The 71,818-nt window shown below is 41.4% G+C and overlaps 2 protein-coding genes and 1 long non-coding RNA gene across 5 annotated transcripts; 2 read left to right on the forward strand and 1 right to left on the reverse strand.

Annotated features, from left to right (window-relative positions):
* Positions 1-353: 353 nt before the first annotated feature.
* LOC100759682 (guanylate-binding protein 1) lies at positions 354-14,646 on the forward strand. 2 transcript variants are annotated; one of them, XM_027395876.2, is made up of 10 exons: positions 354-553; positions 2,814-2,941; positions 4,138-4,247; positions 4,533-4,729; positions 5,430-5,678; positions 6,442-6,722; positions 7,328-7,540; positions 11,103-11,205; positions 11,425-11,915; positions 13,845-14,646. In XM_027395876.2, exons 1-10 carry the CDS (start codon positions 364-366, stop codon positions 13,926-13,928), a joined length of 2,046 nt encoding a protein of 681 aa, XP_027251677.1. In that variant the 5' UTR covers positions 354-363; the 3' UTR covers positions 13,929-14,646. The 2 variants fall into 2 exon arrangements, with proteins under 2 accessions (XP_027251677.1, XP_035307809.1); XM_035451918.1 differs by having other exon boundaries at positions 11,428-11,915.
* A 9,359-nt stretch (positions 14,647-24,005) lies between these two features.
* Positions 24,006-36,127, reverse strand: LOC103158624. The gene is made up of 3 exons (XR_003481302.2): positions 35,979-36,127; positions 35,508-35,662; positions 24,006-26,041 (listed from the first exon to the last, which is right to left on the reverse strand). It is a non-coding gene; the product is annotated as an uncharacterized LOC103158624 (long non-coding RNA).
* Positions 36,128-55,762: 19,635 nt separating this feature from the next.
* LOC100762860 (guanylate-binding protein 1) lies at positions 55,763-71,762 on the forward strand. Of its 2 annotated transcripts, none has more exons than XM_027395875.2 (10): positions 55,763-55,933; positions 58,100-58,305; positions 59,893-60,020; positions 61,730-61,839; positions 62,123-62,319; positions 63,423-63,671; positions 64,432-64,712; positions 65,322-65,534; positions 70,453-70,555; positions 70,782-71,762. In XM_027395875.2, the coding sequence occupies exons 2-10, from the start codon at positions 58,116-58,118 to the stop codon at positions 71,369-71,371; spliced, it is 2,061 nt and encodes a 686-aa protein (XP_027251676.1). In that variant the 5' UTR covers positions 55,763-55,933; positions 58,100-58,115; the 3' UTR covers positions 71,372-71,762. The 2 variants fall into 2 exon arrangements, with proteins under 2 accessions (XP_027251676.1, XP_035307538.1); XM_035451647.1 differs by having other exon boundaries at positions 70,453-70,566; positions 70,782-70,961.
* The last annotated feature ends 56 nt before the right edge of the window (positions 71,763-71,818 follow it).

A 71,818-nucleotide genomic window follows, 5' to 3' on the forward strand; every position in this document is an offset into this window, starting at 1 on the left:
TGAATATTTGATTAATTATGTGAGTGGCAATACAAGATAATTTTTCTAAATCTGATTTTATTTTCCATTTGATGTCTAGTACAAAACAGTTAATATGGAAAATTTTCAGTGCAAAAGTAAACAGAATATTTATGTTGTGAGCAGGGAATGCTGTCACTGTCACATTACACATGAAATTCTTCAATACTATGTTATAGGACTCTAAAATTATACTGGCTTCTTTCAACTATGTCTCTGATTCACAACAGTGCTGTGTTTCTTACTCTTTTTTTTGCAAGTTTCATAACTCTACCTTCTGAGAGAAAGAATAAAAATCTAACTAATCACATCTGTCCCTCTAAACACAGGGGACAAGGCTGCACAATGGCCACAGAGGTCCACATGCCAGGCCCCATGTGCCTCATTGAGAATGTGAAAGGTCAACTGAGAGCCAACCAGGAGGCTCTGGGGATCCTGGAGGACATCACACAGCCTGTGGTAGTGGTGGCCATCGTGGGTCTCTACCGCACAGGCAAATCCTACCTGATGAACAAGCTGGCTGGGAAGCAAACAGGTGAGTGCCCCCAATACAGCTGTGCTGGCTCCCAAGAGTGCACTACTTCCTGCATGAGAGTGTGTAGAATTTAATCTTCTTGTTACAGTTGCATGTTGGGATCCTTTTTGTTGTTGTTACTTTGTCTGTTTCCTTTTATTTTTGAGACAAGGCCATGCTGTGTAGCACAAGTAGGTCTTAAGCTCAGCATGTAGTTCAGGCTGACCCTGAACTCATAATCTTGCCTTGGCCTCCTGAGTGCTGATGACAGGACTGCACTGTCACATCCAACTCCCAGTTTCCCTTCCAAAAGCACAGCTGGTTCCTTCTCTAGATGGAGAAAGGCAGTAATAAAGAGAATTTAATTAATATGTTAATAAACTTTAGAGTATTCTTAAAACTGTCATGTAACAACAGCAAGTTTCTACTAATCTGTATGGTTAAAAAAGGCTATCTATAGCCGGGTGTTGGTGGCTCACGCCTTTAATCCCAACACTCAGGAGGCAGAGCCAGGCAGATCTCTGTGAGTTCGAGACCAGTCTGGTCTACAAGAGCTAGTTCCAGGACAGCCTCCAAAGCCACAGAGAAACTTTGTCTCGAAAAACTAAAAAAAGGCTATCTATGTAATACATATTGACTTTTTTATTATTTCAAGTTATATAACATTTATCTTTATAATTGTTTAAGGATCCAGTTCTGTGGCATTAAAACAAAGTTGTGTATGTATGTATTTCCACCATTGATCTTTAGAACTAGCTCATTGTCACCTGTCCCACTATTCCACATGCTATATCTATGAATTTGGCTGTCCTAGTGATGTCATGTAAGTAGACTCATAAAAATATGGGTCTTTTGTGAATGGTTCTTCCATTAACCATGACACCTTCCAGGTTTGTCTCTGTGAGAAAATTGTTTCAAAAATCGCCCTATCCACTCACCTGCAGACAGACAGCTGAGTACTCTGAATTATGTTGACATGAAGATAGTCACAGAGACTCCCTTCTGAGTCCAGGCTTTCAGGTTCTCTAGGTTGTATGAGTCTCATCACTGATCCACTGACTGACAGCAGCAATGTAAGGAAGAAGGATTTTCTTTGCTCGCAGTTCAGGGGATCTCAGCTCACTATGATGTGGAGATAGGACTTTGTGACTGACTATATGCGTAGTGGAAGGAGCTTGTAGCTTATTCATGATGACTAGGAAGCAGAGAGCAGATGGCCACAAGAAAGGCCAGCAATAACCTTCAAATATTTGCCTTCTGCCAGTAAGGTCCTACCTCCTAATGCTTCCACATCTCCCAACACAGAGCCACTAACGGGACCAAGTGTCCAAATCCATGGACCTGTGATGAACATTTACCTTCAAACCATAGCATTCTACTCCTGGCCCCAAAATGCTGTGCCTGCATCTTCAAAAGTCACCATAGTCTTAGAGTTCTCACATTGTATAAAAGTCCACCATCTTATCGGCAACTTAAGGCAACCTGTAACATACAATAGCAGTGAATAAATATTCCCATTTACAATGTTCAGGGGATAGGAAGGAGAGAAGACACCATAGCAAGACTCAACCCAGAAGGGTAGAATCAAACCCTGTAGCTCCATGTGCAGCATATAGTTTATATGGAGGTCTTTTCTAGACAACATCAGCCTGCAGGCCCTGACTCTTTACAGGATACAACAAGCTCTTTCTGTAGGGCCAGGTCCTCTCTCTGACTCTGACTTCCCTCAGTGGACTTCCCACAGTCTTGGCATTTCTAACTTCCTGGGTCTCCCTTTTAACTTCAGCTGTACACTTACAGCCTCAACATAGCAAGCTCAGGAGCTGCACATGAGAGAGTGACCTTGCTATGGAACCCTGGGGCAAGTTTGGAGGCCTTTTCACTTGCATTCTGCATACATGAAAACAGAATTTCTGTTATGTCTCTCATTGTGTGATCAGTACTGGCTTTTGTTTTAGTTAATTCTCCTGACTTAACTGTGCTGATTTTTCAATAGAGATTTATTTTAATTTTACATGCATGAATATTTTGCCTTTGTACCAATACATGCCTGGAATTCACAGATGCTAGAAAGGGGCATAAGGTTTCCTGAAACTAGAGTCATAGGCAGGTGTGAACTGCTATGTAGGTTCTGAGAACTGAACTCTGGTCCTCTGCAAGAGCACCAGGCACACTTAACCTCTGAGCCATATTTCTAGTTGGATTGTACTAATTCTATGATTACTTTCAGGAAGCCCTTGTTCCTATACATCTAATCCCTTCTTTCCTCTCTGCTTTTCAGGCTTCTCTCTGGGTTCCACAGTGCAGTCTCACACCAAAGGGATCTGGATGTGGTGTGTCCCTCATCCCCAGAAGCCAGGCCACACCCTAGTTCTGCTTGACACTGAGGGCCTGGGAGATGTAGAAAAAGTAAGGACTGGGGGCACAGTTTGCAATTCATCCCCTCATGTTTGAGTATTCTACCCTGTTCTCTATGCTGCATTAAACCTTATTATGTATTTATTTATTTAGTGTGTGTGAGTGTGTGCCTGTGTGTGCATTTCATGTGCCCTGATGCGTGTCCCACAATGCAGATGTGGAGGTTAGAGGAAAACCAGTGGGGTCAGTTCTCTTTCCAGCATGTGCCTCTGGGATTGAACTCAGTCTCCAAGGCAGGGAAGCAATAAAGTTTTAACTTATCATAGCATCATTTTCATATTTATTATATAGTATGTGCCATATTTTGATGAGGGATGTCCTTCTGTATATATGTTTTTCTTATTGGTTGATGAACAAAACACTGATTGGCCAGGCAGGATGATCTGTAGGACTAGGAGGATTCTGGGAAGTATAGCCAGTGAGGAGTTGTCATGTGATTCCAGGAAGTGACAAAGCTGGGTAGAAACTGCCACTAGCTAACCATTGAGGTCTTGAGGTCTGTACAGATAGGCAGAAAGTGACATACATGGGCAGAATCAGAATATAAACAGGGACAAACAGGAAATTGCTCTCTTCTCTGTGGAGATGCTGAGCAGTTAACATATAGGACAACAGAGGAGTAGAGGTCCCTGGACCTTTTTCCATTAAGAGAAGACCACATGGGAATACTTAGATTATCAGAAAGGGGTTAGTAATTAAGACAGGGTCAACAATAAGACACATTAGCAAACAGCCAACAGTTTCATAAGTAATATAGTGTTTTGTGTGTTATTTGCCAGTTTGAGTCATGGTGGGACCCAGGTTGCTGTCGGGAAAGAGTAGAAATAACAATGTTTAGCCTACAGTAATGAGGGAACTTATCACAGGACTGGATTGATGAATAGCAGGGTAGCGGCCTGCAACACTGAATCACTAACAACAGACTAAGCTGCACCAGTGAGAATCATCACAAATAAAACCACAAATCACAAGAATGTTCACCCAGCAAGAATTGTCAATGGCATCCTTAGGTTTATTGGTGTTCCTTTTCTTTTGTTTTGTACCTTACATAGGCCACACAGGTTTTTTTTATTTTGTTTTATTTTTAGGCTAAAATCTCTTCTAAGTGAGTGTATTTTTACCACTGTTGGTCTCAAAGTGACAGGGAACAAGACAAACTTCTGATCCATGTGTGTTTTGACTTACAGGGTGACAATCAGAATGACTGCTGGATCTTTGCCCTGGCTATACTTCTAAGCAGCACCTTTGTGTACAACAGCATGGGACCCATCAACCAACCGGCCATTGACCAGCTCCAGTATCCCTTCTGAGGGTCAGAACAGCACCAGAGCAAGTTGGGTGACCTACCCTCATGAATCAGGTCCATCACTCTGGTTGTTGGTTAATGAAATAACAAACAAAGAAAGAAACAAAAAACCCCTCACATATATGTACCTGTAGCGTTCACACTTATGTTAGGAACAAGACAAATGAAGGTTAGCAGCTAGGTTCCAGCAAGATGTGGAATTACGTGGAATGGGTACATTAAATCTTTGGTTGGTGCTATGGTTGTTTCTGGATCTTTCCTTAATTAGCTGTGCAGCTATGTGACAGAACTGACAGACAGAATCAGATCAAGATCTTCACGTGACCAGGATGAGGTGGAGGACTCAGATGAGTTTGTGAGATTCTTCCCAGACTTTGTGTGGGCTCTGAGGGACTTCTCTCTAGAGCTGAAATTAAATGGGGAACCCATATCTGCAGATGAATACCTAGAGAATTCCCTGAAGCTTAAACAGGGTAAGAGTCACACAACATCTAAATGAGAATATAAATTAAACCCACGAGAATTCAGATTTTTCTATGTATAGTTTTCATGTATCTGCAGTTTCTATTTCTTCTAGCTTGTTACTCCTGGGAATCAGTGCTTAAATATGATTTAATAGATTCACTTAAACATTTTCTCTTTTGTACTGAGAACAAATTTGTCTTTCACCTTTCCCTTTATAGTGATTTATTTGATCTCTCTTCTTAAGACTTGTTTTTGTATTGAAACAGGGAATACAGTACTTATGAAGGTGTATTTGAAAGTGGTAAATTGTTACCAGTATTGTAGCCCAAATGTTGGAACAATGTGACCCCCAACTTCCAGTTGTTATTGGAAATCAAATGGTGCTGTACTCTTGAATTTACATGTCTACACAGCAAGTCCAGTTACACTAAGTGGGTTTAATACTTAGAATGAAATATTCTTTCTTGTCCTAAGAAGCCTAACAAAGCAGTCAGTCTTTTGTTAGACTGAAAATCCTTAAACCCCACTTTTCTGTTCTTTTGCTTTGTGTTTTCAGGGTCTCACTGTCTGACCCAGGCTGGCCTCAATTTATAATCCTCCTGTCTCAGCTTCTAGTATGCTAGGATTACAAAAGATATGTGATTAAATTTAAAAATATATACTCACCTTCCATGTCTTGGCTGAAAGTCCTCCTTTTGCTCTTTTTAGGTATTGGTCAAAGAGATAAAGTAAAAGAACTAAATCTGCCTCAGCTCTGTATCCATAAGTTCTTCCCAAAGAAGAAATGTTTTGTCTTTGAGCGGCCAGTGCATGGGAAAAAGGTTGCTCAGATAGAATCATTGCAGGATCAAGACCTGGATTCTGACTTCGTGGAACAAGTGGCAGAGTTCTGTTCCTATGTGTTCAGCTGCTCCAAGGTTAAAACACTTTCAGGAGGCATCAAGGTCAACGGAGCACGTGAGTCCTTTCCAAGTCCTTTTGCTCACTTTTTAGGCCACACTACCGTGAGATAGCCATGGCCAATTTCTGCTTTGAACAAACATAACCCTATCACCACTGCAGTGCTAAGATGTAGATGGTACCATCATTTACAATAGATTTTGTCTATCAGATTTCCTTCTTGGGAGGAAGTAAAAGGGGGTAAAAGAAAAAAAAAAAACTTTTAAATTACTCTAGAAAAATGAATTCACCAGACATCGACTAAATAATTATGGCTTTGAAAATTTAGGCATCAGTACAATAAAATTCACATAGAGCTAGTCATTGTCACATCAGTACATACTTAAAGTTCTATTGGGTAAGGCAATTTATTCTAATCAACCTGATGGAGAATTTCTGATTGGGAGTGCATGTTTTATTACTAAATTAAAATGAAATGCTTACTATGGACATGTCTGGTGACACAGACAAATATGACAGAGGTATGGAGCCTGTTCTCGTGGTGCTTGCACCAAAATGGACACAAACTGTCCATAGACACAAGCCCATGTACTCTCCATCCAGCATTCTTAGCCTTTGGGGTCTCACACCTCATGAGAGGATCTTTACACAGAAGAAGGTCTAATCCCATCAATGTGAGTTGGAGGCTAAGATGCTTCTGTCATTTCTCCAAATGATGCTAAGGGCACTGACGCTTTAAATCATCAGTGTTAAACATATCTAGAATTAAACAGAATATTGTCATCATCCATCAGTAGCAAACATTGTCATCTGTTTGTAGGACTAAAGAGTTTGGTGGTAACCCATGTGAACACCATCTGCAGTGGGAGCCTGCCCTGCATAGAGAATGCCGTCCTGGCTTTGTCCCAGACAGAGAATGCAGCTGCAGTGCAAAAGGCCATTGCCCACTATGACCAACAGATGAGCCAGAAGTTGCAGCTGCCCACAGAGACCCTCCAGGAGCTGATGAATCTGCACAGGGCCAGTGAGAAAGAAGCCATCAAGATCTTCATGGATAATTCCTTCAAAGACGTTAATCAAGTGTTCATGACACAATTAGTGGTAATTTGTCTCTCAAATTTACCTAGATGTAGATTTTGATAGGCAATGTGCTGTGACAAAATGAAACCAGTGTTTGAGGAAGGCATGTGTTACTAGATTTTAAAGTAGCAATAACTACTTCTTAATAATCATACTAAATGGGACAAAAATCGATCAACAGAGACTCACAGCTTTAAAATATTTTTTTCTTTCAAAATAAGTCAGTAACATTGCCCCTTCATTGACTTAAGTATAGAGAAGTAATTTGTGTGTCTGGTCAAGTTGCATGCCCAGTGTCAGTAGACCGATTCAAAGTTCAATACAATAGCAAAGCTATTTATGCTTTGAACTATTAGAGGCAAATTGACATTGAGCCATGTTTATTTCATGTGACATCTCTAATCCAGCCTGAAATCAGTTTACTTCTAAAGCTATAAATCTCTGCTCTGAACTCCACTGCCAAGGAGCAAGGATGACGTCAGTAAAAGGAAAGATGCAGTCAATGCTTATAAGTTTTCCTTTGTTTGTTGTTTTGTGTTTGTGTTTGTTTTGAGAAATGCATCGTAAATTCCAAACTCAGGCTTCATTCCATTCTTAATTATTTTCTTTTCATTTCTACATCAAAGACAGAGTTAGAAACAAAGCAAGAGGAATTCCTTAAGAAGAATGAGCAGGCATCCTCGGATCGCTGTTTAGCTCTGCTTCAGGATATTTTCAGTCCACTAGAAGACGATGTGAAGCAGGGGATTTATCACAAACCAGGGGGATACCATCTTTTTATCCAGAAGACACAGGAGCTGAAGAAAAAATACTATGAAGAACCCAGGAAGGGGGTTCAGGTAACAATGGTTACATGTATGATCTAGAAAGCCACTGACTTTCCTTCAGACTGCAGCGTGGACTCCAAGCATCATTATGAGAGTGTCTTAATGTTTGCATTCAAGGCATATGTTCCTTTAACATCACATAGGTGAAGGTTGTCACACTACATATGTCTTGCATATTCAGAGACAGTGCACTCCCTTAACAATCAAATTCATGGTTAACAATCATATTAACCACCAGTATGACTGCCACCCTGAGTTTCAGCTAGATTCTTTGTGTTGCAAAGGGCCCTTAACAAACTTAAAATTCATCAGTTTGGCTCAGAATTAGCTTTAAAAGACAACTTGGTGTGGTAATATCATCCCCTGCCTCTTTGTCTGTTACTCTTACCCAGCCTTATACTGTGAGGGTCTAAGAATCTGAGAATATTCTGTGACAAACACAGGGTTTGAGAAGGCCAAAATTTATTTTAAAAGCTGCGAATTCAGGGAGGTGTCCAGTTTCTGATGTGATATTTCTCTCCCTTTTTTTGCTTTTTGCTTTTTTTGGAGACAGGGTTTCTCTGTGGCTTTTGAGGCTGTCCCAGAACTATCTCTTGTAGACCAGGCTGGTCTCGAACTCCCAGAGATCTGCCTGGCTCTGCCTCCCTAGTGCTGGGATTAAAGGCATGAGCCACAGCTGCCCAGCTTGATATGATATTTCTTGACACCCATTTCTGCTGTGCAGCCTATCCCCATATAATTGGGGGGTCTGGGGTCAAGAAACAACCAATAGATTCTATGTGAGATCTGGAGAGGAGGAGTTTAAAAGGTTGAATACATACTATTCTGAGAGAAGGGCTGCAGAGCTCTCTTTGTTGGGCTGGGTAGGGATTAGAGTTCAGGTTACTTTCCTTTCTCCTTGTTGAATCTGAGTAGGTATGGTGGTAGGGCCTAAAACCTCTATCCCATTTTCAACAGGGTTCAGTATTCAGTTAGCGGCAATAGGTTCTGGGATCCATTCCTCCTATGGGGGAAACTTCTGAATCTGAAAGTATTCCAGGATCTGGGAGGGCCTGGTTGCACATCCTGAGTCCCCAAGGCTTTCTCAAAGCCCACGCAGTGGACAAACCAACAAAAATAGTTATTAGGACCAGGCTTATCTTTTCCACCTGCTGGCCAGATTGGTGTCCCTCTCTTCTCATAAGGTCTTTGTCCATCCATACTTCTTCACCCATGGCCCATGTGTCTAACATCTCAAGAGGAGCAGTAATAATCCTCTAGAACCCCATAATTTAGTTTTCCCACTGGGCAAGCATAGAATGAATTTGTTGCCTAGTCAGTCTACAGAACAGGATGCCCATAGCCAAAGTCTTGATACCCCTAAATACATCTGTGGGACCCCTGATCCTGGGGCAGGGCCTTCAATCCCAGCAGTCTGCAGAGATCCACATGGAACATGGGGGACCCATATGTGGTAACATTTGCAATCATTGTCTATTTCCTAGTGTGGGATAGGGAACCATGACATCAGGACTGACATATATGGGTTTTTGGCTTTTATCAGTCCCATTAGGGAGAATAGGAAAGTCAGGTAGAAATGAATCTTAGCTCTAGTGGGTCCTGTGGGTGGCATCACAAAGTCCATGTTTGTTTTTGTCCTTGTTGGATCACTGTCTGGAACTGACTTTAAGTGGCAGTGATGTACACAGGATTTAATTTCATCTAGTTTCACTGCTGAGGGTGTGTTCAATATAACGGTATGGAGTCCCTTTCACAGGGGCTGCAAACACTCCTTCTGTTTTTTTTTTTTTTTCTGACCCAGTCAAGGTCTCCTGGCTTGTAGCTATGAGGTTTTGTGTGGGGAGTGGCAGCTCATATACCTGCCATAGCAGAGTCAACAATCTATGTTGGGTGCGGTTTTCTGGCTTCAGTTGCACTATGATTGGCTCTAGGTGCTGTCCTAATACAGGTGGGTTAGTTTCTGACCACATTAGTGGGAACTTTAATTGGAGCTCCTTCAATGGGGGGTGAGGGGTTCACTTGGCATTCCAAGGCTCCCTTTCCCTGGGTATTAAAGATGTATTCTTCCCCCAGGCAAAGAGCAATGAAATTCCAGAATTTGGAGCCTTCTTTTGAGGAATTTTTATGCTTATAGCATCATCTTTGAAGATCGTATTGTGCAGCAAATCTTACCACAGGAAGCAGTAAGAGCATTTGGGGTCACCGTGAAGGGATGAGTCACTGTGCCTCTCCCTAGATTGACCTTTCTTACAGTGGCTCATGGGATGTTGGTACCCATGACCTAAGATGAAAGTCTCTTGGGTGGCGTTAGTGATTCCCCTAATAGACCTAATGTCTATTAGGATGTCTACAACCTTTCCCTCTACTTTGGGAGTTACCCTGGCCTCTGGAAGGGAGAAAAAGCCCTGACCTCCTCAGTTTTCAAGGTTGAGGGCTATATTGGAGATATTTTTCCCGGACCAATTGGAGTACTCTCTGTGCTGATGTCCAAATTTCTTACAAATAGCACACTGATTTCTTTGTAGCATGGTCTATCCTCAGCGGGTCTCTAATCATGTGGAGGCCTGATTCCTTATTCCCCTCCCAATTATTCCCCATTACATGAGGACACCAGGCTTGCCAGGTCTTTCGCCTTGTGTCCTCATGTAATGCAGCTGACATTACTTTACAGTCTTCCTAGCCTTCCTCTCCTCCTTTTCCCGGGATTGTTGTAAACTCTGGTCACTATTTCTACCAACTTTGAGAGATTTTTCTCCCTCAAATCCCTCCAACTTCTGAAGCTTTTTTCTTATGTCAGATGCAGATTCAGTCACAAAAGCTATGTAGATAGCTCTCCTATTCTCTTCTGCTTCTGGATCCATAGGGGAAAGGGTGAGATACACTTTTATCAATGGTTTCCAAAAAGTAGTTGTGGACTCCTTGGTTTCCTGGGCCACTTAATGATTTTAGACAAATTTATTGGTTGCTTTGCAGCCACCCAAAGATCATCCAATAAATTCTGGAGAAAGACCCTCAGGGACTTTTACCCATGAATTGGGGCCCTAGTTGGTCCAAAGGTAATCTTGTGGTTTGTTGTTGTGGCCAGTGCTGGGGCTAACCAATCAGAAGAGGGTGGAATGTTTGTGGAGTATCCTTATTCTAGACACCTGTCAAGGGGGTTTGGGGTTTCAGGTCAGCCTCAGGAAATTGTTGGAAACAGCTTAGGGAAGAATGGTCTGGGACCAAATGCAGTTTCTGCAGCTAATTAAGATTTAACAATACTATCCTCTTTTAATCATTCCCTCAGATCTTTTTGGTAGATATGAAAGCTACACCACACTCACCCCACTTATCCTCACAGCACCATTAATTCCAAAGTTAGAGCCCATAATCTAGAAGGGCCATATATTTTGTTCAAAACAGGCCTCCAATAAAATAATTCCTTAGTGGTACAAGGAACCTGTACCATGTACCTCTTTCTGTGTCTGGAAATCTCAGCACCAAGCAGCATCACTTGAGGAGAGGATGGTACAGAGACAGGCACAAAAGTTTGTACTCATTTCTGCTATTAAATTCATGTTCTTTTTATTTGAAGGCTGAAGAAGTTCTTCAGAGATTTTTGCAGTCCAAGGATGATGTGACTGATGCAATTCTACAGACAGACCAGGAGCTGACAGAAAAGCAAAAGGAGATTGAAGGTGAGGCACAAGTTAAGTAACTACATGCCTTTGAAAGCTGTGGAATGTTTATTACTTGTAAACCTGTGACCCTAAAGCAGATCTAAAAGAGCAAAGCTGTTTCCTATTGGTTAGTATCAGTCATGGTTAGGACCATGATGTCAGTAGTAACAATGAAGCAGGTGAGGAAGAGAGCATCACATGGTGTCCTTACACATACCTTCTTGATCACCTTCCCAGTAGAGCATATGAAAGCTGAAGCTGAGGAGGCTACAGCAAAAATACGGGAAGAAATGCAACAGAAGATTGAAAAGTTGCTGAAACAGAAAGAGAAGAGCCACAAGAAGCACATGAAACAGTTGACTGAGATGATGGAGAAAGGACAGGGCCGGATGAGAGAAATGCAACAGAGGAATGAACAGTTGCTGCAAGAGAAAGAGAAGTGTCACGAGGAGCACATGAAACAGTTGACTGAGAAGATGGAGAAGGCACAGTACAGGATGAGTAAAATGGAAGAGAAGATTGAGCAGTTACTGCAACAGACAAAGAGTTATGAGGAACTCAGGAAACAGTTGACTGAGAAGACGGAGGAAGCACGGGTCCAGATGAGAGAAATGCAGGAGAAGTTCGAAAAGTTGCTGCAACAGAAAGATAACAATCATGCGAAGCTCATGAAAGAGTTAACTGAGAATCTGCTGAATGCACAGAAAGTCTATAAGAAAGTTTGTCAGGTACTTAAATTACTGAAGTTGTTCTCTTCATTTAAAAATATTTTAAAATGAGTGTGTATGTGTTTGCACGTGTTCATGTAGTGTCTTGAAAGGCCCAAAGAGGTAGTGAGATTCCCTGGACCTGGAGGTATAGGTGCTTGTGAGCCCCCTGGCTTGGAAGCTTGGAACTGAATTCCAGTCTGTTACACACTCTTTATTGCCGAGTCATCTATCCAGCCTCTGTTCTCTCCATTTCTCTTCATCTTGAAATGTAGTGAAGCCTAAAGACTGACCAGGCCTGCTCCCTAGTGTTGTTTATTCTTTAATACCTGTTTGATACCCTGATGCCCGTGTCTGGTGATTAAGTTAGTAGTGTGTAATGGTGTCATGCTAAGTCTTTAGTAATATACATGATATTCTTATGGCAGCTATGCTCTTTGTGTGATATCTTTACTCATTTCTTTTTTTTCTAGACTGGGTTTCTCTGTGTTGTTTTGGAGGTTGTCCTGAAACTCGCTCTGTAGACCAGGCTGGCCTTGAACTCACAGAAATCCGCCTGCCTCTGCCTACTGAGTCCTGGAATTAAAGGTGTGCATCACCAACACCCACTCTCTTTACTTGTTTCTTAAGACTCTATGAACCAAGAACTCTATTCCTATTACATAGAAGAAAGAAGCTCAGGTTCACTTAAGAGTAAAAGAATATACAACCTTAGTATTTTGGGAAATGGAGTCAGGATGATCAAAAGGTCAAAGTCATCCTCAGCTATATAGGGATGTGAAATTCCACCAGAGCAATAGCTCCTGTCTCAAATAAAAATCACTAGTTATAAGACACATACACTAGATTAAGCTGTTTTTCCCATAGTGGAATCTACAAAGGTAGTTTTTGTATCTCACACAGTGAGAGTTTATTCCTAAGAGTGTTTGTGAGGAAAGGAACTATTTAACCCTCACAAGTATGTGTCAGTCTGTCTATCCCTTCTTTTTCCTGTACTCTGCTCTCAATTTGTGTTCAGTCAGGATTGAGATGAGGTGATTCATTATCTCCAGTCTGGGACTCTCATATTCTTACCTTCATCTGTCACCCTGCTACCAAGTCATGGATGCCTACACTGAATTTTTCCTTCCCACCTCTCATCTCTTCTCTCTCACTACCTCTCTCTCTGAGTGCACACATGCGTGTGCATGTTAGTGCATACCCATCTCTGCACATGGATGTGAAGGCCTGAGATCTACTTCCAATTTCCTCTCTCACCCCCACTTTAGTTTTTGAGACAGGTTCTTTTACTGAATTTCCAGCTCCCAGATGCGGCTACTCTTGCTGGCCACTGAGTGCTAAGTTTCAAGGATCTGCCTGTATCTGCCTTGCAGGTCTGGCATTACAGAACAGTGCTGTATCTGGCTCTTACATGGACACCTGGTACTCTATCAGAAATGTTCTTGACTCAACCATGCCCCCACCTCCACCCCAACTAAATTTCTTAGACTAAGATTCAGAGCCTTAGTGAGATACTCAGAATTCATTCCCGTGCTGCATGTAAACATAAGGGGTGAGTAGGAGGATGAATTAAAGTCTATAGTGATAACATTTGAAGTGCATGATTTCCTATGGAGGTTATAGACAAGTGATGAAAAAAAATCAACACGGGTAACTTAGGTTCATCAATGGAACTGTTCCTTAGCTAAAACAACCCCAAAGTAAAATGACCACAGCTGCCAAGTAAAGGCATAATTTGGGGAGGAGGCTTAAAAATTCCCAAAAAGGAAAAGCAAAAACAACCCTATGTACATTAAAATTTCCTCACAAATAAAAATAAGTTAAAATTATAATAAAAGTTAAGTTTTGAGTAAATTTTAAGAAATTAATAATAAAAATAATGGAAACTGCATAGAACATGAGGATCAACTCAGAGTAATGATTCATTGTCTCTAATTGCCACCTTTTTAGATACGTGAACAACTACAGCAGGAGAAAATAAAACTTCAAGAACAAGTAAGACATTTGGAGAAAAGTCAATGTGTCATAAGCTGAAGGCCTGAAGAGCAGTGCCATCCCGCCATTTGGAGCAGAGCTGAATAGGGTATAGAATTTGGAATCAGGGACTCTAGTTGAAAAAAAATGCAAAGATATTCAGTGTGATCTTTGAAATCATATTTGTCTTCATATAAGATATCAAGAGCACTACTCAGAAGGAAATCCCTTTTCCAGATGATCTCAAGGATACAAATGGACATTTGTCACATTCAAAAATGTTGGTGCAAAACTAGGAACCAAGTTGTTCATGACTGTGATGGGTCAGAAATAGCAAACCTCATTTCCTGAAATGTAAAGTTATCCATTACATCAAAAGTGCTCAACCTTTCAGCAGTGGCAACTTACTCTATTATAAATCAAGAAACCTGCATTAAGATCTAGATACCCATATACAATAGCTACAGAAAAATAGAAGAAGCCATTAGCACAACAAGAAGCTGAATCACAGGTCTATGGACCAAAGAAGGGAATGTTTTACGTCATGTAGATTGACATTATAATGGGACATTTCTAAGTTTTAACTGTTGACACTGATGACATACTAAAACGTTGTACTAAGCATAATGTAGAAAAGTAATTTTAAAGATGGACTTGAAATGATGGTGGGTAATCTACAGCTATCAAAGGTATTTTAATGATTCATCTGCAACCATAAACTTAAACACTCTTTTTCTGTTGATTTTTACCCAAGAAGAATAAAGATTATTTTGCCATATTTGTGACCAGCTTTAGTACTAACGAGTATATCTAAAATATATCACAACTGCCAGAAGTGCAGGGTAAGTGGTTATAGATTTTAAAGGCTGAGAACTTTTGGGGAGTGTGCCAAATGCTTCAGTGGGTAAAATGCTTGCTGTGCAAACATGAGGACACAAATTCAGATCTCATCAACCACATAGCAAAACAGACATGGTGGTACACAAATGTAAGCCTAGCACTGAAGTTGGGCTAAGGGTAGACAGGGTCACTGGGGTCTACTGGTCAGTCAGCACAGTCAACACATGGGCTCTGGGTTCACTGAGAAACTCTGTTTTAAAATAATATGGATAGCAATTGAGATCTGGGTCATGCTGTTTTCTAGAAGTGTATATGAACAGATATAATCATATTAAGCAAATTAAATCAGTCTCAGAAAGACAAATGTATGTTTTCTTTGATACACATCGCCTGACTGCCTATAGAGACATATGAGAAACAAACAAGATATGGTTATATGGCATAGAATCATGTATAATTGTAAGACCTCCGGAAGCTCAGGCCTCCAGAATCTTGTCCCAGGACTGTGGCCACCCCAATCACCATGAGGAGGTGGAAACTTGATGAAAACAGCAAGAGGCTTTAATGAATGGTGGATGTTTGTACAAACGGGCTCTCTCAGCATGCAGGCTAGAGAGCAGCCCCATCCCCCAGGCACAGGCGTTTTTAAAGGCAAAAACCATAAGCTTAGAGAGGGGCCTCAACTCTCTGTCCATTGGATACGTGACCAGAGTCATGGGTTCCTAGGAAGCCCTTTGTCTTGAGGGGAGGCCTGGGAATCATATAGACTCCTGACCCCACCTGTTGTAAAACCTGCAGACCTCAGGATGTGCTAACTAATGGTAGCTATCTCTTTGTTTCATAGGGACAAATTAACAATAATAATTGTTAATTATTGACACATTGGCTGGTGGGCAATCTGTTTCCTTCATGAGACCCTCAGGGAAGGGGCATCTGGGAATTCTTGGTACCAAGTTATCTTATGGCCTTGTAAAGGAGTAATTGCTGGTGGCTGGCAAATTCCAGGCACTAAGTCATATTAGTAGCCTTGGTCAGTTTCTGGGCTATATTTCTTTGCTAATTTTTAAGTCTTTCATAATGAATATGTGCAATGAATATTCTGAAAACCATTTGTCATCAACAAAGAACAATTTAAAAGTAAGAATTCTGACAAGACCATGGAAATAACTTTGACAATTTAGATAAGTCAACTACTTTCTGAAAGAAAGCATAAAGCACTAACTCACTATATTTGTTATTCTTGGGTTGCTGCAACAAAACACTTGGCTAAAGCAATTCAAGGAAGAAAGGGTTTACTTTGGTTCACAGTCTAAGGGTACTGCCCTTCATGACAGGGATATCATGGTGGCAGGAGTATGAGGAAGCTGGCCATGTTGCATCCATGGTAAGAAGACACAGAGGGATGAGTACTGCTGGTTCAATCCATTGATCCTGTTTATTTAGCCAGAAACTCCAGATGATGGCATTCTCTGTCCACAGTTAGGGGAGTTTTCCTCCATTAACCCAATCTAGAAACTCCCCCACAGATATACCTGAATGTGTGTTCCCTGGGGAACTCAAGGTTTTGTCAAGCCAATTAACAATCATCATGATTAACTGACATACTCTATAAGGATAAACAAGGTCACCAGAATTATATCTGCTCAAGAAATTAAATTTAAAGTTTTTTAAAAAATCTAAAAGCTACTTGTAGCCAACTATAAGGGTCCAGCCCCCAGTCAGCACCAGGGTATGTAAAGAAATCCACAAATGTGGGGAGAGCTAGACTTTTCTATGTGAGAGGAGGGGGATAAGAAAACACAGACACTTTCTGGTGGTAACGTTCTCTTTACTTCATATTGAAAAGTCCTTTCTGAAAAAATTCTGTATATCTCATCCCAATGCTCTATTCACAGCATCTCCCTAATTAGTTCTATATCCTTCTCATTGCTCTCTGTGTTGAATCTTTGCTGCTATGTTTCTTCCTCTTCACCCCTGTTGCTTTCTGCTGTCTCTGACCTTCTGCCTCCTCACATTGCTGCTGCCTCTGCCTTCACTCTCTCTGCCCCACTGCCTTCTCCTCTGGTTCTGCTTTCCTACAGCGCAAGTCTGGACAATTATAAGTTACATTTTCAGAGCCCAACACCTTCTCAAGCCCCAAGATAAGTCTCATAGTTTCTCTCAGGCTAGGAAAGTCACAATGACCAGGAAGTGAGCAAGTGGTCTTGCATGTAGCTGTAGGTTGGTGAGGGTTCCCAGGCAATATATAAACATTTGGCTGAACCTTGAGGTTGGGGAGAACATGCAGAACAAAGTGGCTTTAAACTCTGGCCTTGAATCAGCAAAACAACACCTGAGGAAATGACCTATGTATTTGTCTCCAGGGACAACCAGATAGTTTCTCTAGGAGTAACCAGCCTGCTTTGAATTTGGTATGAAGCCTGTGTTAGCTTGTCTGTGTGAAAGCCTGTTTGTGATTGAAAATCCTATGTCACTCTGAGTAATATAAAATATCCTAGTAGTATCAAAATTACACAGCCTAAGCATCATCTTCCTGATGTATGTGTGCTGAGCAAGTATGAAACATACCACCAAAGGGCTGTGGAAAGAACTGTTCTTATAGGGAGGCATAGCAATAGTACCTGAGAAAGTTACAGGAATAACCATTTAGTCATCAAAGCACTGGCTCTGTTAAGACATGGTTCACAATAGTTCCTGGTGAGTCAGCTTTGTCAAGTTTGACTTTTCAACACTAGTTGTCACTGCTGTACAGTTCAATGGCTATCTGCAGCTACTTCTCTGGATCCAGGAGGCTTTTTATTACTTCACATGAAAAGAAGAAATAATATAAATTCTACAGAGTTCTTTCAGGTAATGCAAGAGGAATCATTTCCTAATTCTTTCTATGAGAACAGCATTGTTTCAATACCAAAGTCAGTTGAAAAGCAATACAAATTAGAGAAACCATAGACCAACATCCTTTATGAAATTAGATGCAAAACTCCATGACAAAATGTCATCCAGATAAACCAGGAATGCACTAAAATATAGTACTTACATCAGGCTTGATTTATACGAAGGAAAATGGCTGAAGCAAAAACATATAATTCACTACATTGAAAGCTTAAAAAGACAAAATAAAATAATGGGTTTTGCAAACAACTACATAAAAATCCTGACAGGGAGGTTCAGCGACCATGCTGGGAGGCATCTGACACTAAAGGTTTCCTTGCCAGGTCCGAGATTGGCAGTGAGACCTGACACACCCAGACACTGCTGAGGCCCCGTTGGCAGTTCCACCTCCATCCACCAGCCCAGGTAGGCCAGGGGCTGTCTCCTGTTCTGGTTCAGTGGGATCTGACACACCTGGACACTGCCTAGGCCCTGGTGGGAGTTCTGCCTCCATCCACGACAAGAGGACAGACATCAGAATATTGGAACTGTTTGCATCTACCAGAAGGGAAGCTTGGTCCCATACCCAGCAGGAGAGGAAGAGACTCCTGCTACACCCACCAAAAGAAAGGATGAGAAGAGGTCAAAGAAAAAGCACATTCAACAATAGAAAACCCAATATGACACCACAAGAGTCTAGGAACCATACACCAGTAAGACCTGAACATCACAATGCAGATGAAGCAGAAGAGAATGACCTTAAAAACATCTTAAGGAAAATGATAGAGAACCTCAAAGAGGACATGAGAAAATCCCTTAAAGAAATGGAAGAAAATACAAGATATCAACAAATCTCTAAAGGAAACAGTTCAAGACCTAAAACCCGAGATAGAGACAATAAAGAAAGCACAATCTGAGGGAATTCTGGAAATAGAAAAGCTGGGTAAATGATCAGGAACAACAGAATACAAGAAATGGAAGAGAGAATCTCAGGAGTTGAAGACACACTAGCGGAAATAGAATCATCAACCAAAGGAAATCTTAAGTCCAGCAAATCCCTAACACAAAATATCCAGGAAATATGGGATACCATGAAAAGACCAAACCTAAGAATAATAGGTATAGAAGAAGGTGAAGAAATCCAACTCAAAGGCACAGAAAATATATTTAACAAAATTATAGAAGAAAACTTTCCCAACCTAAAGAAAGACATGCCAATAAAAATACAAGAAGCCTACAGAACACCAAATAGACTGAACCAAAATAAAAGGTCTCCTCGCCACATAATAATCAAAACCCCAAACATACATAATAAAGAGAAAATATTAAGAGCAGCAAAGGAAAAAGGTCAAGTAACTTATAAAGGCAAACGTATCAGAATTTTACCTGACTTTTCCATGGAAAATCTGAAAGCCAGAAGGTCCTGGACAGATATTGTACCTACACTAAGAGACCATGGATGCCAGCCCAGACTACTATACCCAGAAAATCTTTCAATCAATATAGATGGAGAGAACAAGATATTCCATGACAAAACCAGATTCAAACAATACATATCCACCAATCCAGCCCTACAGAAAGTTCTGGAAGGAAAACTGCAACCCAAGGAAGTTAACTACAACCAGAAAAATATAAGCAATAGATAATCCCACCTTACCAACAGCCAAAAGGAAAAAGGGATAGAATCCCACACATAATTTTGCCACCATCACCAAATCAAAAACAAACAAGAATGAACAATCAATGGTCATTAATATCCATCATCATTAATGGTCTTAACTCGCCTATAAAAAGACACAGATTAGCAGAATGGATAAGAAGACAGAATCCATCCTTCTGCTGCATACAAGAAACACACCTCAACTTCAAAGACAGATAGTACCTAAGAATTAAAGGTTGGGAAAAGATTTTTCCATCAAATGGACCCAAGAAAAAAGCAGGGGTAGGAATCTTAATATCCAACAAATTGGAGTTTAAACTAAAATCAATGAAAAGAGATGAAGGAGGTCACTTCCTACTCATCACAGGAGAAATCCATCAGGATGAAGTCTCAATTCTGAACATTTATGCCCCAAATACAAAGGCATCGAAGTTTGTAAAAGAAACATTACTAAAACTCAAATCACTTATAAAAGTACACACACTTATAGTGGGAGACTTCAACACTCCACTGTCACCACTGGACAGGAACACCAGACAGAAACTTAACAAAGAAACAAAGGAAATAATACAAGTTATGGCCCAATTGGATTTAACAGATATCTATAGAACATTCCATCCAAATACAAAACAATTTACCTTCTTCTCAGCACCACATGAACCTTCTCTAAAATTGACCACATACTTGGCAACATAGCAAACCTCAACAGGTACAAAAAAACCAAAAATAACCCCCTATTTGTTATCAGACCACCATGCTTTAAAGTTAGAATTCAACAACAACATGAATTACAGAAAACCTACAAACTCATGGAAATTAAGTAACACCCAATTGCACAATTCCTGGGTCATGGAAGAAATAAATAAAGAAATTAAAGATCTCCTAGAATTCAATGAGAATGCAGACACAACATACCTAAATCTATGGGACACTTTGAAAGCAGTGCTAAGAGGAAAGTTCATAGCGCTAAGTGCCCACATGAAGAAACAGAGAATAATCACACTAGAGAATTAATAGCACAACTGAAAGCTTTAGAACACAAAGAAGCCAATACACTCTGGAGGAGCAGATGCCAGGAAATAATCAAATTGTGGGCTGAAATAAATAAAATGGAAACTAGGAGAACAATACAAAGAATCAATATAACGAAGAAGAGTTGGTTCTTTGAGAAAAACCAGATAGGCAAACCTTTATCCTAACTTACCAAACAGCAGAGAGTGAACATGCAAATTAATAAAATCAGGAATGAAAAGGGGGGCATAGCAACAGACACAGAGGAAATCCAGAGAATCATCAGGTCATACTTCAAAAACCTATATTCCTCAAAATTCAAAAATCTAAAGGAAATGGACAATTTTTCTTGACAGATTTCACTTACTAAAATTAAATCAAGAACAGATAAGCAAATTAAATAGACCTATAACTCCTAATGGAATTGAAGCAGTCATCAGAAATCTCCAAACTAAAAAAAAAAGCCCGGGGCCAGATGGCTTCAGTGCTGAATTCTACTAGAAATTCAAGGAACAGATAATACCAATTCTCCTCAAAGTATTCCACACAATAGAAGCTGAAGCATCTTTGCCAAACTCTTTTTACGAGGCTTCAATAACCTTGGTACCCAAGCCACACAAAGACTCAAATAAGAAAGAGAACTACAGACCAATATCCCTCATGATCATTGATGAAAAAATCTTCAAGAAAATACTGGCAAATCGAATCCAAGAGCACATCAAAGAAATCATCCACCATGATCAAGTAGGCTTCATCCCAGGGGTGCAAGAATGGTTCAACATACGAAAATACATCAATGTAATCCACCATATAAACAGACTGAGGGAAAAAAACCCACATGATCTTCTCACTAGATGCCAAAAAAGGCTTTGACAAAATCCAGCACCCCTTCATGATAAAGGTCCTGGAGAGTTCAGAGATAACAGGAAATACCTTATCATAATAAAAGCAATATACACCAAGCCAACAGTCAACATCAAATTAAATGCAGAGAAACTCAATGCAATCCCTCTAAAATCGGGGATAAGACAAGGCTGTCCACTCTCTCCATACCTCTTCAATATTGTCCTTGAAGTTCTAGCTAGAGCAATAAGACAACAAAAGGAGATCAAGGGGATACAAATGGAAAAGGAAGAAGTCAAACACTTACTATTTGCAGAAGATATGATAGTCTATATAAGAGACCCAAAAACTCTACCAGGGAACTCCTACAGCTGATAAACACCTTAAGCAAAGTGGCAGGATACAAGATTAACTCAAAAAAATCTGTAGCCCTACTATATACTGATGACACATTGGTGGAGAAAGAAATCAGAGAAACATCACCCTTTACAATTGTCACAAACAACATAAAATACCTCAGGTAGCACTAAACAAAAAAGTGAAAGACCTGTACCAAAAGAATTTTGAGTCTCTAAAGAAAGAAATTAAAGAAGATTCCAGAAAATGGATAGATCTCCCATGCTCTTGGATAGGTAGGATTAATGTAGTAAAAATGTCAATCTTGCCAAAATCAATCTACAGATGTAATGAAATCCCCATCAAAATCCCAACACAATTCTTCACAGACATTGAAAGAATAATTCTTAACTTTATATGGAGAAACAAAGGACCCAGGATAGCCTCCCCCTCAAAAAACCTGTACAATAAAGGAACTTCTGGAGGCATCATCATCCCTGACTTCAAGCTCTATTACAGAGCTATAGTCCTGAAATCAGCTTGGTATTGGCACAAAAATAGACAGGTAGACCAATGGAATAGAGTTGAAATCCCTGATATTAACCCACACTCCTACTAACACCTGATTTTTGACAAACAATCCAAATTTATAGGATGGAATAAAGAGAACATCTTCAACAAATGGTGCTGGTATAACTGGATGCAGATATGTAGAAGACTGCAGTTAGACCCAAGCCTATCGCCTTGCACAAAACTTAAGCCAAAATGGATCAAAGATCTCAACATAAATCCAGCTACACTGAACCTGTTAGAAGACAAAGTGGGAAATACCCTTGAATTAATTGGTACAGGAGACCACTTCCTGAACATTACACCAGTAGCACAGACACTGAGGTCAACATTTGGTAAATGGGACCTCCTGAAACTGAGAAGTTACTGTAAGGCCTAGAACACAGTCACCAAGACAAAATGGCAGCTCACAGATTGGGCAAAGATCTTCATCAACCTCACATCTGACAGAGGGCTGATCTCCAAAATATACAAAGAACTCAAGAAGCTGGTCTCCAAAACATCAAACAATCTAATTAAAGAGTGGGGTACAGAACTAAATAGACAATTCTCAATAGAGGAATCTAAAATGGCTGAAAGACACATAAGAAAGTTTTCAACATCTGTAGCCATCAGAGAAATGTAAATCAAAACAACTCTGAGATACCATCTTACTCCTGACAGAATGGACAAAATCAAAAACAACAATGACAGTTTATGTTGGAGAGTATGTGCAGAAAGGGGAACACTTCTCCACTGCTGGTGGGAGTCCCAACTTATACAGCCACTTTGGAAATCAGTATGGCGACTCCTCAAGAAAAAGGGAATGAGTCTACTACAAGATCCAGCAATTTCACTTTTAGGCATATACCCAAAAGATGCACATTCATACAACAAGAACATTTGTTCAACAATGTTCATAGCAGCACTATTTGTAATATCCAGAAACTGGAAGCAGCTTAGATTCCCCTCAACTGAAGAATGGATATAGAAAATGTGGTACATTTATACAATGGAGTACTACTCAAAGGAAAAAAAAACAATGGAATTTTGAAATTTGCAGGAAAATGGATGGAACTAGAAGAAACTATCCTGAACAAGGTAACCCAATAACAAAAACACAAACATGGTATGTATTCACTCATATGTGGATTTTAGACATAGAGTAAAGGATTACCAGACTACAATCCACACTGCCAGAGAAGCTAGGAAACAAGCAGGACCCTAAGAGAGACATACGTGGTCCCCTGGAGAAGGGGAAAATGTCAAAATCCCCTGGGGCACGAACCCACGACCCTGAGATTACGAGTCTCATGATCTACGGACTGAGCTAGCCGGGCTGGAAGCAGGAAAGTTGCCGGGATGCAGTTTTAACTTGAGTTCCGCTCCTAGTGTAGTGGCAGATCAGTGGGCAAAGCTGTGTGTTTTTGCGCATCGGTGGGTGGAGATACCACATGTTGGTTTGAGTTACCCCAATATATTTTATATTGTTTTTATCTATTGTGAAGGCTGATGTTTCGATGATTTATTTCTTAGCCCATTTATCCTCTATATATAATAGGGCTACTGATTTTTTGAGTTAATTTTGTATCCTGCTACTTTGCTGAAGGTGTTTATCAGCTGTCGGAGTTCCCTGGTGGTTTTTTAGGTAACTTATGCAGTCATATCATGTGCAAATAATGAAAGTTTGACTTCTTCCTTTCCAATTTGTGTCCCCTTGTTTTCCTATTCTTGTCTTATTGCTCTACCTAGAACTTCAAGTACAATATTGAAGAGACATGGAGAGAGTGGACAGCCTTGTCTTGTTCCTGATTTTAGAGGAATCATGTTGAGTTTATCTCTATTTAGTTTGATGTTGGCTGTTGGTTTACTGTATATTGTCTTGATTATGTTCAGGTGTGTTCCTGTTATCCCTAAACTCTCCAAGAACTTTATCATGAAGGAGTATTCGATTTTGTCAAAGGCTTTTTCTGCATCCAGTGAGAAGATCATGTGTTTTTTCTTTTTCAGTTTGTGTATATGTTGGATTACATTGATGGCTTTTCCTATGTTGAATCATCCCTGGGATGAAGCCTACTTGATCATGGTGGATGATTTTTATGTTGTGTTATTAGATTCAATTTGCCAGTGGTTTATTGAATATTTCTGCATCAGTGCTCATTGGGGATATTGGTCTGTAGTTCCCTTTCTTAATTGTGTCTTTGTGTGACTTGGGTACCAAGGTAATTATAGTCTCCTAAAAATTGTTTGGCAATGGCCCTTCTGCTTCAATTGTGTGGAACATTTTGAGGAATATTGGTATTAGCTGTTCTTTGAACTTCTGGTAGAATTATACAAAGAAGCTATCTGGCCCTGGGATTTTTTGGTTGCGTGAATTTTGATGACTGTTTCTATTTCATTAGGGGTTATAGGTCTGCTAAAATTGCTAATCTGTTCTTGATTTAATTTTTGTTAGTGATATCTATCCAGAACTTTAACCTGTTTTCGTCTCTATGTAAAATTTAATATGCAAAGAAATGTTGTTTTCTTTTTTGAATTTTTCTCCTCCCCAAATCATGTTTTTTTTGGGTAGCTGTGGGATCAAGTCTTTTTTTTTTTTGGGGGGGGTTGTAGCTAAGAAACAATTCCAGCCCTTCGCAAGGAGACATCTTGTTGATGCTGGTGTTCTTATTTCAGTCCGGGGCATTGCAGATAACAGTCCTTTTTCATCCTAGCTTGATGTTGCCTTTGTGGCCAAAGCTATTCATGCCTAGGGCACATTAAAGTAGAACAATTCTATTTATGGACCTAAGTGACTAGTATTGATTATTTTCCTTATCAGTGGTCCATATCCTCTGTAGATGTTCTTAACCATGTCTGACTTCAAGTTGTAGCTCTATAGACCTTACTTAGACCCCCATATTCATATTTTATGTAAACATGCACCATACAGATGAATTCTGAAAATCTGACCTAAGGCTCTGAATCTTAGTCTGAGAAACTTTGTGGGGAATGCTTGGCTGAGTCAGGAACATTCCTGGTGCATGAACCTGAGGACCTGATCTGGACACCCAAGCACACATGTAAAAACTAGATGCAGCAATGTGGTGTAATGCCAGTCTGGGGAGGCAGATATAGGCAGATCCTTGAAACCAGTAGGCCAGCCAGGCTAGCCCAAAGTGAACTCTGGTTTCAGTGAGAGACCCTGTCTCAAAAACTATGGTGGAAGAGTAATGGAGGAAGATTTGGACACCTGTGGCCTTCACATCCATGTACCGACACAAGCAAGCACAAATATACAAAGGAACTCACACAGAAAGAGAGAGAGCAGTGATGGGAGAAGAAATCTGGTGTGAGCATCCACTGCTTGGTAGCAGAGTGATAGGTAAAGTAAAGTAAAGAGTCCCAGAATGAAGACAATGAATTTCCTCAACAAACTGCCAACTGAACACAAATTGAGAGCAGAGTACCAGAAAGAGGAGGGATAGACAGACTGTCACATACTTGTGAGGGTTAAAGCATTTCTCTCACCATAACACTCTCTTTGGAATAAATTCATACCAGATAAAATGGAAAAACTACCTTTGTAGATCCCATTATGAGAAAGAGCTGAGATATTTTTACAGTTGTAAACTGTGTATACAGACTGCAATTCAATTCTGAACATCCAAGTCAGGTGGCTCACAACCATTTAGAGCTCCAGCTCCAGGGAATCTCACTTTTTTTTACCAGCCAATACAGATATGACATACATACAAGAAAATAACACATTCTCTCTCTCTCTCTCTCTCTCTCTCTCTCTCTCTCTCTCTCTTCTCTCTCTCTCTCTCTCTCTCTCTCTCTCTCACACACACACACACACACAACTTCACTTAAAAAAATTTTTTAAAAGAAGAGGACATAGATAATATGCTCAATGATCCCCTGTTGCTCCTCGTCATCTGGGCCTGTTCCTTCTCCATCTTCTCAGTCAAATGTTTCACATGCTCCTGGTCCCATTTCTCTTTCTCTTTCATCAGCTGATCCTTCTTCTGTTGAGCTTCCTCCAGTTGTTTTGCTGTAGTGTCTACATCTTCAGCTTTCACTAAAAGGAAAACCAAGAAGGAAGGTGTAAGTGCATCACATATTGCTCTCTTCTTTCTCACCTGCTTCATAGCAGTCTGTTACGTGCAACTCCTGCGCTTGGTGTGTGGGGCTGTGAGGGTAAAGCTGAAGCAACAATGGAGACCCCAGCAGTTATACGTGCCAAGATTGTGAGATGTCCACTGATGTAAGCTGGAGTCATTTAGTGGACATTGCCCTGGAGAGAGCCCTTGTGTCCTGTAAACAACAGGGTCCTAGAGGCAGGGCCTGTAGGCTTATGTTGTCTAGAAAAAGCCACCACATCTACTTGATGTTGAACATGAAGCTAAAGGATTCCAATGTTGCCCTTCTAGGTTCAGTCTAGCTTTGGTATGTTCTGTCCCTTCTATCCCCCCGAATACTGCAAATGCTGAAGTTTCTTTTGCACCATTGTAAATTACAGGATGCTTTGAGTCTCAGGTGAGATGGTGGACTTTTATAAACTGTTAGAACTATAAGATTATGGGGAATTTTGAAGTTGGTCCAAATGCATTTTGTGGTCTGGGTAGAATATTATGGTTTGAAGGTAAATGTTTATCCCAAGTGTGGTAATATATTATTTATGATTTATGATTATTAAGGCAAGCTTGAGGATATAGAAAGCAAAGCTAGCCATAAGGCACAGAGCCAGACAGTGTTGATACCTAACTTTAACCCCAGCAGCTGCACTAGCTGTCATAGAGCCAGATGGTGGTAGTACACACTTTTAATCCAGAACTCAGGAGACAGAGGTAGATGGGTCTTTGTTAGCTAGAGGCCACACTGAGCTACATGAAATTGATCCAGTTTAAATAAAAACAGCTCCCACAAAGGTGGTCTCAGCGCTTGTGTTTACATGCCTTTAATCCCAGCATTAGGGAGGTTTATAAGACAGGAGCAAGTTCTCAGAGCTGGCATTCAGTCTGAGAATTAGTTTCCAGCCACGTTGAAGAGAGCATAGCAGTCTGAGTTTTGGTGGAGAGCATGGTTGCTCTGATGTTTTGTGGAGACAGGATCAGACCTTTCAGCCTGAGGCAGAAGTAAGAGCTAGTGGCCAGCTGATTTGGCTCTCTGATTTTCAGATTGAACGTTGAACCCCAATGTCTGTCTGTGAACTTTTATTAATTTGTGTTACACAGAGGCTCATGTATTTGAACACTTGGCCCCCAGTTTGTGGTTCTGTTGGGAGATTTGGAAGTGTTGGGAGGTCATTAGGACCTGATTGGTAGAGGGTGGCCTTTGAACATTATTGCTAGCCTTGCTCATGCCCCCCTGCTCTTTGCTTTCTGGTTAGTCATGAAAAAGCCACAAGCTCCTTCCACTATACATATAGCCATAAAGTCCTCTTTTCCTGTCATAGTGGACTGATGTCCTCTGAACTGTGAGGAAAGTCAATCCTTCTTCCTTGCATTTTTGCTGCCAGTCATTCAATCAGTGATGAGATGAATACAAAGGAAGAACCAGTCACAAAAACCCAGAGTTTGTGTGAGTCTACTAATTCACATGACATTCTAGATGTAGCATGTAGCGTGTGGTCCAGGCTGGGCAATGAGCTACTTCTGGAGATGGATGGGGGAGATATGCAGATGCATACATTTGTTTAATGCCACAGAACTAGATACTTAAAAATATAAAGAAAAAGCTTTTTTAATTTATAATAATCAAAAGTCAATACATAAAATATAGATACTCTTCTTGACCTTAAAGGCCAGTAGAAACTGCATGTCATTGCATGACCGTTTTAGCAATACTTTAAAGTTTATTAACATATAAATTAAATTTATATATTACTTCATTTCTACTTCTAGGAAAGGAACCAGTTGTGGTAAACTAGGAGTTAGATATAACAGTGCATTCCTGTAATCAGCACTCAGGAGGCCAAAGCAAGAAGATCATGAGTTCAAGGTCAGCCTGGACCACATGATGAGCTAAAGGCCTGCTTGTGCTATAAAGCATGACCTTGTCTCAAAAATAAAAGCAAACAGACAAAGTAACAACAACAAAAATGATCCCAACATCTAACTGTGAGGTTAAATTCTTCACACTCTCATGCAGGAAGGAGTGTACTCTTGGGACCAAGCACAGCTGTGTTGTGTCATTCACCTCTTTTCTTCCCAGTCAGTTTGTTTGTCAGGTAGGATTTGACTGTGTGTTAGAGATGGCCATCACTACCACAGGCTGGCTGCAAGATGTCACAGAGGTTTCTCAGAGCCTCCTGGTTAGCTATCAGTTGACCTTTCCCATTCTCAATAAGGCACATGAGGCCTGGCATGTGGACCTCTGCAGCCATTGTGCAGCCTTGTCCCCTGTCTCTAGTGGGACAGGTGAGATTAGCTGGAATCTTGTTCTTTCTCTCAGAAGGTAGAGTTATGAAACTCTAAAAAATCACAACAGTGTTGTGTGCATCAGAGTCAGAGGTAAAGGAAACCTGCATAATTTTAGAATCCCAGAAATGTAATATGAAAGTGACAACATTCTACTGCTCACACAACACAAATATTCTGTTGAGTTTTGCATTGAAAAATTTCCTTATTAAAGATTTTTCTAGACTTCAAATGGAAAATAAAATCTGATTTAGAGAAATTATGTTATATTAAAGCTTATATAATTATTCAAATATTCATTTATTCACTAGTCTACCATTGTAGTGAGTAAGACCCATGGAGTTAATGCTTCATTGTTTCATGCATGCCCTTACAATGATTTCTAGGTATTATAAAATATATTCATTCTATGTACCTGAATAGTTATATCCATCTTGTGGCCAGAATTTCTAGAGATTATTAAAAGTGTTGTTAGGTACCAAAAATTATCAGTGAGAAAGTTTCTCAGGGTCCAAACCCTGGGCTCCATCTTTCAGAAACCTGAACCTCCATTGTATTGCAGATGCTGGCTAATTGCTGCTGGATGACATAGCCTCAGTGAGGAATGTCTCCTAGTTTGCCTTAGAACAGGTCTAGACCCTGAATGTGCCACAACTATGCTGAGAACTCTGTCTATGTGCTTAGAGACTGTTTAGGTGACTATTGAATTAAAAGAATTACTTGATATCATCTCTATTACATGATAATAGATGACTTCTGGTTCTGCCCCTGCCCTTGGAAAACTATTTAAGTGGATCCTTCAATAAACTGTGGCTTTTTCGGTCTGCTGGAAGCCCTCCTGAGATGATCTGGTATTTCCTGTCTCATCCTTAGTGCCATTGGGTACTTAGCTTCCCCAGGTCCATACACCCCCACTCGATATCGGACCCAGGACTGTATGGCTGGCTCCGTGCGAAGTCCCAAAGACAGCAGTCTGGAATAATGTGTCCACTCTATCTATCCTAGTAGTTATTCTCACATGGCAAATAGTCTGTATCTACAGAATTAATTACATTGCCATTCCAACAAGTGAACCAACATAATGTGTTTTTAGCAAACTTTGTGGAAGTATTGGACAGTGTCTTTTCCAAAGAAATGGCTGCACAAGAGCAGTACATTGAAATTTAAGCTTTGTTATCTATGAATGAGCAATGAATAAAAACCGTGTTTAGTGTCACAGCAAATGTGATTAAACTCAGCTGCGCAAATACTGGATATTACAAAGCACAACTGTGAAGTAAATAGCAAGAAATCAGGGAGCTGGTGGTTCAAAGCGTTACTTCCTGACAGACTCCTTAGGTTTTCTGTTTAGTTTTCATTTGGGAGAGAAAGGAGAAACACAAAGAAGAATCTGAGAGCTGAGGAGAACAAAGCTATCAAGGGAGAATGTGATGGGTGAGAATGGTATCTGGACTGCGGTTCTGGTTTCCAGAAGATGGACATTTGTCTAAGGACCTGGGGTTGGGGAAAAGGTAAGCAGCCTTAGTCCTCAGCCTTGTGAGCTGTTCACTACAGTATGGGTGCTGACTCCGCAGGGGAGGATTACAAAGTAAGTGGACATGAGGAATGAGCCAACCTTCCAACCGAAGGAAGAAATTCACGTGGCAGCCAAGATCAGATGTGTGATGACCACTGTCCTGTCCTTCATCTTTCACTCTGGGTTTCAGCTATGACATGAGGTTCCCAGAAAACAACCACAACTGTGTCAATGAACCTACAAGGACTTATTAGAATTCGTGTGAATGTGGAGATCTGATTGTTATTAATCTGGAACCAAATTTTCATTGGTTCTCCTTAGCTGCCCCGTGGCCTTTTATTCTCCATCATTGTGGTTGACTTAGGCACCTTGTGACTTTTAACTAAAATTCTTTCTGGAACGTACAAAGAGAACCCTAGGCTCACCACTGTAAAGGCTAGAATATCATCAGATTGCATCGGAGGGTCTATAGCAAGCTCTCCCAATTTGCTATTGAAGGGACCAGCTCCCCATTTCAGCAGCCATAACAGCCGAACACGTGCTTGTCTGACCTTGTCTCGGTCACTAGGAAGTCAGATGCCTGCCTCGTGGCAAGGGACCAATCAGAAGTTAGCAGGTGGTACTATGCTTTACGGCTCTGTGTGTGCTTTACAGACAAGTACACAGCAATGACGCGCAGAGCATAGCAAGCACCCTGGGAGGGCCTATGGGCCATAACAACCAGTTGACAAATCAACACAGAGCAACCCCTGCGAGCCTGGAGGCACACCAATCCTGAGCCTGTGTGTACCCCTAGACACTCACCTTATGCTGCCCTATAAGATCTCTATGCAGACGCTTGGAGCTGTCTTTCCTAGCCATCCACCATGGTGGGTGGATGAAAGACCCGAGCTAACATGGGGTTAGCTTGTTAAACAACTACAATTAAAGCCTCTTGCTGTTTGCATCAAGTTTCTGCCTCCCCCTGGTGATTGGGGTGGCCGAGGTCCTGGGCTGAGGTCCTGGGGGCCTGAGCTTCCAAGGGTCTTTCATTTGGGGGCTCATCCTGGATTTGTGACCATCCCTCGCTTGAGTGGAGTCGATCTTGGAGGTAAGATTGATCGAGCTCGCAATTTATTTTTTCAATGTTATGTCCATGTTTGTCTTGTTATATCTCTTGCTGTTTTGACTTGGAAGTTTTGCCTTCGAAGGACTTGTATTTGGTAATTTGGAACACAGGGGGAGACAGATGTGTCCTGAGGCCCTTGGACAAAGGTCTGAGGGTTGTTTGATTTGGACCACAGGGAAAGCAGACGTGCCCCAGAGACAGACGTGCCCTGGGCCCATTGGTCCTGTCCTGGATCAAAGTCCAAGGGTTGTTTGTAATTTTGGTTTGGGCACCATTCTAGTTTGCCACACGGTTTGTCCTGTCTGTTGTGTCTGTCCTTCTGTTTTTTCTGTTTGTGTCCATTTCTGTTCACCCCATGGTTCAACAATTAACCACCCCCATCCCCGGATTCCACTTCAACTGTGATCGGCAGATGTGCCCGGAGAATCACAGACTGCTGCCCTGAGGACACCTAGGAGGTACGGATGGAGGCCAAGGACGCTTGGACCCTCCTCAATTAGTGGCGATTGTAGCCTCTTGGTTCTCCCGCCGTCTGCCTGACGCCATTGCTTTATAAGCGGCATGGACAGATTGGGTTGGTGTCTGTTCTTTTCTGTCTGTTCTGTCTCTGTGTGTTTTTATCATTGGTTTTCACTTCAGAATTCACCACGACACCCCGTTTCCTTGAGTCATGTGGCGCCACACTAGGTAACTTTCTTATTCAATCTTTGTTTTTGTATCGTTTCTGTAAAGCCTGGAGGGTTGGAACAGGCTGTATGAATGGGCAGTTGAGAGGTTTATTATCTGTGTCATCTGACCTGTTGCAATCCACACACTGCCTGCATGCTTTTCGGTGCTGTGTCAGTTTTGTGTTATCAGGTCTGCTGTTTCTGTTAACTTTGTAAACTGTGCTGTCTGTCCAAGTTTCACAATTGTGCTGGGTGTTTGTTAAGTGTCTCTCTCTGTTCTTACTGCCCACGCACGCGGCATGCGTGGGTCAGGGGTCTTTTCTTGCCCTGAGCATGTGGCATGCGGGACAGGAGTTCCTCTGCCATGTGCCATGGGTTAGAGTGTGCTGCGGTGGAGTCCCCTGAGGCTGCGGCTCTGAACTTCAACCACTGCTTCGGCCTGCACAGCTGGGCCTGGCCGGTGCAGATGAGTCTGTCTTTCCATCCTCACTTGCCAGTTTGTGAGGCATTCGAAAAGGGATTCTCTCTGCCCCAACTGCCATCCTGCCGTGGGTCCTGGCTTGTGGCGGGATTTTCCTTGCCCTGAGCATATGGCGCAGGGTGGGTGATCCAAAACAGAATGGCCTTGAAGTTATTAAAAATCATAAAAGGACTTTGATAAGAGTCTTTATGTTGGCTGAGAAATGAAAGAAAATATATGAGACTAAAGTAATAAAGAAGGAAAAGGAAAGAGAAATTTGTCTAAGAATGTCTAAGAAAATCAGAGGAATGAACTAACGGTATATAGAAAGTTATAGAGGGTCAAAGAAAGTCGTAGAAGGTCAGAGGAAAGTTGTCAAAGGTCAGAAAAAAGTTGTTAAAAGTCAGAGAAAAATGTAAACTTTTTGTTATGGTTTCTCATGTCTACAAATACTAAATTTTAAAAAATTGGTAACATAAGTTAAAATTTTAATGATATTAAGCTAATTCTATTTAAAAAGTTCTGTTTATTTCTCAAGTAAATATGTATGCTTGTTTTAAAATGTTTTTTTCCTGGCATAACCTAAGTTTTGTTACAAGCATACAGCTAAAACAAATGGTGCAGCCCTCCACATGGCAAGCTGGTCACACAGCTGACAGGTAGCCATTTTGCTGAAGCTGAAAAAAAGATACTTAAACCGCCATCTTGACTAAAGACCACATGGAAATTAGGAGGTAACATCTTAGAAACAAGTTTTTCAATTAGATTTAAAATGTTAATGCTTCTATATATTACAGAAAGACATTAAGGGATTTAAATTTTCCTTTTAAAACCAGTTTTTTAAATGTTTATGCTTTTTAAAAATGTTTTTTTTAATGTTTGTACTTAAAGAACTTCAATTTAAAATCATTTTTTAGCAAAGCCTGACAATGTAAAGTTCTTGTTTTATAAAAACTACTAATCGATTATAAGGTGCTACAGTTTATGTTTTCAGAAGTTAAGTTTAGGGTGTTGGTGGCGCATGCCTTTAATCCTAGCACTCGGGAGGCAGAGGCAGGTGGATCTTTGTGAATTCAAGGCCACCCTGTTCAACAGGGCAAATTCCAGGACAGGCTCCAAAGCCACAGAGAAACCCTGTCTCAGAAAGAAGTTAAGTTTAAGCAAGCAAGTAAAATATGTACATGTAGCTACCATTTAAGGAATATAAGGTAACTCTATGCATTTTTAAATTCAGCTATGCTAAGTTTCAAATATTTTACTAAGTTAAAACTGGTTACGGTCAGACTGAAAATTAATTACAGAAATAAGTCCTTACCTAGCCACCTGTGTGCTTAATGTGTGCTTAAGGCAAGTAACTAAACAGACAAACCTCTAAGGCTTCAGAGACCTGCAGAATATGACATTTAAAATGTTGTTTTAAAAGTTTATATCAGACAGACTGCCAGATCCTGACCATAACCCAAAGTCTCCAAAGAAGATTATGAGGCATCCCAGTTCCTGCACCTGGATGGTGACGACACTGACCAATGACCAGATGCTCAAATGTGGCACCTGCTGCCTGCCAGGACATGGCCAAGACTGTGGACAAAGCTGCTGGACACTGGAAATTTGATTGCACCCTCTTTGGCTAGACAAAACAAGGTCAGTCTTTTCCATGTCCCTCTTCCACAGAGAGAAAAAAACTCTCACCTTACAGGCTTGGTGAAGATTGCTGTTCTTTGATACTTCTGCCTCCAATGATAATGGAGAGACTTGGGTATAGCTAACTGTATATGGACTGGCTTCTAACTGACTTCTGTTTCTTTTTAGTAGATTCAGAAACTGTATAACATATACCCTTCTCAGATCTCTGAAATATTAAGGGTTGTCAGCTTGACAGCATCAGGCAGTCAGATCCACTATAGACTATAGTCAGCATGTTAGCTGATTAAGTAGGGGCTACCTACTGTTCAGTCACAAGCTCAAGGTTTTTAGGTTTATTTTGGTTGTCATCTAAGTATAAACTTAAAGGGCTTTTCATCAGGCCATAGGCACCTCTGTCCAATCCATACCTGGCTCTCTGGACAGAAGAAAAATGTACATGTTTCTAGCCCAAATCTATAGTTTTTGCTAGGACTCAAAATTATAAATATGTTCCTGTTGTTTGAACAGATCCAGATATCTGCTTTTTCTGTACTGTGGGCTTCAGTAAATAAATTTTAACTTCTGTTCTGAGTTTAAACATGTCTTAAACAGATTTCTGCTTCTGGCAGACACATCTGAGTATCAGTTGCTGACTACAGGCTGTTCCTAAGTAGACTGCGAGCCCTGGACTTGCTGTGGATGTGAACCAGTCCAGCTGATGCGGACATCCCGTTTCTGCAACAGGGTCTGCCAAACAGAAGCTCCTTATGGATTCCCCATTGCCCAAATTCCCTTTTATTTTGCTTTTGACTAGCATTTCAGCCTTCGTGGGACCCTAACTTTGTCCCAAAGTCAGCAGGAAGTAGCATGGGAAAGAATATGTTGCCCCTTTTCCCTGGTTGAAATGCTAAGTCAGAAGGTACTCCCTTACAATGGTATGCCAATACCTCTCACTCCCTCATGGGGACGCTGGAGAGACAGCAATTCCATGATTGGAATCTCCAAAAAAAATGGGGGAATGAAGGGACCAGCTCCCCATTTCAGCAGCCATAACAGCCGAACACGTGCTTGTCTGACCTTGTCTTGGTCACTAGGAGGTCAGATGCCTGCCTCGTGGCAATCAGAAGTTAGCTGGTGGTGCTATGCTTTACGGCCCTGGGTGTGCTTTACAGACAAGTGCACAGCAATGATGCACAGAGCATAGCAAGCACCCTGGGAGGGCCTATGGGGCATAACAACCAGTTGACCAATCAACACAGGGCAACTCCTCCAAGCCTGGAGGCACACCAATCCTGAGCCTGTGTGTACCCCTAGACACTCACCTTATGCTGCCCTATAAGATCTCTATGCAGATGCTTCGAGCTGTCTTTTCTAGCCATGGTGGGTGGATGAAAGACCCGAGCTAACATGGGGTTAGCTTGTTGAACAACCACAATAAAGCCTCTTACTGTTTGCATCAAGTTTCCACCTCTGCCTGGTGATTGGGGTGGCTGAGGTCCTGGGCTGAGATCCTGGGGAACTGAGCTTCCGGGGGTCTTTCAGCCATATCTGCCTGCCCCACATTGCCACCAATGCATTTTAAGAGGACCTTGATCTATGATTTTCTTTACTCTCCTGCTACAGAAATTTCATGGAACTTGACATGTTGGTACACTGTGTGTGATTAGGTGAGCTTGTGGTCCTGAGCCCTCAATCAGTCATAGTCAGCTCTAGAATAGACCGTATGTCTTATTCACTTTGTGTTTCTCACCTCAACACAGCATTTTCTCTCTTTGTCCTTCACCAAGGTGGTGGCTCTTCACCATGCATCACTTTCTGTGTCCCCTCTCGAAAATCAGCCACAGTCAGCCCTTTCAGTAGTAGCTCTGCTCCATCCTGATGATAATAGTATTTTTGTCTGTGCCCCTGTCACCAGAAAAGAGGTGAACACTGAGAAAGACAATCCCAATGCATATCTTGCCCTGTTTCAGCCACATGTCTCCTGCCTGGTTCCTAACTCAAACCGAGTGTGGTGGTTGCCTGGGAGACTGGCTACCCTCACAATACCACCCATCTGCCTCTCTGCCTCTGCCCCTGCCCAGGAGCTGCCTTTTCTAGTCACAGTAGTTCTAAAGAAAGTGAATTAATCCTGAAAATGCCATCTCATTTCTGCCCAGGCTGATGGCTTCATGTTTCTGATCAGAACTCCCCAGACCTAGCAAGAGTAAGTTCCCCTTCTTACTGCTCTTGCTGCTCAGCACAGGTGCACGGGCTTTGCCTTTTGTCCTTTATTTCCTCTTGCAATCCTATGAGGCTTTCTGGAGTTCCCCAAGTGAGCAAATGCTGATAATTCCTGTAACCTTTGATTAGGGTGAAGTACTGAGAAACTGAAACTATCTGGTCACTGCAGGGAATCAACAATTGTGTCAAAGTTCAGTGAGCTGTGTTGGGGGAGGGTTTGACAGGACTTCCCAACCAGAATCTTCAATATTTGGTTCATGAGATCATGAGCCCATCTCAGCCTAGACAGATGGGGGAGGGCCTAGACCCTGCCCATGATGATATGACAGACTTTGGGGATTCCCCATGGAGGGCCTTACCCTTTCTGGGGAGCAGAGTGGGGATGAGGTGGGGAGGGCTTGGTGGTGGATGGGGGAAAAGGGGAGGGAGATTGATCAGGGATTGTTATGTGAAGCAGGCTTGCTTCTAATTTGAACTAATAAAAAATAATTTCTTGGGAAAAAAATCATGCCGCAAGACGGAGCCCAAGCCTGAAATGATCTGCATGACCAGGAACAAGTGCAGAGGTTGGATAGCACAGCGATCCAGGATAGACCTGAACATGACTGGGGAAAAAAAGGCAAACAAGCACAGAAACAAAAAGTAACCAAACAAAAAACCTCAAGGCATTTCCTTGTGATATGGAATATTTTTCATTTTGTGGGCTGCTTGGAAAAACATAGATGAGGAATTCTTTATAGCCTAATCTTTATAGCCTAATTTCTGAAAGTTACAGACAAATGATGGAATTGCATATTCTTTCAGAGGTGTACTAAGTGAGGGGGAAGTGTGTCTTCCAACTCCTGACACCCAGTGCCTGGTTTGTAGGCTCAGTGCAGTCATGTGGTTGGGCCTTTTTTTCATAAGGAGTACCAGTTAAATGCTGATGTATTTTCTGTGACCATATATGCTAATGTCATAGCAGATATTGCCCTGAGTTCATAGAAATAAAGACAGAGGAAGCTTTTACCAGGCATCAAGTTATAACATCTAAGGAATCTTGATGAAAGCCCTGTTGACTCCTAAGCTGTGCCTTGAACCACCTTACCATGCTTCCTGTCTGTGTACTGAGTGAATAGCTATGACAACCTCATGGACAGACTGATTTCTAATAGAGTCTTCTCTTCCATGCTGAAGTCAGCCCTTTCTGACTATAATCATGAGGACAGAGGGTGCTGTCTCTAATGTGGTGCCATTGTGACTTTCAAGCTGGTCTCAGTACGCTGAAATTGAAACACGGGAGCTTCAAGTGGGGGGTGGTAAGGTTTAAAGAAGGATTTGAAGTCAGATGAAAACTTTCCTTGGGGCTGTGGTTTGTGACTCTTATGGAAAGTCACCATCATGAGTGGGATTTCTAAAGAAATCTTGATTCCTCTTTCCTGTCTCCCTATGTGACCTCATTCTCCATCACTGTGGGCCTTCTTGACATGATGGCATGTGCCGTGTTGCAATGTAACTAACATATTTTCAGCAGAAAATGGATTACCACTCTTGGATTTTTAGCTTCCAGTGCTGGCAACCAAATGAATCTATTTTATGTATAACATTACATCCTCAGATATTTTTTTATTTTTTCATTACAACAGCAAACTGACAGAGGACACACATATTCCTGCCTCAGTTCTTGCAGCTAGTCTCAGTGGTGGTATGAAAATGTTCAAGTATTTGTCTCTATGCTCCTTCTCCTTTCTTAATTGAGCCTTTATAAACATGCCTGGTATTCACACCAAATTTTCCCTTTCTCTATATTAAAGGTCAGAACTGAGAGCTGTCTTCTCTGATGATTTTGATTTGCTCTTTATCCTCACTATCCAGTTCTTTCCATGGGTCCCACAGATTTGGATCCCAAGAAGGGCTCCTCAGCACTGATCTAACTTGTTTGGATTCCTTTCATTTACATCCAGTCAGCTGCAAGATGTGCCAAGCCGGATCCTCAACTCACCCTCCTTTCTCTTCTACTTTTCCTGACAAATCAGGGGCAAATGAAGCAGATAGCATTGATCCCTGGCCCCACTCTAAGACCTCCATTACTTTGTCAAACTTACTTTGTGAAGACAGCTAAAGACAACTCAAAACAAAGACCACACAGCAACTACTGACAAATTTGCTTACAAACCCATGTACTGTGTGGTACTCTGCTGTTGCAATTACTTATTCTATCTAGTATCAGGAGTATCCTACACTTATGGGATGGACTCTGTCCATCAAAGAGGCACAACAGTCCATAGCAAATAGAGGGAGGTGTTTGGACTGGTATTTCCCTCCAGGTTACTCTGACTCTGAGGATCAGTGTTCAGGTGGTGAGTCTCATCCTCTTAGGGAGCATGTGATCACTTCTACACCGAGAGGCACAGCTTCCATCCTGCATGGATAAATAGAACCTTATAAAGATTGGATTTTCAGGCTGGGCATTGGTGGCACACGCCTTTAATCCCAGCACTCGGGAGGCAGAGGCAGGTGGATCTCTGTGAGTTTGAGGCCAGCCTGGTCTCAGAGCGAGTGCCAGGATAGGCTCCAAAGCTACACAGTGAAACCCTGTTTCAAAAACAAACAAACAAACAAACAAAAAAAGATTGGATTTTCAAGGTTACATGGATCAGTCTTGGTTTCCTGTCTCAGCACCCACGGAAGGGACTGTGCCATCAGGACTATGCCCAACCCATCTTTGCTTCTTTTGGTGCCTGTGCAAGTGACAATTTGTGTTATGTGACTTTTCTAAAGAAGAAATGAATGACTTTCATTTCTTTATAAAAAATGGTACAGATGACATATCAGAGAAATGGTCCCATCCAAGAATAGGGTGAACCAGTGAGAAGGTGACTTAAAGGCAGTGATAAGAAAGCCCACCATGGCCATGAGTAGGGAACACATATTTACGTTACCCCACATTCCACGTTCCACTGTGGAAACACTTTCATGAAATTTCTATAGTAACAGACAAAATAAGTCATAAATCAAGACACACCTCAAACATATTAGTTGAAACCCTAGGAGAGCAGGCTACAAAAATGTGGGGAATCTCTCACATACTATCAAGAGGATATTTTCAGATTTTGGGTTGATGGAAGTCAGAAGGCATGCTCCTATTTCAAAAGGACTTACCTAATTGTCCCAAAAATGTTGCATCACACATGGAGCTGAACCATGAATGGCTACTTAAGAGGAATAAGGAAACTTAACCATGCTTTGGCACTTAGCATCCCAGCCTACTCACAACCAGTGAAGTTTTGCTCAGGCATTAGCTTTGTAGGAGGGTTCATTCAGCTTCTTTTTGGGATCTTCAGTTTACAAACAATACTTTCAGGTTTGTACATGTCACTAAGTGTGCTGTCAATCATCAGATTGAGTGCAAATGAGCAAATGTATTCAGCACTTTTCATTCTAGGCATTGCCATTCTATAATTGAAAGAATTAAACACTAGCTATAAAAGTCCACATATGCCGTTACATAGATGGCACTATACATAATAAAAAATAGCTGTTCCACTTTGGAAATCAGTATGGCGACTCCTCAAGAAAATGGGAATCAGTCTACCACAAGAGCCAGCAATTCCACTCCTAGGCACATACCCAAAAGAAGCACATTCATACAACAAGGACATCTGTTCAACCATGTTCATAGCAACACTATTTGTAATAGCCAAAAACTGGAAGCAGCCTAGATGCCCCTCAACCGAAGAATGGATAGAGAAAATGTGGTACATTTACACAATGGAGTACTACTCAGAAAAAACAATGGAATCTTGACATTTGCAGGAAAATGGATGGAACCCAAAGAAACCATTCTGAGCGAGGTAACCCAATCACACAAAAAAAAAAACCAAACAAACAAGATATGTATTCACTCATATGTGGATTTTAGACATAGAGTAAGGGATTACCATCCTACAAATCCACACTGCCAGAGATACTAGTAAACAAGGAAGACCCTAAAAGAGACAAACTTTGTCCCCTGGTGAAGGGGAAAGGTTCACCATCACCTGAGAAAATTGAGAACATGGGAAGAAAGGGGAGGCTGCTACGAGAGTGAGAAGGGAAGAAAAGGAAAGAAGCAGAGGTCATGAGGAAGCAGAAATTTTGAGTCAGGTGTAGATTAGAAGAAAGGACATATGACAGGTAGGATTTTAGTTGGGGGGGTGGTAGAGGACGAAGGGAGGGAGAAGGGAACTGGGATTATGATGTAATTCAATCTTGTTTGTAATTCAAATATATATATATAATATATATATATATATATATATATCTGTTCAATATGTTGCTCAACCTCCTTTTATTTTGCTCTGTGGCATCCTAATAAAGCTTTATAACTGTTTTCCATGGACATTATGTTACAAAAGGATGGGTCATACCAAAACGGCAATCCATTACTCCCACTAGCAGAAAGAAGGCAGAATTGAGACCCTGTTCAATTCAATAAACATGGATGCAAGAAATGAACCAATGCAAATATTAATCCTATTAATCCGCCTCAGTTTCTCTTTATCAGTTCTGAGAGGTGATACAATCAGCCTTCCTCTTTCTGGTATTTACCTCTCATTTCTTTCACTAACTTTAGCTTAGGGGACAAGAGTTGAAGCATATATTCAGAGAAGAAAATAGACGCTCTGCCCTGCTCTTGTCTGAGAAACTGTGAGAACTGACAGGAGGACAAGGAACTCTGCCAAGCAGGAAATGAGTGGGGATATCCACTCATCATTCAGTATAAAACTCCTGATACTCAATATTTTGTAAAAGATTAAGAGTAAACTCCAGCTTAAACTCATCCCTCGAGCTCCTCCTTTTAACCCTCTCACTTGTGTATGTTTTTCTAAAAATGTCTCTTTTTGTCATTGACTTCCTGAAAGTCATTTACTCCCCTCCAATTGTGAATCACATCACATAAACCACATACAAAACATGTACCTTCATTCAGGTAATGTGTGTGAAAATAAAAAACAAACCACAGATGGCAGATCAACAGTGTCTTCAAAATTATCCGAGGTCCAAGGAGCAGCTGTCAGAACTGAATTTGGTCACAACAGATATTGTGGCACCAAAATGCAGAGAAGTATGAGTTTGAGGCCAACTTGAACAACTGGATATAAAGACATAGAAATTGTGGGGACAGAGAAAGGGAAAAAAAGCCCTTCACCCCATAGGGATGCCTCATACTAGCTGAGAAGCTAGAATTCTAGACCAGTGATGTAAATGCTGATATTCCATGTGGCCCAGGCCAAGTGCTTAGTGTACATGACCTTGGACCCAGCCTCACTCCTTTCCTCAGACATAGCCCAAGTTTGCAGTGAAGATTCCCACCTTGTATAGCCCTGTGGGCTGGATGTTCACTTTCTTGGTTGTAATCCGGTGAGGTGTCCTCAGGAACCACCTGTAAAGGCAGTAACTTCCAAACCCAGCAAAGTCTACATGTGATTATTGTGTTATATGACAGGCACACTCCATCTTTATAGGACCTATTAGGTTGTTCTCTATGCATTGTGTCTCCACTTTGGAGAAAAGTAAATGTAGCTTGAAGGTTTTAGATTTTTTTGAAGCTTTTATTTTATTTCCTCATGTGTATATGACTGTCAATCACATATGTGCAGGTCCCTGCAGAAGTCAGAAGAGAGTGTGGGATGACCTGAAGCTGGAATTACCAACAGTTGTGAGCTGCTCTGCATGGTTGCTGAGATACAGACTCTGGTCTTTGTAAGAACAGAAATCCCTGTCCTTAATCAACAAGCCATTCATTCCTCAGGCCCCTAATGTGTCTTAATAGTTTATCAGACCATGGTGTCCACACAGCTGCCCCACCCCGGATTTCAGAAAACAGTGAGGTGGGATTTGTTCAGCTGGGTTCTGTATAGGTTCAAACTGGTTTTCTGTATGTCTATGTTTTACCAACACCATCAGAAAATTTCTTCCCTTGTATGCCTGTCCTTTCCCCTTCTCTGAATTTGAAGTCTACACAGTTTCCAAGCAAAAGGAAGGTAAACCGCAGGCTTCCTCCAATTCATTTATAAAGAAATATTTCCTGGTGCATTCAGAACAAAGAAGATTCTATTTTATCTCAGGCAGAAGTGAAAGCACACAGGCAGGCTTCTTGGAAGTAGCCTACATGTCAAGAAATCAGATGCTTTCCTCCTTGAATGGGTTAGAATTAGATTTGTACCATTCGTTTGTACATGAGGCTGCTGGAAAAAATTTTCAAGTCCCAGGATTATATATATTCATAGAATGCTTTCATGCTAGCTCCCACTTACAAAGCAAACTATAGCAAACCTCACTGCACGGCAACAGTGATCATCACAGAGTTCCCGTGGAACAGAGGCAGGACCTGCAAGTTAGGCAAAGAATGGATTTTATGCATCTGTGACAGTGGCCATGTTGGTGAGCAGAAGTTGGCAACTGAAGTTCTAGGTGTCAGCCCACCAGAACAAAACTCTCTGTTGTGTGAGTCTCGTTTAAGCTAGACTATCAGAGAACAGACTCCGGAATGTCTTCTGTTTCTGCTGTGCCTTTAAATGTTTGCTGCTACAATCTTTCTCTGGTATCTGGCATCATATGAGTGGATGTGGGGAAACACCTACTGCCTGTAATCTAATTTCCTCTTTAAGGACCTCAATCATCCTCATTAAGTTATTTTTAGGTCATTTTCTTCTACTTCATCTGTGTTGGCATGCTCAGGTCTTCCTGTTGTGATGCCACTAATTTCTAGTGGTGCTGAATCGCTCTTTACATTGTTGACTGTATTCTTACCGTGTTGTCTAAGCATCTCTTCCTCTAATTGGTATAGGTGGAGCTTGTGCTTCATTCGTTCTCTCTTTCCCCAATGGTATAGTTAGGGGCTGTGTCTCGGTTGACCACTCCTTCAGGCAGAAGTAGAGCAGAGTTTCCGGTGAACCCTCCTCCTGGTAAAAGTGGGGCCCAATGCTCAGATGGTCACTCCTTGAGGTGCAGGTGGGGCTAAAGCTCTGGTGGACACTCTTCCTGTTGGAGGTGTAGATGGGGCTGAGGGTCCAATGGTCGACGTATTAGTGGGGTATCTCCAACCTTGAAATGGCAGTGGATGCTGGCTGGGGCACAGGTGCTCTTTCCCAGAGGAAATTTTTGTTGTAGTTTCTGGAAGCTACTGCTGGAAACTGCTGCTGTCTTTTCACCCAGTGATCACTCCTCACTCCTGGGCCTAAGGCTGTATCCTCCCTCTGACACTGCTCCCAGGTTTGGGGCTCGTGGCTCCCTTGATGCTGCTCCATGCCTGAAGTTCTTGTCGTCCTCTGACCACTCTTCACATTCTTGCTCAATCACTTTGTTCCATGACCAGCTCCCGTGAAATTGAAAAGCTCTGTAAGGCAAATACCATTGTCAATACAAAACAGCATCCTATAGAATGGGGAAAGATTGTCACCAACCTGATATCCAAAATATATAAATAACTCAGGAAACTATATATCAAAAAACCAAATAACCCAATTTTAAAACTGGGATACAGACCTAAACAGAGAATTCCCAACAGAAGAATCTCAAATGGAAAAACAAAACAAAACAAAACAAAAAAAACCACTTAAAGAAATGCTCAATATCCTTAGCCATCAGGGAAATGCAAATCAAAATGATTCTGAGATTTCATAATACACCTGACAGAATGGCTAAGATCAAGCACACAAACAAATGACAGCTTATGCTGGAGAGGATGTGAACACAACAACTTTGGAAATTAATATGGTGATTTCTGAGAAAATAGGGAGTCAATCTTCCTCAAGACCCAGCTGTACCACTCCTAGGTATATACCCAAAGGAAGTTCAAGCATACCACAAGGACAATTATGTTCATGGAAGCTTTATTTGCAATAGCTGAAACCCAGAAACAACATAGATGTCCCTCGATGGAAGACTGGATAAAGAAAATGTAGTACATTTACACAATGCAGTATTAATTACTCAGATTTTAAAAAATTGACATTAGGAAATCTGAAGAAAAATTGATGGAACTAGAAAAAAATCATCCTGAGTGAGCTAACCCAGAATGACAAAGACAAACATGATAAGTGGAAATTAGCTGTAAAATAATAACAAAATAAATAAATAAATAAACAACCAAACAAATAGAATCAAGCTTTATGTTACAATCTACAAACCCAGAGAGGCTAGGGGCTACAAACAAGGAGGCCCCAAAGCAGGACACATGGCGCTCCCTTTGAAAAGGAAACAGAAGAGGTATTCTGGAGGTGCTTGGGGATGGGAATATGAGGGTTCAGGTTGGGGAGTAAATGGAGGGGGAGAGTACTGAAAGACATGTAGAGAAAGGAGGGGTTGGCATTTCAGGGTCAGGGAGCAACCTGATGCCAGGGAAACCCCCGGGAATCTACAAGGATGACCCCAGCTAAGACTCCTAGCAATTGATAGGTAGCCTGAACTGACCATCTCCTGTGTTCAGATTGGTGACTAACTCAATTGTCATCAGAGAGCCTTCATTCAGTAACTGATGGAAACAGATGCAGAGACCCACAGCCAAACATTAGGCTGACCTTTAGGAAATGTTGCTAAAGAGAGGAAGAACAGATTGCAGGAGCCAGAGAAGTTGAGCACATCATAAGAAAACCCACAGAAACAACTAAGTTTGGCTCATAAGGGGCTCACAGAGACTGAACCAACAACCAGGGAGTCTGCATAGGACCAGCTTAGGCCTTCTACATATTTGTGGCAGCTTGGTCTACTTGTGGGACTCATAATAATGAGAGCAGGAGGTGTCCTTAATTCCTTGGCTAGATTTTGGGAACCTGTTCCTCATACTGGATTGCCTTGCCTAACCTAAATACATACCCCAACTTGATATGCCATGTTTTGTTGATACCCATGGGAAACAGGCCCCTTTCTGAACAGATACAGAGGAACAGTGGATCGGGGAGCAGAGAGAATGGAAGGAGAGGAGGGAGGGGAAACTTTGGTCAGGATGTAAAATCAACAAATTAATTTTAAAGAGAAATGAGTAATTGAATATTTAATTAATTATATACAGCTATAATATAAAATAATGTGTCTGAACTGATACTCTTTTGAAATTTGATGTCTAGTGCAAAAATCTTTAATAAAGGAAGATTTCAGTGTTTAAATTAAATGGAATATTTGTGTTGTGAGAGCAGTAGAATAAAGTCACTGTCACATTATAAATAAAATTCTTTAAGAATATTTTATAAGATTCTATAATAATACAGATTCTCTTTCACCTATGTCTCTTATGTACAGAGCACTGTTGTGTGTTTTTTTTTTAAAGAATTTGATAGCTCTACCTTCTGAGTAAAAGGAAAAGATTGTAGTTAATCTCACCTCTCCCTCTGTAGGCAGGGAATAATGCCCCACAATGACCTCAGAGGTCCACCTGTCAGGCCCTGTGTGCCTCGTTGAGAACGTGAAAAGGCAACTTATAGGCAACCAGGAGGATCTGAGGATCCTGTCTTTCATAAGCAGCCAGTGTTAATGGTGGCCATAGTGGGCTTTTACCACACAGGCAAATCCTATTTGATGAACAAGTTGGCAGGAAAGCAAACAGGTTAGTGCCTCCAACAAAGCTGTTCTGGGTCCTAAGAGCGTATTAACTTAACTGGCTTCCTGCATTAGAGTATGAGGAATTTACCCTTCTTGAACACAGTTGGATGTTGGGTTCCCTTGTGTTGTTCTCATTGTTTCTTTGTCTGTTTGCATTTTGCATTCATTTTTGAGGCAAGGTCATGCTATACAGGCCTTTAGCTCAACATGTAGTCCAGGTTGACCCTGAACTCATGGTCTTCTTACCTTGGCCTCCTGAGTGCTGAACACAGGACTGCGCTACCACATCTAACTCCTAGTTTACTACGTAAAACAAATGTAGAAACAAAGTAATAAAGATAATTTAATTTGCATGTTAGTTAACTTTAAGGCATTGATAAAATGTTCAAGTAGAATCCGTGGGTCTCTGATGCTTAAAAAAATCTATCTAGATTATATGTGCTGACTTTTTATTATTGTAAATAATACATTATACATTTGTCTTTATAATTTTCTTAAGTATCTAGTTCTATGGATAACAAATTTATGCATCTATGTCTCCCCCATCCATCTTTAGAAATAGCTCATTGTCCATCCTATACCACTATCCCACGTGCTATAACTATGGATATTACTGCCCTAGAAATGTCATATAAGAGAACTCATACAAAATATGGTGTGTGTGTGTGTGTGTGTGTGTGTGTGTGTGTGTGTGTGTGTGTGACTGGTTCTTTCACTTGGTATGACACCTCAAGGTTTCTCACTGTGAGACTGTGCACCAAAATGTTCTTCATTTTTAGGTTCAGTGATAAGGTATGTCTGAGATTGACTTATCCACTCACCTGTAGACAAGACAGCTGAGGACTCTGAATGATGCTGACATGAAGATAGTTATAGAGACTCCCATCTGAGTCCAGACTTTCAGGTTCTCTAGGTTGTATTAGTCTCATCACTGATCAAATGACTGACAGCAGCAATGTAAGGAAGAAGGATTTATTTTGCTCACAGTTCAGGGCATCTCAGTTCACTATGGCAGGGGAGATAGGACTTGGTGACTGTATGTGTAGTGGAAGGAGCTTGTGGCTTGTTCATGACTAACCAGGAAGCAGAGAGCAGAGGGCCACAAGCAAGGCCAGCAATAACCTTCAAAGGTCTGCCTTCTGTCAGCCAGGTCCTACCTCCTAACATTTCCACATCTCCCAACACAGAGCCACTAACTGGGGACCAAGTGTCCAAATACATGGACCTGTGATGAACATTTACTTTCAAACTATAGCATTCTACTCCTGGCCCCAAAATGCTGTGGCTGCATCTTCAAAAGTCACCACAGTCTTAGAGTTCTAATGGTGTATAAAGTCCACCATCTCATCTGAGACTCAAGGCAACCTGTAATATACAATGGCATGGAATAAACACCCTGTTTACAGTGTTCAGGGGACAGGATGGAGAGAACACACAATAGTGAGACAACCCAGAGGGCAAATACCAAACCCTGTAGCTCCATATGCAGCATGTAAGGTATGAGGTGGCCTTCTCTAGACAACATCAGCCTGGCTCTAGGATCCTGCTGTTTACAGGACACAATGGCTCTCTCTAGGGCCAGGTCCACTCACTGACTCTAGCTTTCCTCAGTGGACATCCCAGTCTTGGCATCTCTAACTTCTTGGGTCTCTACTATGGCTTCAGCTTTTACCCTCACAGCCTCACATACAGCAAGCTCAGGAGCTGCACATGAGAGACTGTCCCTGTTACACATTTTCTGTGGAATCCTGGTGTAGTGCTATTTTTGTCTTTGCTCTAATAAATGAAGATTTCCTGAAGGTCAGAGTGCAGAGTTAGTCACATACCTAATTAAGAGATAGCCACTAGTTAGCCACACACCTAAGCTACTAGTTAGTCACACAGGCCAAGCAGTGGTGGCCACACCTTTAATCCCTGCATTCAGGAGACAGAGGCAAAGGAATCTCTGTGATGTAAAGGCCACTGTAGCCTATATGAGAGTTAATCAGTCTAAAAGAGAAACAGTGTTCACAACTTTGATCCCAGCTCTTGGGATCCCACAACTTAAATCCAGCACTAGGGAGGTGGAGACAGGAGTGACATGGCTGGGCAGAGAGAGGAATATAAGATGAGAGGAGACAGGAGGGAAGATGCAATCAGAGGATTCAGTCTGAGGACACAGTCTGAGGTAAGAGCTCTCTAGTGGTTGATTGTACTGCTTCTCTGATCCTTCAGCTTTCACCCCTGATAAGTGACTCTGAGTTTTATTTACCAAGACCAATTAAAATTCATTCTACACAGGTTTGGAGGTCTTGTGACTGTATGTAGCACTCTGCATATCTGAAAACTGAATTTCAGTTGGATTACTTTAGCAGCACATATAATCAAATGTATTTTAGCAGCTGTAGCTCTTTCCTCGACACTCAAATAATTTAAAGACAATATACCATATAGTATCCAGACTCTGAATATTTTCCATCTTTACCTGGCTTTTTATTATTTTATCTTTTATTTCCTTTTGTCCTGAGACAGGGTTTCTCTGTGTAACTTTGGCTGCCCTTGAACTTACTCTGCTGCCCTTGAATTTACTCTGCACACCAGGCTGTCCTGGAAATCACAGAGAACTGATTGCCTTTGCCTCCTGAGTGCTGGATTAAAGGCGTGCACCATCACAACCCGCTACTCTTTCCTTCTTTCTCTTTCTTTTTTTCTCCCTTCCTTCCTTCCTTCCTTCCTTCCTTCCTTCCTTCCTTCCTTCCTTTCAATTACTTTATCCTGTTTCTTTTCTCCCACAAGCTTATGTATATTTTTAAACATAAACCTTTAGAGGTTTTTCATTTTCCCTCTGAATCTGTCTTTACTGTATATCTTTAACTTTTTCTGGCCATGAGCCTTTTATCTCCTAAATAACATTGCTAAAACTAAAGCCAAGGCTGTTTTAACTGCTGTCTTTCCAAGATGGTGGGGGTACATTTATTGCCAGCATTGAGAGCTGTGCTCACTGTCTTTGTTTATGCTGCCATCAAGGAGCATGCTGCCGACTTGGAGATGTGGTCACTACCATTGCCAGCTGTTTGTACACAGCATTCAATTGTTAGGTGGGCCTCTGAAAAAGAGCCCTGCAGTTTTTTTCCACTAATGCTGAGTCAGGAAACCTCCCTAAGGGTGCCCCTGGAGTCTCTGCTTGTCTCTAGCAAAATGGAGTCCATTCGAGAAATTGCTGCTACCAAGAAGTCGTGCTTGGTCTCTGTTTGTTTGCTTCTAAATTTCCTTTTTAAGTTTTGTGAAGTTTTTATGTAAAAGTTTGTAAAACCACGTGGGCGCCACTTGTAATGATAACTCTTTTCACCAGCCGCCTGAGTTCTACCACCAGGTTAGGGCCCTTAAATAACACAGAGGTCAATATTAGTTACAATGTTGCTGGCCAATGACTAGGATTTCTTATTTGCTAGCTCAGTCTTAATTATCAACCATAACTACTAATCTACATATTTTATAAAGACTTATCAAGAATGACAGCATGTGTCCTCTCTTCCCCGGGACCACATGGCTACCATCTCTCTACTACATTTCCCAGAATCTTCCTTCTCTCCCAGTCCTGCTTAACATGCTTCCCTATTGGCCAACAGTGCTTTATTTATCAACCAATTCCCACTTTCTCCCAAATCACCACATACTTTTTGCATTGTGTGTAGACATTTGTTCATATGTTCCTAGAAAAAGTCACAGAATGCAACTGTCACCTATACAGATACCAAAAGGACCAAAGATAAGTTGGGAAGGACTGGTGGCATGGCCCCTGCAATGGGGACTGAGACAGGCCACTGAGGCTGATCAGTGTCACATTGCAGGCCTAATCCTTATGAGGCTCCTTTTGTCCATGCAGAATGGACTATGTGTGCCCTCTGTCAGGTTGCTGTTGTTATGAAAACACTGAAAATATCTGAGGCTGGATATTTTATACAGAAAAGAGATTCATTTGGTTGCCAGCACTGGAAACTAAAAATGCAAGAGTGATAGTCCACTATCTGCTGAAAATATGTTAGTTACATAAGAACATCGCACATGCCATCATATCTAGAAAGCCCACAGTGATGGAGAGACAGGTCATATAGGTAGATAGGGAGAAAAAAACCCTAGCTTTCTTTGGAAATCCCACTCATCATGGAGACTTCTCACAATAGCCAGAAACTACAATCCTAAGGAAAGTTTTCATCTGACTTCAAATATTATCACCCCCATCCCATGGCTCCACCTCTTAAAGTTCCCCACTGAAGCACAAATCTAATTAATAAAAACAACAAAAAAATCAGACATCAGGGTAAAACTTGAAAGATCAGAGAAGCAGGAGAGCAACCACAGTTGCTTCCTTCTTCTTGTTTTCTTCCAGTCCAATAGGGGACATGATCCTTTCTCCACCCCACCTTACCACTTCCTGTTTCCTTTCTGTACAGACCTCCAGACCTCTATGGTTAGCTAGTGGCTATTTCCATTCTCTGACTCCAAACAACCTTTATTTGTCAAAACACAAGGAAAATATCACACAACATTTCCCCTTTTTGTCTAAATAAAAAGCAAAAGTTTTAGCTAAATAGAAAAATTATATACATAAGTACTGTAACTACATACAATTATATAAGGCAATAATTACATTCACAATGTCTAGTCCATTATCATTTGAAAAATTTAGAGAAAATATTCCATTGTTTCTATTAGTTGGTAAGTCCAAAATGTTGTATGTAACTTACTTTCTGTCCTAACTTACATTACTAACACAAAACTTTTTTTTATGTCTCTCAACCTTATACTCTTTACACTTTTTTGTGTCTTTTCTGAATTTGTTAAAGAGAGAGAGTCTATAATTGTTCAGTCTTCAACTCCATCAGAGTCCTGAGAAGGACATAATATTGCCTGAATAAATAGGAAGTACAGGGTAAACAACTTCCAAAAATAAGAAATGATGAAACAAACAGCTTGTTGCCTGGAAAGTCCTCTATAATGTTCCTCTATAATGTTGGGGCATCCATCTTGGTCTGCAGGCCTAGAATATCTGACAGACTTTTCTGTGAAGCAGGATTTTTGAAGGACTGCCCCACTTTCTTTTGTCCAAGTTAGGCAGACTCTCTCTTTTGTGTTCAGCTTGTCCAATTTGGACAGTCCTTCAGCAGTGAAGGCAAGGGCAGTGTCTATTGCAGTGGTGAACTTTAGCCACAATGAAAGTAAACTCCATGTGTATTTTCTTAGATGCCCCTCATCTTCTCTGAAGTAGATAGGTGCTGCCAGGTGCAGACATGCCTCATTGTCATGAAAGAAAAGAACCTTATGTTATTAAGTCAACTTAATGTGTTATTCAGTAGTTCTCTGAATTGTTTGGAGACTACCCATCTAACTAAAAATATATATCTCTTTGGCCTTGAAAACATACCTAGCTGGACTACAAGTTTGATTGCAATGGGTAAAATACTAATTTTCATTTGTTTATTATCCTAAATAGTTTGTAACAAAAACTTTCAAGGACTAGAAATTTATGTTGTTAAATGAGCTGTATAGGATAATACCATTTATTTGTATTTTTAACTTTGGTCTTTGATCCTTTATAGAAGTTTGGCAAAATATTTGCTTTATTGTTTCTCCTGAAATTATCTGTTTTTTATTCTAAAGCTGTTCTATCATCCATAGAAACATGTTTTTTTTTTTTTTTTTAATAATAGGTATTAGGTCCTTTAATTGCACTGAGGGAGATGTTTCCTTCATAGTAGTGGGGGTACTGTGAGAGGGCCCCCATGGTGTTTTACAATGGCAAAGTGCTATGTATCTGTCCTTTCTTGATCTGCATGCATTGGTCCAATGTATATGTTTGCCACACCTTCTGCATACTCCAGAAGGCAAGGACCTTCTGTTTAGTTTAGAAAAAAACATTTTTTCTAGCAATGCCCTGTCTACAATGTCTTTTTTAGGTGACCTTATTTGCTATAATTAAAACACATGACATTTTGAATTTTCTTTTTATTTATTTATTTTATTTTAATTAGAAAGAAGAGCATTTTACATGTCAATCCCAGGTCCTTCTTCCTCACGACAAATCTTTCTGCCAAAAGCTGCCTGAGCCCACCACCACATGTGAGCTTTACGCCAGCCGCCCGCCTGAGTTAGGGCCCAAATGAATACACAGAAACTTGTATCAGGTACAATGCTGCTTGGCCAATGACTAGGATTCTCATCTGTTAACTCAGTCTTAACTATCATAAACCTATATATTTTATAAGACTTATCTTATCGGACGCCTTATTGGTGTCCCTCCTTGCCGGTGGATCATATTATGCCGCTGGAGCAGGAGCAGAGGGGAAATGAGGGATGCTTCCTGTTTCTCCTTTAAATATGAGTCTCCTTGCTATGTCACTTCCTGCCTGGATCAGCACTTCTGTACTACATTTCCCAGAATCCTCTTTGACTCTTAGTCCTGTCTAACTTGCTGTCTCATTGGCCAAACAAGTACTTTATTCAATAACCAACAAGATAAACATACAAAGAAGTACATTCCCCATCACGTCTCCTTCCTCTCCTCTCCTGCCCTCCCATCTAATACCCTACCTGTCCCATATCCTTTCTGCTCCCAAGGGAGGGTGAGGCCTTCTGTAGGGGGGTCTTCAAAGTCTGTCATATCCTTTGGGATAGGGTTTAGGTCAATTGCCTTGTGTCTAGGCTCAGGGAATATACCTCCATGTAGGATGGGCTCCCAAAGTCCATTCCTATGCTAGAGATAAGTACTGATACACTACAAGGGGCCCATAGATTTCTAAGGTCTCCTCACTGACACCCACATTCAGGGGGTCTGGATCAGTCCCATGCTGGTTTCCCAGTTATCAGTCTGGGGACCTAGAGTTCTCCCTTGTTAAGGTCAGCTGTTGCTGTGGGTTTCACCAGCCTGGTATGGACCCCTATGTTCATCAGTCCTCCTTTTCTGCAACTGGATTTCAGTTTAGTTCAAAGTTTAGTTGTGAGTGTCTGTTTCTACTTCCACCAGCTGCTGGATGAAGGCTATAGGATGGCATATGAATTAGTCATCAATCTCATTATCAGGAGAGGGCATTTAAGGTAGACTCTCCACTGTTGCTTAGATTGTTAGTTGGTGTCATCTTTGTAGTTCTCCAGACATTTCCCTAGTGCATGATTTCTCTTTAAACCTATAATATCTCCCTCTATTATATATCTCTTATCTTGTTCTTTTCTGTTCTTCCCCCAACTCAACCTCCCTGCCCCATCCTGTCTTCCTCACTCCTCCTCCCCTTCTCATTCTCCTAGTTCCCTCTCCCCTCCCCCATGCTCCCAATTTTCTTTAAGCCTCTGGCAATCACCTCTCTTATCCAAGCATCATCATGGTTATGAGATTCAATATTGACTGAATCTTGGATCCATTTCTCTATGGGTGCTAATATTGCCTTTAAAGGTCTAATTTCCCTTTTGCATTGAAAATTAGCATTTAAAAAAACCAAATATTCAACTATTATTTGTCTAGCTTCTGGATTTGGTATCATTCTATTTACAGCTGAAATAACCTTTGCAAACAATCAGTGAAGATTTCTTTTGGGTCCTGTACAACTTTAGCATATGATTCAGTTCTTTTTCTGACTTCTTCAATTCTGTTCCAAGCATTCAAAGCTGCTGCACAGCAGAGAGCCAGGGTGTGGTCATTATATAGAGACTGTTTTTGTACGTCATCACAATCACTCTCTTGAAGAAGTTGGTCTTGGGAGATTTCAATACCTCTAGCCCTTTGTTTTTCAATGGTCCTACCCTCATCATTCCACCAGGTCTTCCATACAACTGTGGACCAGGCTCCTATACTGCTGTAACCAAGACTTTCTAGTTTTGTTGGACGATTCTCTTACTAGTGGACTTCAAATTTAACATCTGCTTCACAAAAGGGGAATACACACAACATGATTCTATGTCTTTCTTTAATCTTCTCAAATCTAACATTTCCACAGGAACCCAGTCAGCGCTTACACAGCCTTGGTGATATCTATCAGTTGGCAGCTGTTCTCTTAAGGTGACTGGAAAAATTAAGTGGTTGTTTGACAAACTTGAACTTTTCCTCTATAATTTTATAATGTAATCTTGAGGTTGGTTCTCCTTTAAATTCCTTGGTCTGTGTCTCAATATCTCTATTACCTGTCTTAATATATCTTTTTCTAAGGCTTGTAACCTAGCAGTCAAATTGCATTATTTACATTTGTAATTAGTTGTAGGGATTTTATATTATCAGTAGTAACCTTTTCTAAGGCCTGCAGCTTAGGAATAGCAAGTTTTTCTAAGGATTGTGTCTTATCAGTCAATTTTTCACATATGGCAGTGATATCAAACAGTTGTTTTAGAGAAAAAAACTAGAATTACCAAACTGATAGTGATTATTATTGCCATTATGTAAATCCCAGCTAAGTTAATTATCCCCTAATTTAATTGTTCTATTTTCAAACCATCCAGTGTGTAATTATTCAGAGACCTAAGTCCCACCATTGTAACATTGTTTACCCCCCCTTTTTTGTTTTTTTCCAGACAGGGTTTCTCTGTGGCTTTGGAGGCTGTCCTGGAACTAGCTCTTGTAGACCAGGCTGGTCTTGAACTCACAGAGATCTGCCTGCCTCTGCCTCCTGAGTGCTGGGATTAAAGGCATGTGCCACCGCCACCCAGCTGTTTCCCATTTTTTAACATGAGAAAAAAACTCTTTCTCTCTTTAAAAATCTGATTCCTTTCTTTAAGTATTCCCAATTGTCTCAACAAATCTGCTGACAATGACAGTGAAGTGTGAGGCTAACAGCTGCTTCATAGACGATTGTCTAAGCAGATAACACAGGCTGCGCATAGCCTGGCTGAGGACAACTGCTGCTGATTACCTGTCAGCAGCCTGAGGTGGAGGTCCAGGCAAAGCCCACAACACACGTGTGTGAAGGAAGTAAAGAGCCAGCCACCTCCATGGAGGAATGTGTGTAAGCAGCACATGTGACCAGAGGTTACTGAAGGCACAGAACTGGCAGAAAGTGAGGGGCTAATTTCAGTTATGTGGTGTTTGGAGCCCAAGAGATGGTGACATTTGGGGATTCTGGAATTTCCTGTAGAAAGGCTGCAAGAGGAAAACAAGACTTGCTCCTAGTACTTTTTGAAGAAAACCTAGACAGTGGTGTGGTGACTCTGCAGCTGTAGTATCTGCTGTTGACTACAAAGTTATAGGCAAGTGGCTATCTGGTGGATTCAAGCTCCAAAATGGATGCCAAATAAAGTGTAAATCTAATTAATCCTATCAGTAAAAACCAGGAATCAGATAATGGGGTAAAACCTGAAAGATGAGAGAAGCAGTAGAGCAGTTACAGTCACTTCCTTTCTCTTTCATTTCTCCAGTCAAATTCAGTCAGGATCCTGTCTCCACCCACCTTATCTCTCTCTGTTTCCCACAGACTCCAGACCTATAGGTTTAGCTAGTGGCTACCTCTGTCCTCTGACTTTGGGCAAGCTTTATTAGTTAGAACATAAACAAAATCAGTATCACCACACTGAGGCTCACTTGGGAGTTACAATTCCACCACAGCAGAGACAGCACCCTCTCTTATTGGTTTTAGTCAGAAAGGGTTGACTTCAGCATGAACCGAAGACTATCAGAATTCAGTCTGTCCATGAGGTTTTCATGGCTCTTCACTCAGTACACAGACAGGCAGCATGGTAAGGTGGTTTAAGACACAGCTTGGGAGTTGGGAGTGCTTTCATCAAGATGTCTTGGATGTTATAACTTGATGCTGGTAAAGTCTTCCTCCTCCTTTATTTCTGTGAACTCAGGGGGCAATGTCTGTTATGACATTAACATATATGGTCACAGTAAATACATCAGCATTGAACCAGGGACTCCTCTATGAATATATATATTCTTCTTCATATAACTGTTCCAAGCAGCCCACAAACTGAAAATTATTCCCTATCATAAGGAAATGCTCTGTGGCTTTTTGGTTTTTTTGCTGGCTTTTTTTTTTTTTTTTTCCAGTGGTGTTTGTTTCCATCCTAGATCACTGGGATACCATACCCATCCTCTGCACTGGTTCCTGGTCATGCAGACAGTGCCAGCAGGCTTGGGCTCCCTCTTGTGGCATGCTTTTAAATAACAAATGGGTTCAAGATCTCTTTCAAGCGAATACTGAAAGTCCTGGAAATCCCTCCCCCTAACACAGCTCCCTGAACTTTTATACCACTGTTGATTTACTTCTGTGACCAAACGGTTTCAGTTTCCCTGTACTTCCCCCTACTATAAAAGTTGCAGTGCTTTTCATCCTTTGTTCACTTGGAGAAATTCAGAAAGCTGCACAAGATTGTAGGAGGATACAAAACAAAAGAGACAGAACACTTTTTATCCACACTGACCAGCAAGAGCAGGTAAGAAGAGACACTTATCCTTGCTGGGTGTGAAAAATTCTGCTCTGGAACATGTGGCCACAAGCCTGGGCAGGAAAAAGATGGGATTTTTGAGGGTTAATTCACTTTTTAGAACTGCCATGACTAGAAAAATCTGCTCCTGAGCAGGAGTGGGGCAAAGCAGCCGATGAACCCTGGGTGGTATTATCAGGGCAGCCAGTCTCTAAGGGACACCACTATACTAATTTTGAGTTAGGGACAAGGAGACCTGTGACTGAAACAGGGCAGGATATGCACTGGGTTCGCCTTCCTCAGTTGTCACCTTGTCTGTGCTGACAAGCACACAGGTAAATGACTATGGTCAGTGATGGAGCAGAGCTGCTACAGAAAGGTCTGCCTGTGCCTGATTTTCAAGAGGGAAACAGAATGAGGCAGGGGAAGAGCCACCGCTTTGGTAAAGGACAAAGAGAGGAAATGCTGTGTTGCCCTAGGAACACAAGTGAGTAACAGATGTGGTCTATTCTATAGCTGAATATGAGTGACTGGTGGCCCCAGAACACAAGCTCAGCTTACCACACACAGCATGTTCCACCTTGGCAAGTTTCTTGAAGTTTCTGTAGCAACAGAATAAAGAAAGTCATAGATCAAGGTACTTTTAAAATACATTGGTGGCAACATGGGACGGGCAGATTATGGCCATATGGGGGAGATTGCTACAGGCCTTCTGATACAAGGAATGGCCATGGAGGCAACTAAAGATAACCCAGGAAATTCTGACACTAGACATACAACATTCCAGATCTCCACAATCACACAAATTCTAATTAGTCAGTCAACCTTGTAGGTTCATCGTCATAGTTAAGGATGTTTTCTGGGACCCTCAGTTCATGTCTGAAACCCATAGTGAAAGATGGTGTATGGGAGTCACCATCTCACATCTGATCTTGGATGCTAAGTGAATTACCTTGATTAGCTCATTAACCCATAGGACTGGCTCATTTCTCATTTCCGTGAACTCTTTAACTCTTCCCTGAAGGATCAAACCCTATACTGTAGTTAAGGGATTTCTTAGAAGATCCGCTGACATACAAGACTGAGGACAAAGTCTGATTACCTTGTCCCCAAGTCCAGGCCCTCAAGGCATATTTTCCTGTTTTCTGGAGACCAGAACCCCAGTCCAGAAACCATTCTCAGTCCTCACATTTTCTTTGACAGCTTTGTTCTGCCTGGTCAGATCCTAGCCTATGACTCATGGTGTTTCTCTTCCTCCTCTTTGCATTTTTCATTTTTCTACCAGATGAAAACTGTAGATAATCCAAGGAGAATGGCATCAAGTAATTATTTGAACCACCAGCTCCCCAATTTATTGCTATTACAACACTGTTGCTTTGTGCAATATCCAGTATGTGCAGAGTTGGGTTTAGTCTCATGTGCTGTGATCCCAACCCAACTTTTATTCATTGCTGATTCACAGTTAATGAAGCTTAATTTTCAAGGCACTGCTCTTGTGTAGCCGTTTGTCTGGGAGAGAACTGTCACATACTTCTAGATGTTTTGCAAAAAAACATATTATGTTGGTTCTTTTGCTGAAATGGCAATGTGATTCATTGTGTAGACAGAGACTATTTGCCACATGAGAATAACTACTATGATAGACAGAGTGGATACATTTTATAATCTCTAGAAAATCTGGGTGCAACATGGGTGTAACTATCCAGATGCATAGAATGAATATATTTTATAATATCTAGAAATAATTGTAGGGTTGCATCCATCAAACAATGAAGCATTAACTCCATGGGTGTCTATATTTTGCAATGGTAAACTAGTGAATAAATGAATATTTGATTAATTATGTGAGTGGCAATATAAGATGATTTCTCTAAATCTGATTTTATTTTCCATTTGATGTCTAGTACAAAACAGTTAATATGGAAAATTTTCAGTGCAAAAGTAAACAGAGTATTTGTGTTGTGAGCAGGGGAATGCTGTCACTGTCACATTACACATGAAATTCTTCAATACTATGTTATAGGACTCTAAAATTATACTGGCTTCTTTCAACTATGTCTCTGATGCACAACAGTGCTGTGTTTCTTTTTCTTTTTTTTTTGCAAGTTTCATAACTCTACCTTCTGAGAGAAAGAATAAAAATCTAGCTAATCACATCTGTCCCTCTAAACACAGGGAACAAGGCTGCACAATGGCCACAGAGGTCCACATGTCAGGCCCCATGTGCCTCATCGAGAACGTGAAAGGTCAACTGATAGCCAACCAGGAGGCTCTGGGGATCCTGGAGGACATCACACAGCCTGTGGTAGTGGTGGCCATCGTGGGTCTCTACCGCACAGGCAAATCCTACCTGATGAACAAGCTGGCTGGGAAGCAAACAGGTGAGTGCCACCAACACAGCTGTGCTGGCTCCCAAGAGTGCACTACTTCCTGCATGAGAGTGTGAAGAATTTAATCTTCTTGTTGTGGTTGGATGTTGGGATTCTTTTTGTTATAGTTACTTTGCTTGTTTCCTTTTACTTTTGAGACAAGGCCATGCTGTGAAGCACAAGCAGGCCTTTAGCTCAGCATGTAGTCCAGGCTGACCCTGAACTCATGATCTTCTTGCCTTGGCCTCCTGAGTGCTGATTACAGGACTGCATCACCACATCTAACTCCTAGTTTCCCTTCTAAAAGTCACAGAGACTCCCATCTAAGTCCAGGATTTCAGATTCTCTAGGTTGTATCAGTCTTATCACTGATGAAATGCTTGATAAAGCAATGTAAGGAAGAAGGATTTGCTTTGCTCACAGTTCAGGGGATATCAGTCCACTATGGCAGAGAGACAGGATTATGTGGCTGCATATGTAGTGGTAGAAGCTTATGACTTGCTCATGTCATGTCTGACCAGAAAGCAGAGAGAAGACAGCCATGAACAAGGCCAGAAATAACCTCCAAAGGCTTGACCTTTGCCATTCAGGTCCTACCTCCTAACACTTCCACATCTCCTAACACAGTGCAACTAACTGATGACCAAGTGTTCATATACACGGACCTGTGATGAACACTTACCTTCATATCATAACATTCTACTCCTGGTGCCAAATTGCTGTGGCTGCATCTTAAAACTCCCCACAGTCTTAGAGTTCTAATGGTGCATAAAGTCCACCATCTCATCTGACACTCAAGTTAACCTGTAATGTACAATGGCACAGAGTAAGGACCCTGTTTACAGTGTTCAGGAGACAGGAAGGACAGAACACACTCAAGCAAGACTCAATCCAGAAGGGTAAACACCAAATCCTAGCTCCTTGTGCAGCATGTAGGGTAGGTGGTGGCCTTTTCTACACATCATCTTGTAGATCCTGTCTATTGGACCCTGCTGTTTATAGCAGCCAGGTTCACACATTGCCTCCAACTTTCCCCAGTGAACATCCCACAGTCTTGGCATCTCTAACTTCCTGGGTCTCCACTGTTACTTCAGCTTTACTCTCATAGCCTCACACAGCAAGCTCAGGTGCTGCACATGAGAGAGTGACCCTGCTACACATTTTCTATGGAATCCTGGGGCAAGTTTGGGGGTCTTGTGACTTGCATTCTGCATATGTGAAAATTGAATTTCTGTTATGTCTCTGATTGTGAGATCAGTACTAGCTTTGGTTTCTGTTAATTCTCCTGACATGACTATGCTGATTTTTCAATAGAGATTTATTTTAATTGTACATCATGAGTATTTTTGCCTGTGTACCTATACATGTCTGGCATTCACGGATGCTAGAAAGGGGCATAAGGTTCCCTGAAACTAGAGTCATAGACAGGTGTGAGCTGCTATGTAGGGTCTGAGAACTGAACTCTGGTCCTCTGAAAGAGCAGCAGGCACACTTAACCTCTGAGCTATGATTCAAGCTGGATTGTGCTAATTCTATGATTACTTTCAGGAAGCCCTTGTTCCTAATCATCTAATCCCATCTCTCCTCTCTGCTTTTCAGGCTTCTCTCTAGGTTCCACAGTGCAGTCTCACACCAAGGGGATCTGGATGTGGTGTGTTCCTCATCCCCAGAAGCCAGGCCACACCCTAGTTCTTCTTGACACTGAGGGCCTGGGAGATGTAGAAAAAGTAAGGACTGGGGTCACAGTTTGCAATTCATCACCTCCTTTCTGAATATTCTACACTGTTCTCTATGCCACAGTATAAACCTTGCTATCTATGTATTTATTTAGACTGTGTGAGCATGTGCCCTGATGCATGTGTCACAATGCAGCTGTGAAGGTTAGAAGAAAGCATGTGGCTTCTAGGGATTGAACTCAGGCTTCAAGGCTGGACAGTGAGCCCTTTTGACCCACTAAGTCATCTCACTGAGACTGTCAGTTTTCTTTCTTTTTTAAAAAATATTTTCATTTTTTTCTTTTCTTTTCTTTTTTTATTTGAAGTAGAAACACAATTGTTTTACATGTCAAACCCAGTTCCCACTCCCTCCCCTCCTCCCCTACCACCACCCCTCAACTAAAACCATATCTATCACATATCCTTTCTGCTCCCCAGGGAGGTGAGGCCTTCCATAGGGGGTCATCAGAGTCTATCATATCCTTTGGGATAGGTCCTAGGCCCACCCCCGTGTGAGACTGTCAGTTTCAATAAGAGTTTTAACTTTATCATAGCATTCTTTTCATATTTATTCTATAGCATGTTCCATGTTTAGCTTACAGTAATGAGAGAACTTGCCACTGGAGTGGATTGTTGAACAGCAGGGCAGCAGCCTGCAACACTGAATCACTAACAACAGAATAAACTGCACCAGTGAGAATCATCACAAATAGAACCACAAATCACAAGAATGTTCACCCAGCAAGAGTTGTGGATGGCATCTTTAGGTTTATTGGTGTTCCTTTTGGCTTGTTTTGTACCTTGCATAGGTCATAAAGGTGTGTAACAATGTCTTTACACCAGGCTTCCCAAGTTCCGCCTGTCACGTGGGTGACCAAAATAACACACAGAGACATACATTAGTTTACAATGCTGCTGGCCAATTTACTAGGATTTCTTATATGGTAGCTCATTCTTAATTATCATAAATCCATATATTTCATAAGACTTATCTCATCAAGGATGACTTCTGCTGGCATCCTCTTCCCGGGATCACATGGCAGCTCTGTAGGGAAGAGAGCAGGAGGAAGAGGAAGAGAAAGACTTCCTCCTTGTCCCTGCTTATATTCTGAGTCGGCCTGCTATTTCACTTCCTGCCTGTATCACAGACTTCTTTTTACTACATTTCCGAGAATCCTCCTCGACTCCTAGTCCCACCTATCTTACTTTCCTATTGGCCAGCAGTACTTTATTTATCAACCAATAAGACAAACCTATTCTGGTCTCTGTATGGAGGTGTGGGCTTGTATCCCATTTCTGACACCAGGTAAAGTGAAATGCAATTAATGCATATCACAATGGAGTCAGAGCAAGTTTGATGGGAGGATGTTTATTAGCAAAGCAGTCACTCAACAGAGTCAGTCTTGTATAACCAGTTAGTTCAGGGAACAGAGAACCACATGCGTGTGACCCACATATTTAAGGTCTTGCTATGTCACTCTGACCATGCCCAAGTGTGCGTGGTCAGCATCACTTGTGCCAGCACCCAAGATGGCGTGGACTGCTTTACCTGGGCCAGCCCTCAAGTGGGCATGGCCAACATTTCCCCCTAGAAAGGTAGGTTTTTTTCCTTTCATTTGTAGCCAAAAGTCCCTTCTAATTGAGTATATTTTACCACTGCTGATCTGAAAGTGACGTAAAGACAAGACAAACTCCTGACCCACGTGTATTCTGACTTCCAGGGTGACAATCAGAATGACTGCTGGATCTTTGCCCTGGCTATACTTCTAAGCAGCACCTTTGTGTACAACAGCATGGGACCCATCAACCAGCAGGCCATGGACCACCTAAAGTATCCCCTTTGAGGATCAAAGCAGCACCAGACAGAGTGTGGTGACATAACCTCATGAACCAGCAACATAACACTCTCTCTTGCTTAATGAAACAAACAAACAAACAAACAAACAAAACCCTCACATATATGCACCTATAGTGTTCACACTGATGTTAAGAACAAGACAAATGAAGGTTGGGGGGTAGGTTCCAGGAAGATGTAGAGTTATGTGGGATGGGGACCCTGAAACTTTGGTTGGTTCTATGGTTGTTTCTGAGGATTTCCTTAATTTGCTGCTTAGCTATGTGACAGAACTGACAGGCAGAATCAGATCAAAGTCCTCACCTGACCAGGATGATGTAGAGGACTCAGAGGAGTTTGTAAGATTCTTCCCGGATTTCATCTGGACTCTGAGGGACTTCTCTCTAGAGCTGAAATTAAATGGAAAACCAATCTCTGCAGATGAATACCTAGAGAATTCCCTGAAGCTTATTCAGGGTAAGAGACCTACAACAGCTAAATGAGAATGTCAATTAAACCTCTGATAATTCAGATTTTTCTATGTATAATTTTTATGTTTCTATTTCTTCTAACTAGCTACTCCTAAGAATTAATGCTTAATACATTATTTAATAGATTGACTCAAACATTTTCTCTTTTGTACTGAGAACAAATTTATTTGTATTTTACTTTTCTCTGTATAGTCATTTATTTCATCTGTCTTCTTAAGACTTGTTTTGTATTGAACTAAGGATTATAGTACACATGAAGACATATTTGAAATTGGTAAATTGTTACCAGTATTCTACCCCAAATGTAGGCACAATGAGACCCCCCCCATCTTCTAGTTTTCTTTGGAAATCAAATTTTGATGTCTCTTTAGTTTACATATTGTTTCCAAACATAGTCCAGCTATATTAAGTGGGTTGAATACTTAGAATGCAGTATTCTTTCTTTTTCTTTTTTTTCTGTTTGTCCAGCTTGTCTTTCTTTTTGTTTGTTTTTTATTTGAATTACAAACAAGATTGAATTACATGACAATCCCAGTTCCCTTCTCCCTCCTTTCCTCCCCTACCATCCCCCCCAACTAAAACCCTACCTATTGCATGTCCTTTCTTCTATTCTTCCCCTGACTCAACCTTTTTGCTCCCTCATGACCCCTGCATCCTTCCTCTTCTTCCCTTCTCATTCTCATAGCTCCTTACCCCCTCTTCTCATGCTCTCAATTTGCTCAGGGGATCGTGACCCTTTCCCATTCTCCAGGGACAAAGTTTGTCTCTTTTTGGGTCCTCCTTGTTTACTAGTTTCTCTGGCAGTGTGGATTGTAGGCTGGTAATCCTTTACCCTATGTCTAAATATTCTTTCTTTTTCTAAGAAGCCTAAAAAGAGTATTCAGCCTTTTGTTAGACTGAAAATCCTTAAAACAAACATCAACACTCTTTTCTGTTTTTTTGCTTTGTGTTTTCAGGGTCTCACTGTCTGACCTAGGCTGGCCTCAATTTATAAACCTCACTGGGATTACAAAACTCATGTGACAAAAATTAAAAGTGTATACTCACCTTCCATGTCCTGGCTGAAAATCCTGTTTTTGCACTATTTAGGTTCTGGGCAAAGAGACAGGGTAAAGGAATTTAATCTGCCTCAGCTCTGTATCCATAAGTTCTTCCCAAAGAAGAAATGCTTTGTCTTTGAGCGTCCAGTGCATGGGAAGAAGCTTGGCCAGCTTGAATTGATGCAGGATCAAGACCTGGACTTTGACTTCATGGAACAAGTGGCAGAATTCTGTTCCTACGTGTTTCACTGTTCCAAGGTTAAAATGCTTTCAGGAGGCATCAAGGTCAATGGACCACGTGAGTCCCTTCCTAGTATTTTTGCTCACCATTTAGGCCACACTACCTTGAGACAGCCTTGACCAACTTTTGCTTTGAAGAAACAAAAACACATCACCACTGTAGTGTTAAGCTGTAGATGGTACCAGCATTTATAATAGCTTTGTATATCAGATTTTCTTGTTGGGAAGAAGGAAAAGGGGGTAAAAGAAAAAAATTAAATTACTCTAGAAAACTTCATTCACCAGACAGCAACTAAACAAGTTTGGCTCTTAAAATTTAGATATCATTACAATAAAATCCACAGACAGCTAGTCACTGACATATCAGCACATACATAAGGTTCTCTTGGGTAAAGCAATTTATTCTAATCAACCTGATGGAGAATTTCTGACCAGGAGTACATGTTTTATTACTATATTTAAATGAAATGCTTACTATGGACAGGACTGCTAACACAGAGAAACGTGACATAGGTAAGGATCCTGTTTTCATGGTGCTCCCATGAAACAGATACAAACATGAGATAGACACACAGCCATGTAATCTCCATGCTGCATTATTAGCCTTTGGTGTCTTGCATCTCATGAAAGGATCTTTACACAGAGTAAGGTCTAATCCCATCAATGTGAGGTAGAGGCTGAGATGCTTCTGTCTGTCATTCTTCCAAATGATTCTAAGGACACTGCTGCTTTAAATAATCAGTGATGGACATATCCAGAATTAAACAGAACAATGTTGTCATCATCCATCTGTAATAAACATTGTCATCTGTTTGTAGGACTAAAGAGTTTGGTGGTAACCTATGTGAACACCATCAGCAGTGGGGGTCTGCCCTGCATAGAGAATGCCGTCCTGGCTTTGTCCCAGACAGAGAATGCAGCTGCAGTCCAAAAGGCCATTGCCCACTATGACCAGCAGATGAAGCAGAAGTTGCAGCTGCCCACAGAGAACCTCCAGGAGCTGATGAAACTGCACAGGGCCAGTGAGAAAGAAGCCATCAAGATCTTCATGGAAAATTCCTTCAAAGATGTTAATCAAGTGTTTATGACACAATTAGAGGTAATTTTTCTTTCAAATTTACCTAGATGTAGGTTTTAGTAGACAATGTGCTGTTAGTAAATGAAGACAGTGATTGAGGCAGGCGTATATTACTAGATTTTTAAGTAGCAACAACGACTTCTTAATCATACTAAACAGGAAAAAAAATGGATCAACAGAGACTCAATGCTTTAAAATATTTCTCCTTTTGAAATAAGTTAGTAACATTCCCCCTTCATTGAATAAAGTACACACAAGTAATTTGTGTTTCTGTTCAAGTTGCATGCCCAGTGTCAGTAAACTGATTCAATGTTCAATCCAATACCAAAGCTACTTAAGCTTGAGTCATCAGAAAGAAATCAACATTGAGCCATGCTTATTTCATGTGACGTTTCTAGTTCAGCCTGAAATCACTTTATCTCTAAAGGTACAAACTCTGTTCTGAACTCCACTGAGAAGGAGCATGGATGACGTCAGTAAATAGCTGGCATCAGAGGAAGGATGCAGTCAGTGCTTCTAAGTTGTCCTTTGTTATTTTATGTTTGTTTTTGTTGTGAGAAATGCATCATAAATTCTAAACTCAGGCATCTTTCCCTTCTTAATTATTTTCTTTTCATTTTTACCTCAAAGATCGAGTTAGAAACAAAGCAAGAGGAATTCCTTAAGAAGAATGAACAGGCATCTTCAGATCGCTGCTCAGCTCTGCTTCAGGATATTTTCAGTCCACTAGAAGAAGATTTGAAGCAAGGGTCTTATTATAAGCCAGGGGGATACCAACTTTTTATCCAAAAGATACAGGAGCTGAAGAAAAAGTATTATGAGGAACCCAGGAAGGGAGTTCAGGTAACCAATGTTACGCATGTTCTTGAAGCTGCGGACTTCCTTCAGACAGCAGAGTGACCCCCCAAGCATCACTATGAGAGTGTCTTAGTGTTTGCATTCCAGGCATATGCTTCTTCAACATGACATTTGTGAAGGTTATCACACTAGATATGCACTGCTTACTTAGAGATAGTGCACTCCCTTAACGATCAAATTCTCAGCGAACAACATTAACCACCAGAACGACTGTCACCCTGTGTTTTAACTAGATTTTTTGTGTTGCAAAGGACCCAATGATAGCACCTTAAACAATCTCATAATTCATCAGTTTGGGCTTGGAGTTAGCTTTTAAAGACAACTGGGTATGGTAATATCATCCCATGTCTCCTTATCTGTTACTTTTACCCAGGATTATACTGAGAGTGTATGAGAATCTGAGAATAATTCACCACAAATACAGGGTTTGAGAAGGCCAAAATTTATTTTAAAAGCAGATAAATCAGTGAGGTGTCAGGTTTCTGATATGATATTTCTTGACACCAATTTCTTCTTTGTATCCTATCCCAATATCCCAATAGATTCTATGTGAGATTTGGAGAGGAGGAGTTTAAAAGGTTGAATACATACTATTCTGAGAGAAGGGCTGCAGAGCTCTCTTTGTTGGGCTGGGTAGGGATTAGAGTCCAGGTCACTTTCCTTTCTCGTTGTTGAATCTGAGTAGGTATGGTGGTAGGGCCTAAAACCTCTACCCCATTTTCAACAGGGTTCAGTATTCAGTTAGCTGCAATAGGTTCTAGGATCCATTCCTCCTATGGGGGAAACTTCTGAATGCTGAAAGTATTCCAGGATCTAGGAGGACCTGGTTGCACATCCTGAGTCCCCAAGTCTTTCTCAAAGCCCACGCAGTGGACAAACCAACAAAAATAGTTATTAGGACCAGGCTTATCTTTTCCACCTACCGGCCAGTTTGGTGTCCCTCTCTTCTCATAAGGTCTTTGTCCCTTCCATTCTTCTTCACCCATGTCCCATATGTCTCACATCTCCAGGACAAATAGTAATAATCCTCTAGAACCCCATAATTTAGTTTTCCCACTGGGCAAGCATAGAATGAATTTGTTGCCTGGTCAGTCTACAGAACAGGATGCCCACAGCCAAAGTCTCGATACCCCTAACTACATCTGTGGGACCCCTGATCCTGGGGCAGGGGCTTCAAACCCAGCAGTCTGCAGATATCTACATGGAACATGGGGGACCCATATGTGGTAACATTTGCAATCATTGTCTATTCCCTAGTGTGGGATAGGGAACCATGACATCAGGACTGACATGTATGGGTTGTTGGCTTTTATCAGTCCCATTAGGGAGAATAGGAAAGTCAGGTAGAAATGAATCTTAGCTCTAGTGGGTCCTGTGGGTGGGGTCACAAAGTCCATGTTTGTTTTTGTCCTTGTTGGATCACTGTCTGGAACTGACTTTAAGTGGGAGTGATGTACACAGGATTCAATTTCATCTAGTTTCACTGCTGAGATGGTGGTCAATATTACTGAATGGGGGTCCCTTCCAGAGAGGCTGCAAACACTCCTTCTGGTGATTTCTGACCTAGTTGAGGTCTCCTGGCTTGTATCTGTGAGGTTTTGTGTGGGGAGTGGCAACTTATATACCTGCCATAGCAGAGTCAACAACTTATCTATGGTGCAGGTCTATGGTTTCAGTTGGACTATGATAGGGAGTAGGTGCTGTGCTAATGCAGGTGGGTTATTATCTCACCATATTAGTGGGGACTTTAATAGGAGCTCCTTCCATAGGGGGGGTTCATTTGACATTCCAGGGCTCCCTTCCCCTAGTGATTAAAGAGGTATTCTTCCCCCAGGGGAAGAGCCACAATAATTACAGAGTTTAGAGCCTTCTTTTGAGGGACTTTTATATTTATAGCATCATCTTTGAAGATCAGATTTTGCAGCAAATTTCACCCCAGGAGGCAATAAGGGCATTTGGGGTCACTGTGAAGGAATGAGTCACTGTGCCTCTCTGTAGATTGACCTTTCTTACAGTGGCTCATGGGACGTCTTGGTACCCATGGACCTTTGGATGAAAATTTGTTCCACAGGGTTAGTGATGCCCTGGTTGTGTCTATTAGGACTTCTACACATGTTCCCTCTATGTTGCAAGTTACTCTGGGCTCCAGACGGGAGAACAAGCCCTGACCTTCTCAGATTTCTTCAAGGTAGTGGAGTATATTGGAGATTTTTTTTTTCTTCTCTGACCAATTGTGACACTCCCTGTGCTGATGTCCAAATTCCTTACAAATAGTACACTGATTTCTTTGTAGCAGGGTCTGTCCCCAGTGGGGTCCAATCTTGTGGGGGCCTGCTTCCTTGCACCCCTCCCCCAGCTTGCCAGGTCTTTCCCCTGGGGTCTCATTTAATACAGCCAACACTACTTTGCAGACTTCCTAGCTGTCCTGTCCTCCTGGTCCTTGGGATTGTTGTAAACTCTGGTGACTATTTCTACCACCTTTGAGGCATTTTTCTCCCTCAAACCCCTCCAACTTCTGAAGCTTTTTCTTAATATCAGATGCAAATTGAGTCACAAAAGCTATGTTGATAGCTCTCCTAATTTCTTCTGCTTCTGGGTCTATAGGGGAAAAGGTAAGATACACTTCTATCAATTATTTCAGAAAAGCAGTTGGGGACTCCTTTGTTTCCTGGACCACCTGAATGACTTTAGACAAATTTGTGGGTTGCTTTGCAGCCACCCAGAGACCACCCATTAAAGTCTGGAGAAAGACCCTCAGAGATTCTTTGCCTCTACCCAAATTGGGGTCCCAGTTGGGCCAAAGAGAAGGGAAGGCTGCTGGAATGACAGCAGGTATAGTGGTTGGCTGCCATGATCTCCAGGTCCAGGTTCCTAGACCCCTTGATATTCTCTCCCCTTTTCAATAAGTAAAGAGCATTAGCAGGAACAGCTGAACAGTCATCCCAGGTGTGCCAGGTGAGTATGCAAAATGGTTTCCCACAGGGAAACCTTGGGGCTTCTCAGAGAATGTGAGAGTCTGGCTTTCCAGTTATAAATGTCACTACTACTGAAGGGAGGATAGACCCAAGAAGGTTCTTGGTTCTGGTCTCCCCTTGTTTGATCCCCTATGTGGGAAGGGCCTACCTGAAGGGCAGGAATTCGGTCCCAGGCATTCAGACGCAGGCTGTTAAGGCATCCTAGAATCTGAATTCCCTGTTTCTTGATTCCACTAATAAGGAAGAGGGAGGGAGTCTTCCTCATAGAGCGGTAAGATAGTAACCTGACATTTAACGGGGTAGACAGTAGAAATTCCTGCCAATTAGTCTCACAGGCAGGATTGGAGCTATTTTGGGAGGCCTTCCAAGTAGAACACACTGACACAATATAAGGCATTTGGTCAGGGTGCCCTGGGCTGCCAGAAATTCTTGTGTGGACTGTAAGAGTAATAGAGAGGTTAAAGGTGCCCTTTGGAGGTCATTTGACTCTAAAAGTCAGCCCCTTGAGCTGTCAGAGCCTGTGTAGCTTTCCAGGGAAAACAGAATCTCCTTGTTCCTGGGCCTTCATCTTGAAGTCTTTAAAATGCTATAAGATATGGTCTAGGGTGGAATCAGGGGTCACACAGATGGAGTTTGCCACATGATCTAAAAGTAAGAGAGGAGACAAATAGTGAGTATACAAAGGAAAACCAAGAGTCCAACGTGACAGAGATGGAGAAACCACAGTGACACAGGTGGAGTCCAGGGAGTCAGGGTGTCAGAAGAGCAAGTGGACCTGCCACCTCTTCATCTGGGTCCCAGAGACCAGAAGCCTCAGACACTCCCAATGCCCAGAGGCCCAAGGAGGGGATGAGATGTCGCTCATCTCCTTCTGATCCCAGGAATAGTATTTCATTCCATTTCTCCTCTCTTGGGAGAGAAAAAGATGACTCTTGGGTCCCAGAAAAAGATGCCACAGACCACAAAACCTCTAGTGCTTACCTCTGGTGATTGCCACACAGGTCAGGAGCATTCAACCTAGCCAGAGACTCAAACCAGTGGATCATCAGATCGTGTCTAAGGCCCCTCATGTTAGGGTCTGAGATTCCAAAAATTATCCACCACAAAGACAGGGTTTGAAAAGACAGAAAATTTATTTAAAAACCTGATATATCTGGGAGGGTGCAGGTTTGGGGGCTCATATTATGTCCTCAATGCAGGGACAAGCAGTCAGTTTTAAGGAAGAAAACCAGTTTTCATCCAATCAAGTGTATTATGGGAAGAAACAGTTGTGGACTTTCCATGGTGGCACACTCTTGCCAACAAGGGAGTCCTGTGGTTTGTTCTTGTGGCCAGTGCTGGGGCCAACCAATCAGAAGGGGGTGGAATGTTTGTGGAGTAGCCTTATCTTAGACATCTGTCAAGGGTATTTAGGGTTGTAGTTCAGCCTCAGGAAATTGTGGGGAACAGCTTAGAGAAGAATGACATGGGACCAAATGGAGTTCTTGTCATTCCCTCAGATCTTTTTGTTCAGTACAAAAGCTACAGCAAACTCACCCTACCTATCACCACAGAACCATTAATTCCAAAGTTAGAGCCCATAGTCTAGAAGGGCCATAGTTTTTGTTCAAAACAGGCCTGCAATAAAAGAATTCCTGAGGGGGTTCCAATGAGTTCCTTTTACCTGTTCTGTGTCAGGAATCTTTGACAGGGTTTCTAATATTGTTTGGAGCCTGTCCTGGAACTTGCTCAGTAGACCAGGCTGGCCTCGAACCCACAGAGATCCACCTGCCTCTGCCTCCTGAGAGCTGGGATTAAAGGCACCAATGCCCAGCCTGTGTCAGGTATTTTAGTATCAAGTGACATCACTAGAGGAAAGGGGAGTAGGGAGATAGCCACAGAAGTTTTAGTCATTCCTGCTATCAAATTCATTTTCTCTTTACTTTCAGGCTGAAGAAGTTCTCCAGAAATTTTTGCAGTCCAAGGATGATGTGACTGATACAGTTCTACAGACAGACCAGGAACTGACAGAAAAGGAAAAGGATAGTGAAGGTGAGGCACAAGTTAAGTAACTACATGCCTTTGAAAGCTGTGGAATGTTTATTACTTGTAATCCTGGGACCCTAAAGCAGATCTAAAAGAACAAAGGTGTATCTCACTGGCTAGTATCAGACATGGATAGTACAATGATGTCAGCAGTAACAATGAAGCAGGTGAGGAAGAAAGCATCACTGTACATAAGCTGTACTTACTCCTTCCCCCTTGATTGTCTTTCCAGTGGAATATGTTAAAGCTGAAGCTGCAAAGACTATAGCAAAAATGCAGCAGGAAATGCAACAACAGATTGAACAGTTGCTGAAACAGAAAGAGAAGAGCCATGAGGAGCACATGAAACAGTTGACTGAGATGATGGAGAAGGGACAGGACCAGATGAGAGAAATGCAACAAAAGAATGAACAGATGTTGCAAGAGAAAGAGAAGTGTCACAAGGAGCACATGAAACAGTTGGCTGAGAAGATGGAGAAGGCACAGGTCCAGTTGAGAGAAATGCAACAGAAGAATGAACAGTTGCTGCAGCAGAAAGAGAAGAGTCACGAGGAACACAGGAAACAGTTGACCAAGATGATGGAGAAGGCACAGGACCAGATGAGGGAAATGCAACAGAAAAATGCACAGTTGCTGCAACAGAAAGACAAGAGTCACGAGGAGCACATGAAACGGTTGACTGAGAAGATGGAGGAGGCACTCTGCCAGATGAGGGAAATACAACAGAAGAACACACAGTTGCTGCAACAGAAAGTGAAGAGTTACAGGGAGCACCTGAAACACCTGATTGAGATTTTTTCAGAAGACACAGAAAGTCTATGAGGAAGTGTGAGATATTTAAATTACTGAAGATGTTCTCTTCATTTAAAAATATTTTAAAATGTGTGTGTGTGTTCATATTCGCATATGTTCATGTAGTATGTGTAAAGACACAAAGGGGGAGCTAAGCTACCTGAGTTGGATGCTTGGGACTGAATTCTAGTCTGTTACACACTCTTTATTGCCGAGCCATCTATCCAGTCTCTGCTCTCTCCATTTCTCTTCATGGTGAAATGTAGTGAAGCCTAAAGACTGACCAGGCCTGCTCCCTTGTTCTGTTTATTCTTAAATACCTGCTTGATACTCTGATGCCCATGTCTCCTGATTAAGTTAGGAACATGCAATGGGTGTCATACTAAGTCCATTACAATATATACAGAGTTATATTATGTCAGCTATGCTCTTTGTGTTATATCTTTATTTCTTTCTTAAGACTCTGTGAATCAAGAA

This window comes from Cricetulus griseus (assembly GCF_003668045.3).
Source record: "Cricetulus griseus strain 17A/GY chromosome 1 unlocalized genomic scaffold, alternate assembly CriGri-PICRH-1.0 chr1_0, whole genome shotgun sequence".
Lineage (NCBI taxonomy): Eukaryota > Metazoa > Chordata > Mammalia > Rodentia > Cricetidae > Cricetulus > Cricetulus griseus.

Coding starts and splice junctions, on each gene's coding strand:
- LOC100762860 (XM_027395875.2), top strand. CDS start 58,116: ATGGCCACAGAGGTCCACATGTCAGGCCCCATGTGCCTCATCGAGAAC. Junction 65,535..70,452: donor AACCCAGGAAGGGAGTTCAG/GTAACCAATGTT, acceptor CTTTACTTTCAG/GCTGAAGAAGTTCTCCAGAA. Junction 70,556..70,781: donor AAAGGAAAAGGATAGTGAAG/GTGAGGCACAAG, acceptor TTGTCTTTCCAG/TGGAATATGTTAAAGCTGAA.
- LOC100759682 (XM_027395876.2), top strand. CDS start 364: ATGGCCACAGAGGTCCACATGCCAGGCCCCATGTGCCTCATTGAGAAT. Junction 7,541..11,102: donor AACCCAGGAAGGGGGTTCAG/GTAACAATGGTT, acceptor TTTTATTTGAAG/GCTGAAGAAGTTCTTCAGAG. Junction 11,916..13,844: donor TCTATAAGAAAGTTTGTCAG/GTACTTAAATTA, acceptor CCACCTTTTTAG/ATACGTGAACAACTACAGCA.